The 68,777-nt window shown below is 46.2% G+C and overlaps 1 protein-coding gene across 5 annotated transcripts; it reads right to left on the reverse strand.

Moving 5' to 3' along the window:
• Window positions 1–4,108: 4,108 nt before the first annotated feature.
• Window positions 4,109–57,935, reverse strand: Bcl2l1 (BCL2 like 1). 5 transcript variants are annotated; one of them, XM_075962541.1, is made up of 3 exons: window positions 57,826–57,935; window positions 55,692–56,367; window positions 4,109–5,734 (listed from the first exon to the last, which is right to left on the reverse strand). In XM_075962541.1, exons 2-3 carry the CDS (start codon window positions 56,253–56,255, stop codon window positions 5,597–5,599), a joined length of 702 nt encoding a protein of 233 aa, XP_075818656.1. In that variant the 5' UTR covers window positions 56,256–56,367; window positions 57,826–57,935; the 3' UTR covers window positions 4,109–5,596. The 5 variants fall into 5 exon arrangements, with proteins under 5 accessions (XP_075818656.1, XP_075818655.1, XP_075818659.1 ...); XM_075962540.1 differs by having other exon boundaries at window positions 57,712–57,850; XM_075962544.1 differs by having other exon boundaries at window positions 55,692–56,385; window positions 57,712–57,840.
• Between the last annotated feature and the right edge of the window lie 10,842 nt (window positions 57,936–68,777).

Consider the following 68,777-nt stretch of genomic DNA (forward strand, 5'->3'; position numbering starts at 1 on the left):
ATCACTTAGCATGTTCCGGGCTCTGGGCTGGAGCATCAGCACACTAGGAAAGAATAATTAGTTAACCAGAGAAGCATGCAAGCACACAGGCACGCTCTTGGCTCTTGATCCTGACTCATGCCTCCACGTGCTGGTGCAGGCATGCTGTAGGCATACTGCTGATTACACAAGGGAGCTGTGGGAACAGATGCACGAGGAGGACTGTCCCTCATGGGTTCCCATCCAGTCAAAGCAGAGAGGAGGGAAAGAAGGCTGTAACAGAGTTCAGGCAGAGCTAGACCATTTTGATCAGAAAATGTTGCCAGAACTGGGGCTGGGGAGCTGGAAGTGAGCTGCTCCAGTCTTACTCTGTTTGTGTGCTTCACCGTTTCTCAAATGCATCTGAAAAGTAGATCTGGAGCTGCGTGTGGAACCTCACAATTATAATGCCAGCACTCGGGAGGTGGCAGTAGGAAGTCATTCTTGCTTCTAGAGCATATTCTGGGCTACAAGAGACCTGTCCTGGAGTGTGTGTGTGTTTTGTTTGCATGTATTTATGTGTGCTGTATGTATGCTTGGTGCTCTCAAAGGCCAGAAGAGGGTGTCAGTTCCCATGGAACTATAGTAACAGGCAGTTGTTCACATGCAGACAGGGCAATTTAATGGAGGGCAACTCTGGGTTTATATTACATAGTTGTAATTGAGGACATTGAGAAATAGATATTACAATTAAAGGCCGGGATGTATCCCTCAGCAATAGAATGTTGGCGTATGTAGCTCTAGTTGTCTTTATTCACCTTTAATTCTAGTACTCAGGAGGCAGAGGCAGAGCCAAAGCCAATTATTGTGATTTCCTGGTCAGCCTGGGCTACATACAGAGTTCCAGGCAGCCAGGGCTACATAGTGAGACTGTCTCAAAATCTAAAACCAAAACTATTATTCTTTTGTTCCAGTTTGTCTTTTTAAGAAAGAGTCTCATGTGTTGGCCTGGAACTTGCTATGTAGTTGAGGGGCACCTTGAATTTATGACCCTCCAGCTTCTACTTCCGAGTACTGGGATTAGAGATGTGCGACCACACTCTGGTTATATGATGTTGAGATTGAGTGAAGAAGGGTTTTGTGCATACCACATGCATGCAATCTCTCCAGTCCCTAAAATTAAATCTTTTTAAAAAGTTGAGGCTATGGAGCCAAAACCAAGTTGTCCCTCCCTGCCTCCTTTAAAAGGGAAGCTCAGGGGCCTTCAGCCATTGTGACTCCAACAGTATGATTACATGTCTGTCTGGCACTGGGACTCACACCAGTATGACTCCAAAAGTGTGAGGACAGCCTAGCATTGGGACTCCCAAGTTAGGGATCAGGATAAAAGTTTAGTGAAAGCTGGATATGGGGGCTCACATATTTAATCTTCATACTTGCAGGACAGAGGCAGGAGAATGATTTCTAGTTCCAGGCCAGCCTAGGAGACAGAGACAGACCATATTTCAACCTCCCAAATTTTGGACTCCTCAAATTTTGAGGAATACCATATAGCTTTTTTTTTTAAAGGATTAATATATTCCAAGTTGCAAATGGCTGGAGCTGCCACTGAGTGCACGGGCATTTATGTGTGGGTACTGAAACTTCCACAGGTTATACAGAAGAAAACAGAAGGGCTATTCATACCAAACATTTGTAGCATTTGCCTATAACCCCAGCATTTGGGGAGGAGAATCTATTCCAAAACAGCTTGAGCTACACAGTGAGACCCTGTTTCAAAAATAATGTAAACCAAGAATACACCCAAAAATTAGGATGTAGAATCAAAGCATATTTAATATGTGTATTTGTTGATGTGAAAGATGTTTCTGGAAGCATATGGAAACTCTGGAGAGGGGTCCTAGAGTGGCTAGGGTAGGGAGCAGCTCCACTCCTGGGGGGAGGGGTAGGCAGCCAACGATGGTACTGACTGACAGGCCTGCAGCTGCCAGAGGAAGAAGTGGGTGGGGGCGGGAGGCTTTGGTGGGAGCTCCATACCCAAGTGATGGGAGTGCAGAAGTCCTCTAGTGAGCAGAGCAAGGTGGGAGGATAGTGGACAAAGCTGTCTTGCAGGAGTCAGATGTCACTGGCACTGAGTAAGAGCCCCATGGTTCGGGGATGGCTTTCAGGTCCCATCATGTGGCCTTCTCAGAAAACCATCCAGTATGGGGTTCCTTCCCACCTCCAGCCACAGTGACATGAACTTGAAAGCAGGGTGGCTGCCTATGGAGGGGTCACCCCATTCAAGCGTGACCAATCGTGTGAGGGGTTGTGCCATATACCCATTTCTCTGAGAAGGCTGTCATATGGATTTCAGGAGCAGTGTGCAATGTCACAAGGTCTACAGTGACTCAGGTCACACAATCCCTAAACTCAGAGTTATAATCAATCAATGGCTTCTTACCGGTCTCTGGGCCTTCTCCCAACTCCCTTCTAGAATGTTCTCATATCAGCTAGAGATATTTCCAGAGATCTAAGGATCATAGGCTTCCTGACCAGGGCCAAATCCACGTCCCTTACCTCCTGTCAATCTGGCTTCTAAGCACAAGGCTATTCAGTGCTAGACACACACTAGCTTTCCTTCAGTCCAAAAGGGGCCCGAGTTCCCGCCTTAGTTAACTCTGTCTCATCCTTCAAGCCTTGGCTCCCCTGGATACCCATGTGTCCCATTAGCCTCTTGAGTTATAGGGACTCTGATCAAGGCTTGTCTTTTGAGACAGGTCTCACTATGTAGTCCACAACAGCCTGGAACTCTATGCCGACCAGACTGGCCTTAAACTCAAATTAACCTGCCTCTGCCCCCTAAGTGTTGGAAGCAAAGCTACAGAGCTACATGCCACCACAGAGCCCAGAGTTTGCTATTCATGTTTTACTAACTCTCAAACTTGTCACTTCTGTCTTTGGGACAAGGTCTCTCTACGTAGCTCTGGCTGTCCTGGAACTTGATATGTAAACCAGGCTGGCCTCAAATTTACAGAGATCAACAACCTGCCTCTGCCTCCTGAGTGCTGGGATTAAAGAAGTATGTCACTATGCCTGGTTTCTGTGTCACCTTTAAAAAAAATTCTGCAGGGTGGGTTCACACAGTGGTGGCACACACCTTTAATTTCAGCACTAGGAAGGCAGAAACAGGTGGACCTCTGTGAGTTCAAGGTCAGCCTGGTCTACAGAGCAAGTTCCAGGACAGCTGCCAGGACTATATAGAGAAACTTTGTCTTGAAAAACCACAACAACAACAACAAAATTGTGTGTCTAATATTTGTCCACAAGTGTGAGGGTACACATGCTTTTACAAAGGCAGAGGCTGGAGAGGGTGTCACATCTCTTGGAGCTAGAATTCCAGGTATTTGGGGAACGCTCTATGTGGTGCTAGGATCTAAATCCTGGTCCTCAGGATTGTGCAGAAAGAACTGAGCCTCAAAACAACCTCTTCAAGCTGGGCAGTGGTAGTGCACACCTTTAATCCCAAGTGGTAGAGGCTTGTGCATCTCTGGGTTCAAGGCCAGCCTGGTCTACAAGAGCTAGTTCCAGGACAGGCTCCAAAACAACAGAGAAACCCTGTCTTGAAAAACCAAAAAACAACAACAACAACAACAACAAAAAACCCAAAACACTTCTTCAGCTCCATATGTCATCTTTTCTCTAGAGCTGTGTCTAACTCATGTGAAACTCTAAGACCTACCTTAATAATGTCACCTCTAATCCAGTTACTTTATTTACTCTCAAGTCATTCATTGTCTTGCCGAAAGACAGTGGCTTTCTCATGGGCGCCCTAAGCCACCAACACTACACTTCCATCTTCTCTACTAGTGTGCAAGCTTTAAAAAGGCAGGTTTGTACTGCAGCAGGGCTCATTAAACACTTGTCCAATGACTATGTGACTGTCAGGCTCACTAGAACCTCAGTTCCTGACGGGGAGGACTTTGTTCTGTTCACACACAGGACCAGCAGTTGATCAGTTAACACTCTTATTCTTGTTATGTATAGAAATGGGAAGAACAGAAAGAAATTTGGGACAGAAGGAACTTGGTGAGCTACCCCATCCCTAGGGCAGCAGAGCCAGAAGCCAACAGCTTCTCCCTTACCCAAGAGGCACAGAGCAAGGCTGTGGTTCACAGAGTCGACACCGTTTATTACTGAACTGCACTTTCACCTTCACACAAACTATTTCAAAGAGCTGGAACAAGTGTAGGGGGAGGGGAGGGACAGGTGCCCCTCAGAAGCCAGGACCCCCAATGGGCTTCCCCAGGCAAGGGCAGGGAGGGAGCATCAGGCTGTCAGTCTCTGGGCACCAGCTCTCCACGTGCACGCGCACAGCAAGCCAGCAGCTCCTCACACATAAATACAGACACGCTTAACAAAAATAGTATATCATCTTCACAAGGAATAAAAACTAGTCTTGAATATGTACAGCAAAGAGCCCAGGGTAGCCAGAGCTGAGCTGGGACCCCCAGGGATGAGACAGGCCAAGGGTGGAGCAGAGGAGAGAGGCCTGAAGGGCTCCTGGCCAAGCCACTCTGACCTTGGCAGCCCTGCTGCCCAAGCTGGGTGGGCGCAGGGCACAAAGACTGGGTAGGACAAGCCCTTGCAGCCCTCCTCATCTGTGCCATCAGGCTCTCCTTCCTGCCCTTCCTGCCTGAGGTAGGGAAGGCCCCGGGGCTCCCACAGCTGCTCCCATAGCTCCCCTTCACTTCTGGGCTGAGGCCAGTGTCCCTGGACCCTGTGGCCAGCACCCAAGGCAAAGATGCCACAGGCTGACCTTGCAGGAAGTGAGGCAGCTGAAGTCATTAACAGCTCTGGGGCACCTATCTTGGGCCCAGTTGGTCCCTCAGTCATGGTCACGGGAGCCAGGGGAGGGTGGTGAAGGTCTAGGGTGGTGCTAAGCTGCCAGAGCCACTCTAGCTCTAGGATGGAGGACTTTCTGCAGCTAAGCTCCTCCTCCTGGGTTGGGCTGGCCTTTAGCCAGAGCCCTCAGGAGAACATTCAGACCAGGAGTGGGGGGCTTTGGCCAGGCCACAGGCGGGGAGGAGGTTCTGGTACTTGCCCCTTTATCCCAAGCAGCCTGAATTTCTAATAGTCAAAAGGGGCCTCTAAATGGCTCTTGGGGGTAGAGATAGGAAGAAGGGGGACAGGGACACAGTGGGATGGGAAATGATCAATTCTGAGGCCACACACATCAAAAACAAGGCAATCTAGTCTCTTTCTGGGGAAAAGGGTTAGAAAGCTTCCCAGTTCCCTGCCAAGAAAGCATTCCTAGGAGGCTCAGGAGTAATAAGGGTCTTGCCAACCCGGCAGGCCCTCTCCGCCCTCTAGCGCACCCCTTCCCTCTCCTTCCAGCCTCCCAAGGGACTGATTTGGGGGAAAATCTTGTGAATTTTGAGGTCAAGTGAATTGAGATGTGAGGGGAAGGTGGCTCTCACAGAAGCGTGGTAGGTTCTAGAAAGCTAACTGCAAGGGGACTCCGTCTAGGCCCAACCCTGTGATGGGGGAGGGGCGTGAGTTGCATGTAGTGGTTCTCCTGGTAGCAATGGTGGCTGAAAAGAGAGTTGTGGTAGGGGCAGGGTGGGAGGCGAGAGGTGTGTGGGTGGTCAGTGTCTGGTCACTTCCGACTGAAGAGCGAGCCCAGTAGAACCACACCAGCCACAGTCATGCCCGTCAGGAACCAGCGGTTGAAGCGCTCCTGGCCTTTCCGGCTCTCAGCTGCTGCATTGTTCCCGTAGAGTTCCACAAAAGTGTCCTGTAGGGACAGAGAGGGAAAGGTAGACACTGTGTGAATCCTTGAACATAATGGGGTAGGAGAAAGGGTCACCTGCAAGCAATGGCCTTAGTGAGTTGAAAGCCATAGATAGCACTAGTGCCCACCATGCTCAGAGAAAGGTTAAAGGCTGCCTTTCTGAGCCCCAGCTGGGAAAGTCCAACCTAACTTACTGCTGAGAACACAGGTAGAGAGAACACGCATTTTGCTTCAAGAAGCAACAAACAAAACCAATCACTCAATCAGTCATTCAATCAATAATAAGGGAGGCCAGTCCTGTCCCCATCCAAGGGCTGTCAGTACAGGTCCCAGAAGGAGGTAAGCAACAGCTCTGTCATGAAGCTTAGTCATCAGAGGAGAACATAACTCAGTGGGCCAGCCAGCACAAGGAGGTCATAGCCTTGCACCCAGCAGGCTGCAAGACTGTCTCTTCCTCACATACAGACCAGGCAGCTGGGACTCTGGAAGGCAAGGAACTCAATTCAGGCCACCCCTACTTGGACACAGATAGAACCAGAATCCAAACTTGGTGTGTGGCCCCTAGAAATCAGTGTACACTGTGTTCTGTGGAATGACAGAATTGAATGTTGACTTTAGAGCCCATGCAGTTTTGCCTCTATGGAGCTATGTCTCCATCTGGTTCCAACTGGCTAAATAGAGGCTCCACGTAGGACTTCCATCTCCAGGAGGCTCTGTGCCCCATCTCCCAGTGTGCTAACTCGGGATGCAGCCTGATCCACTTCATATCCGATATCCCTCACCAACCACCCCAGGCCATGCTTAAAAACACTGCCCAGCTGACTACACTGCATGCAGTCCTTCAATCTAGTAGCTTCCCCTGTCCTTAGCAGAGCATCTTTGCATCCCTGGCACCTAGCAGCAGAATGGCACAAGCTCTGACCTGAAAAGATCAATATTATAATGCAGCTGGAGAAGCAGCAGTGAACCATGAGCCCTCATGGCAAAGCTGCCGATCCACTTAGGGAAAAGAACCGGAAGCAGCAGACAGATGGGAAAGTCATTTCTGACCACAATGCATCAACTCCCCATTTTCCCAAGGTTTCCTCACACCAGAGCAGTCTGTTTTCTTTCCCACAGCTATATAGTTCAATGAGTCTCTCCTCTCCCTACTCTTTGCAGACACCCCTGACCACAGTCTAGAGCAGTGTCCACCCCAAACTTGTACGTCTTCTTCTCAGCACACTCTCTCTTTCTTTTCTCCTCTCCTTGTCCACAGGAGCTGGCCATTCTCAAACCTCCTGTTTCAGTCCCTTGAGTACTGGGAACACTGAGGTTGAGTGGCCACCCCTACCTCCTCAGCTTCTCATGACCACGTGGTACACTACTGTTTTGCTGTGATTTGCCTTCTGTACTAGATCTGTTTAGTCAAGGGCTGAGATCCTGCCTTGTGCTCAGAATAGGGTCTGGCACAGACCTGATGCTCTATAAACTGTCCTGTGTTACATAACAATATTTCAAATACATACACAAACACATGTGCATGTACACACAGACCTGTAACATTAAAACAGAGCCTGTAAGGTTTTAGCTCTTTTAATGAGATGTTTTCCTTATGTGTTTGTGATGTTGGGGAAAACAAGCCTAGCTGGGCTGCCAGTCACATGACAGTGCAGCAATGAGGCACAGGTGGGCACAGGCCTTTAATCCCAGTACTCAGGACGCAGATGCAGGTGAATTTCTTTTCTTTTTGTTTTTTGTTTTTAAAGACAGGGTTTCTCTGTGGCTTTGGATCCTGTCCTGGAACTAGCTCTTGTAGACCAGGCTGGCCTCGCAGAGATCCGCCTGCCTCTGTCTCCCAAGTGCTGGGATTAAAGGCGTGCGCCACCACTGCCTAGCTAGGCAGGTGAATTTCTGTAAGTTTGAGGCCAGCCTGATCCACTTAGCAAAACACTGTTTCAAAAACAAACAACTCAGCCGGGTGGTGGTGGCGCACGCCTTTAAACCCAGCACTCGGGAGGCAGAGGCAGGCGGATCTCTGTGAGTTCGAGACCAGCCTGGTCTATAAGAGCTAGTTCCCAGACAGGCTCCAAAACCACAGAGAAACCCTGTCTCGAAAAACCAAAACCAAACCAAACAAAAACAAAAACAAAACAAAAAAAACCCCAAACAACTCCCCAAAACAACAAACAAACAAAAAACCCCGGAATACACAGTTCTGTGTCATGTGTAGCATACTAGATAGTGGTAATAACTGAGCATTCTGCTACTTACAAGAAAAAGCTCACTACACAAGGATGGGCAAGTTAGGCTGGTAGCGACCTCCAACCCCTTCTGTTTTTGCCACTTCTCTGCATTGCATCATGTTCTCTTACGTTACCTTCCTGGTTTGTAAGTACATTCTGACAGTCACGCAATGAAGTGGCCTAATGACACATTTCTGAGTTTATCCCTGGGATGTTAAGCAACACATGACTCCACACAGGGAGAAGAGACATACTGCACGTCTAAGTCTCAGGTATTGTTCCATCCTCTCTTAGGGCTCTCAGAGGTAGGTGAGAATCTCATTTCCTTGCTAGATAAGATGCCTGAGCCTTAAGGCATGGAATTTAACATTAACTAACAGGCAGAAGAGTCATCAGACTGCAGGGACTGCCTGACTTCACAGGAGTGTAGGACACTGGCTGTTGGGTCCTGTAGAGCATATGGCCCTGAGATCCATCTTAGCAAATCAGAGTGACTGCTGTTCCAGCTTCCATCTGTTGGTAAAGGGAAACCTGTCATACTGCAGTGCCATAAGGATTTGAGGGCAAAGGAACTGTGACAGTGGAGCTGAGGAACCGGCAAGAAAGCAGTGACTGGCTGTGCCTTCCTGTCTTATCCATCTTGGCCAGTCTCTGTGCATCTTGGCAAAGAAGAAAACTCTGAGGATGTAGCATAGTTGGCAGAATGTCAGGCTAGCATTGCATGATGTCTTGGGCCCTTGGAACCCTGCATAAAATTGGAATGGTGCATATTATAACCCCAGCATGGGGGAGATGGGAGGAGTTTGAGGCCAGTCAGTTAAGTAGGCCCAGGTAAGGCAACATAAAGATGAGAGTCCAGGGCTGTGGGAAGGACAGGAGAAAAAAGGCCACAGCTAGAAAAGTCTCAGTTATCTCAAGGGGCCAAATGTCCCACAAGGAACCAGGGACACTGAAATGATCACCAAAATAGAGAGTCTTCCACACTGGAACTTTACTGAAGTAGAAGGCTGCAGCCACAGGAAATTTTTGGCTCTGGGGCTGGGCTGGAGTAAACAGGCCCTGTCCCCACAAGGGCACAAAGCGTTCACTGTCCAGGAACAGTCAGTCATTCCAGGGCGGAGGGGACGCAGAGAATAAGGCACTGACCACTCCTGTCTCTGTTCCTAAGATGCATTCTTGGCCAGGGTGCTCTTGCTCAGAGCTCCTTCTCCCGGGGTGGGGTGGGGGAGCAGAGCTTTCAAGGGCGTGGATCCTGGCAATGGCTTTTGCAGAGAGCTGAGCAGAATGGGGTGTGCTGTTCCCGAGCGGGCGGGGGCTGGAGAAACTGTGGTGTGGGTATATTTAGTCCATGGTTCACACGACACAGTTGGAAACAAACAGCCATTTTCTCAGCGGGCGGCTGCTCTGGGTAAATAAACAGGACTGCTGAGCGCCCAGGCCTGGAAAAGCAGAGACAAGCCCTCACTGCTCCTTGGATTCCACTGATTTTACTACGTAGTAGGTAGCAGACTGAAGTCATGGATGCTCCCAGGAAACCCAGGCCTGAGAGTCTGTGAAACTCTCAGCCTGGGCTACAGTTAAGTGACAGAGAATTCACTGCTGCCTTGGAGATGCACTTGGGAGCTTAGGGTAGCTGGGGACACAATGGCTAGCGACCTCCACAACAGTCATGAACTCCATCCCAAGCTGAGTAAGGTTGGAGGGTCAACCCACAATGGGTCTGAATTGAAGCAGAGTCTAAACTAAGACTCCAGTTCTCCCAACTATCGTCCCAGAAGAAGTCCAGTCTAGGACCCCTTTAAAGATGTTTCCCTCCAACACTACAGGGCTTCCAGTAGTCATGGCCATGCACATGAGGGCCTTCACATGTTACAGCCTTCACTCCTCCTCACACTCTTCTTCCTCAACCCGCCCATGAGACTCTATTTTGGAATCCCCTCTTCCCTGCTCACCTCTCTAATTCTGCAATGAACATCTCTTCTCTGCTCTAGGGTCTGAGTTTTCAACTGCATCACTAATGTTCATGAAGCATCATCTACCATTCTTCAAGTCTAGTCCTGGAGATAGACAGTGAACAGAGCTTCCAAGAAATCTCTCTCTCTCTCCTTTATTTATTTATTTGTTTGTTTGCTTTTCTAGACAGAGTTCTCTGTGTAGTGCTGGCTGTCCTGGAACTAGCTCTGTAGACCAGTTTGGCCTCAAACTCACAAAGATGAGCCACCTGCCTTGGCCTCCCAAGTGCTGGGATTAAAGGTATGCACCACACCTCCAGCCCAGGAAATGTTTTGTGTTCTAGTACATTCTTAGCAGTAGTGAGATTACTTCCAAAGAGGTACTGTGAAAAATCCTTAGATACTCCAATTGTTTGTGGCTATCTACAGTACATAAAACACTGTTTCACTATGACACTTCAATTTCATAGGCAGCACAAAGATATCTAAGGATTCTTGAGAGAAAGTTTGAAAGAAAAGGATCTGGAGGAGTGGGAGTAGGAGGGCTGGAGAGAAGGCTTAGGGGTTAAGAGCACTGGTTGTTCTTCCAGAGGACCTAGGTGTGATTCCTAGCAGCCACATGGCAGTTCACAACCATATATCTAAGTAAGGTAACTCTAGTTCCAGGGGGATCTGATGTTCCCTCCTGGTCTCTGTTGGTACTACATACATGTGGTGCAGAAACTTACAGTCAAGTAAAACACCCATACACATAAAATAATATTAAAAAGTAACAAAAATAAAGAAAAACACCCAAGGAGAGAAGTATCATAAAAAATAGTAAGACAATTCCATAGATGATGGGGCTTTGAAGATAGGAAGTGAAGAGTACCTGGTATGGGTATAATCGTTAGGAAAGTCTGAGGAAGTGAGATTTATGTCAAGGAAGTCTCTATGATGAGCCAGTGGCAGCCATGGAAGGATTAAAATACCTTAGGGGTAAAAGTGCATGCTCCCAGGGCTTTGGGTGTTGCTCAATGGCAAAGTACTTGCCAGGCATATTTCATATCTTGGATCTATGCCTAACACCAATAAAAAAAATCACATTCCATCAGAAGTTCTAAAGGTACAAAGACCGTGACAGGATGGAGAAGAAGGGAAGTCCCTATGTGCTGGTCTCCCCTATTTTCCCTATAGTTTTGGGGCTCAATGCAAGCAGGACCAAGCCTAAGTTAGATCTGAAACCTAGCTTACCAAATCAGGTGTAGACCTACTTTAGACAGGTCTCTGCCCAGAGGTGGCTAACTGAACGAGTCAATTTCCCTCCACAATCAACAGCCAGAAGTCAAGGTGACATGACTTCTGAAGGGAAGGGGCTCAGAAAGGCCAAGTACAGTCCTCACCCGAATGGGACCTGTCTTCCCTTACTTCTCTCTCACCTGTATCTATGCTTCTTCCTCAAGTGTGATTATGAACAAGTTACCCCACCTCTCTGGTCACTAAGTCTTCATTTGTTAAACCAAGTGCCTTATCGCTGACCTGTATATCCCCAGCCCTCTTTTCACTTTCTGTTTTAGAGATGGGGGTCTCACGATGTTGTCCAGGTGGCCTTGAACTTTATCTATAGCACAGGAGCTTGAGAAATCCCTACCCCAGCCTTCCACATAGCTGGAATTATAGACCTGTAACAACAGTTCTGGCTCTTTTTTGGATATGTGCCAGGCTGAGCTAAAGCACTTTGCCTCCAGAAGACGGTATTTCCTAATCCATTTATGCTCCCATTCACTTGAAAGATGATTCATTGTCCTGTCTTCCCCACCTGTTTCTCACCTGTTAGCTCTAGAGCCTGGCACTGCATTTGGAATGTAGTAGGTACTATGAAGGACCCTTCTGTAGATGAATGAATGATACTTCTGTTCAATGTTCATGGCATTTCTTTTCTTCTTCTTCTCCTCTTAATCTTTACATTCCTTTATTAGAGCAAGACTCCTGATGTATACAGTAACATATTTACTAAACAGAGTCCCGTGCAGAAATTACAAACTATCCATCTAGACAGATTCTGGATACACTTTAGCTATTGATGGAGTAGTTCCATTTATAAAGATTGATACATCAAAAAGCTTTGAATTTGCCGGGCGGTGGTGGCCCACGCCTTTAATCCCAGCACTCGGGAGGCAGAGGCAGGTGGATCTTTGTGAGTTTGAGACCAGCCTGGTCTATAAGAGCTAGTTCCAGGACAGGCTCCAAAGCTACAGAGAAATCCTGTCTCAAAAAAAACCAAAAAAACAAAAAAACAAAACCACACAAAAAAAGCTTTGAATTTGACTTAGGCTGTCCATTAATCATCTCTAAAAAAGTGGCATTTAATTTTAGCTCTATTTTATAACATTAAAAAGCTTGCACATTAGGTAGTTTCCCAAAATATTATTCTCTGCACAATGTCATTGAGCAGACAAGAGCTCTTTATCCGCCGAGATTCAGAGTCTGAGAGTTTCTGCTACATACCTGGGACAGCGCACGCCCAACCACCCTACAGACTGTTGACTCTGTCTACTTCCTTGGCCAGTTCAAACTGTTATGGCATTTCTTAATAACCCTGTTTTACAAATGTTAATGTGGAGGCTCTAGGTCACTCAAGATCCCTATCTAAGCACTAATGGATTTGGGATTCTTATTCATTCTGGTGTCCCATCTTGCCATCTCAGAGTCTGCTATATCTATCTACCCCAAGAAAGCCTGACCTCTCCACAGCTACCTTGTGGAATGCTCTAATTTGTCCTTTCTACAGGTCTCCTCATCAGCAGTCTCCTCATACTGTCACCGGGTACCACTGTTGCCTGCCCGAGGCCTACAGATCTATAGTAACAGTTAGGCTGGGCTCTTCTGCTCAATTTCCAAAGAACAAACCTTCTCCTGATCTGATAGTGGGTCATGCCTGTGTACCTCTGTGAAGGAAGGAGGTCTGCAGTCTGAGCTCAAGTAAGTTGTGGCTCAGAGCCATTAAGAGACCTTGCCAAAGTCAGTTTAAGCCCATTGTGTCAGGCAGCAAAGCCCACATTCTAGGCCAGGGCCAGGCTCTGGGTCCCTCAAAAAGAGTAAGGTGGTCTAAAGCCATTGGCCAAATGAATGAGTCCCACCCAGCCGGCTGAGAACCGCCCCAGGGAAGGATGTGAAGAAAACCAGGGCAAGTGAAACTCTTCTATCCTAAGCTTCGGGGAGGAACAGGCAAGCTCCTGTGCCAGACGGTGCTTCCTTCCTCCTGGGGGACTGGAAAGCCACCAGGCCTGTGCCCACTGCTTCCTTCCTGTTCAGTTATTTCAGGAAAGATGTGGGTGGAGAAGAGGAAGGGGCTCTTAGCAGTGATACTGGGCCAGAATCAGTGGCAGCCTGCCTGTCCCTGGCCTTGGCCTGGCCCTGTATGAACAGGTTGTGAGTCACAAGCAGAGTCACCTTCTGCTCCTAGCCTCAGTTTCTCCCAGACAGCAGCTGAAAAATGCTAGCTGAGCAGACAAACAAGGCCTTGTTAGGAGATCCCTGGGAGACATCAGGCGGGGGTGGGGGGCACACAGAGGCCTTATCTCTCTTTTGGCAGGAGTGCAGGCAGCAGCTCGGAAAGAGTGAGGCTTGTGGCTTTCCTGGGGGAGCTGTTGTTCTGCGTGATGAGAGAGGAGTGAGCGCTTCTCTACTCTGGAGTAGAGAAGGCATCCTGCACTGGACCAGTGGGTGTGGGGTGGGAGCAGAGGCAGCAAGCTCTGCTGTGCTGGGCAGTGTTGAGATTAAGGGGTGCATATGCTCAGTGAAGCAAGGTGATCTACAGAGGGTTTCCTGCCTGAGGGTCTAGGCCACATAAGCTTCAGGGACTCTTTGGGGACATTTTCACATCTTCTAACTCAGCTGGTCGTCTCTCAGCCTCTCCTTCCCCTTCCCCCAACATTAGTTCTAAGAAGCAGAGTCTGACAGATGTGCTCATTTCTCAGAACAGGAAGCAACTGTGCAGGGAGGAGATAACACCTCGCTGGGGAATCAAGAAGTATCCGGCCCAGCAAGCAAGGCCTTCCATCTGCCCAGCTTTGAAACAGGCCACTCAGCTAGGCACCAGGAGAACATCACAGACACTCTCTGGGACAGACCTACCTACGCAGTGGAGTTTGCAACCACCTGCTCCCACAGGGCGGGTGACATGACAACCAATATTCAGTAGGCCACTGCCTTGTGTGTAAGAAATCACCTAGTCCTCACCATAGCCAAAAGGAGGGCAGGGTGTGTTGTAATCCCTGCCTTCAAAGAAGACTGAGCCAGGACTGCCAGGAGCTTGAGGACAGAATGGTCTACATAATGAGCTCCAGACCTGCCAGGACTACATGACATTCTTAAAAACAACAACAACAGAACCAAACAAAATCCTGAAGAATACGTGCTATTCTTATTCTTCATGTCACAGACAAGGACACATATGTTTACAGATGAGAACACAGGACTAAAGAAGCACAGTCTCTCCAAGGTCATATCACACATCTGAGGTAAAGCTGAATCCTAAGCAGCCTGGTTCCAGAGCCCAGCAATTCACTGCTCTGGGCAGTGCAGCATGCCCTGTGAGGCCTCTTCTCACTTCAGCCCTCTCTCATTTCAAGCATGGTGACTTCCTATCTGCTCTCAAGTAGAAGATAACAGCTCTCCATTCTCCCAATGTCCCAGGCCAGAAGGCACTGAGAATGTATGCGTGCAAGTGTGTGTGAGTGTGCATGCGAGCATGCCCACATGTATGCCTGCTAAGAACCCCTGGAGCTGGAATTACAGGTGGCTGTGAGCTGCCTGATGTGGGTGGTGAGAACAGAACACTGGTCCTCTGCAAGTGCAGTAAGCAGTGAGCCAGTGCTCCAGCCCCAGAGTGACATTCCAACATTTCTGTCCACCTTTCCATGAGATCCTAACACTGCCTGCTCTCTGATGCAGTTAAGAAGGATGGACACATGGTTACACAGTCTGTCCTGTGTAGATGGTCTATATCAAAAGGAGGTTACAACAGACTATTTTCTGTGTAGAGCACTTTATATTTGGGCAGCCCCACTGGAAAACCATTCTTTTAGGGAGTAAGTACTTCTACTATCCAAGGCTCATCTTGGATTTGTTCTCATCTTTGCTGTTCCAGATGCTAAGGAAAGTAACTGTGGGCAGAAGCAGCCTCCCTTGGCCTGGGCCAGTTTCCTCTCTGAGTGCTTCTTCCCATGTAAACTGGAGGTGTCACCCGCATTCCCATCAAGCTGGGCTGTCAGAGCACAAAGTACGCAGGCAGCCAGCAAGTCTGGCAAGTAGCAGACTAAGATAAGTTTTAGTCCTTATCCATGAAATGGGATTAAAAAGTGACCATAATTCAGATTACTATGAGGATTCATCATAACATTTGCATATCATGACACACAGTGAACTCTGTGAGGAAAAGTTAGGTACAACTATTGTGCTCACAACCAGTCAAGGCACAGTTTGAGTCTGGGTCTTCCCATGGCTGCAAGGGCCAGTAGGGTTTTCCTCAGCCTCAACCAGGGACAGGCTGTTTTTCTCCTCACATGCCATACTCTGTTCTGCTTCAGGTTATCTGGTGTGCCAGTCTCTTGGCCCAGCTTTCTCCTGCCCTTCTTAGGCTCACAGGGCTCATCTTCCAGGAAGACATCTGCTTGCTTCTCCATTTGCCCTGAGTTCTGGTCTCTGGGCCTAGACTTGTGCTAGGTCAGAAAAGGAGCTGAGAAGAACAAAGTCAGCTGTTCCCCTCTTCAACATTGTCCTTCTTGGCAATATTACAAGAAGGTCTTGAGATGTCAAGCAACTAGGTGGGAACCCGGTATTCTCCAGAGGCTCATGTAGAAGGATGGGAAGCTTATGGGAAAGTACTAGAAAAGGCATCTTCTGTGAGCATAAACTTTTAGTTCAAGCACTTGGGAAACAGAAGCAGGTGATCCCTGAGCTGGGACCAGCCTGGTCTACATAGTGAGTTCCAGGCTAACCGACAGTACATAGTAAGACCCTGTCTCAAAATAATTAAGCAGACAATTTAACAACAATCTTCTGTGGGCAGTGAGATGGCTCACCAGGTAAAGGTGTGCCTGCCCAAATATGACAACCTGAGTTTGATACCTGGAACCTACACTGTGGAAGGAGAACCAACTTCCATACAAACGCTGTGGCACATGTGTCCCACCAAATAGATCAATGTAGCCGGGCAGTGGTGGCACATGCCTTTAATTCCAGCACTTGGGAGGCAGAGACAGGTGGATCTCTCTGGGTTCAAGGCCAGCCTGGTCTACAAAGTGAGTTCCAGGACAGCTAGGGATATAGAGAAACCCTGTTTCAAAAAACAAACCAAAATAAAGAACGAAACAATAACACAATGAATGAATGAATGTAACAATAAAAAGATATCTTCTGCACTGTACTGGTACAATAAGGGTCCAAAGCAGCCTCTCTTATCTCCTTCCCCACAGTCATGCCCAGTGTGTCCTGAGGGTGCTTAGTCCTAGCTGTTGTGGAAGGACAACACTGGGCAAGGTGGGCTTTCTTTCCCAGCTTCATTGCTAATTTGCTCGAGTAAATCCATTCCCCTGCCTGGTGTTTCCCTACCTATAAAGTGAAGGAGGGGCTGGAGAGATGGCACAACAGTTAAAAACACTTATTGCTCTTGCACAAGACCAGGACTAAGTTCCTAGCACCTACATGGTAGCTCACAGCAAATCTATAACTCCATTTCTAGGGAATCCAACTCCAATATCCTTCTCTGACCCCCAAGGGCACCAGACACACAAGGTGCACAGATATACATGCAGGCAAAACACTCATAAACATAAATAAAACTAAACAAACAAATAAACAAAGTGAAGGCAATAACATCACAGGGATTCTACAAGGGCTACTGGAAAAAGGAAGAAAGTAATTTACTCAGGAAACTGAGCACTACTTGGGTCCTTTCAGGGGCATGGGGAGAGCAACACCCTGGGATGATGTGCTACTGCAAAAGGGTCTGTCCCTCTTCTAACTCAAAGCCCAATGGCTCTGCTCCCCATCCTGAGGAATTCAAGGAAAGAGGACAGTGGCACATCTATGACCCAGGGCAAGCTTCCAAGTGGTCAGACCTCGCTCAAGCACTGTAACTTCAACCTCTTCACCCCAGCACGGCCTCCTAGAGCTAGTCCAGACAAGTCCTGGGTATTTTCAGCCACCTTTATCTGATCAGAAATGTTTGGAATTCTACTGGCTGAATGCAACCGATCTGGAGGATTCTGCAAGGGTACAAAGCTCTAGAACGCCCTTCCCCCCTGTGTTCTCTTTCCTCTGCTACAAATGAATGCACCCCACCCTCCAAGTAACTGAAACTTCAGAGGTCCTTGTGGGCCACATCCATCACAGCACAGTCCAGGTTCACCAGCCCTTCACCATGCAGAGCTACAGGGTGGTGCCTATGACAGGGAATGTGGGTTCCAGATTCAGGGAAGGGCCACCCAGAGGTGTGCTGCTCAAGCAACTTGATAAACTGTACATCACCACCATGAAGTCCAGGAGCAGTAAACTATTTGCTAAGTCATATGGACTACTCAAAAATCATAGTGTTGCTGGGTGGTAGTGGTACACCACCTTTAATCCCAGCACTTGGGAAGCAGAGGCAGGTGGATCTCCGTGAGTTTGATGTCAAGAGTTTACAGAACGAGTTCCAAGACAGCTGGGTCTACACAGAGAAACCCTGTCTCCAAAAACTAAACTAAAATAGTAAAGAAAAGCAATCTTAGTGTTATGATGTGTGGTTCCTATCTAGGTCAATTTCTGTCTCAGATAGGTATCTGTCAACAGATAGATACTGAGATCCAGGGACATCCCCAAAGACCACCAGACGTAAATCAAAGCCTGGTCTCAGGCCTCCTGACTTCTGGGGCAAAGACTTTTACTCTGCTGAGACTGGTGTTCTAATATACAAGAACAACTTTGCCAGGCGGTGGTGGCGCACACCTTTAATCCCAGCACTTGGGAGGCAGAGGCAGGCGGATCTCTGTGAGTTCGAGACCAGCCTGGTCTACAAGAGCTAGTTCCAGGACGGGCTCCAAAACCACAGAGAAACCCTGTCTGGAAAAAAAAAATACAAGAACAACTGTACCCACTCCATAGACATGGCAACAGAATCAAATGGTCCATATAATACATACCCAATAAATGCTTTGATACAGCTAAAGATGAGTGATACTTCTCATAGAGTCTGTTAGTTTTAGCTTTATTCATAACAGGTAGTAAGTACTCCCTCTACCCTGCAAAGTCTTGCTATATAACCCAAGCTAGTGTTAAATTCATTTTGTAAGCTGGCCTTGAACTCCAGTGATCCTAGATCCTATTCCCCTTCCCTCAGCCTCAAGTGCTCAAAGTACAAGCAGGTACTACCACAAGTTTTAAGTACTGTTATCTTTTTCCATACCTGATACTCTTAGGCTCTGGAAGCTGGACACGACTTCAAGGCAGGGATGTCATATGCCCTCTGGTTCCCTTGGCATCATCTCAAGAGACAGTATAGGAAGGGCATGATTGTGCTCTGTTCCAACTCACCTACCCACCACCCAAGGTGAACATCTACAGAGGCTCTTTGTAACCCATGCTGCCTGGAGTTAGTTGCAGGAAAGTCTAGACAAGCTCCTCTGTATCTCTGGGCCTTCATCTGTTCAGTCTGTATTGTATCAGGTGTTGAGCACTGATGAACTGGAGACAAAGAAGCAACTAAATCAGCTGAAAATTCCTAGTTGTGTGGATTTACATCCTACTGGGAAATGCAGTGGATCCCAAACCATCATATCTCTCCAGTGCTCACAATTTAGCATGTTCTAGTAGATTTACACTTGAATATACCCAGAAATCTTCTAGCCTTCATGTTATGTGTATGTACTATATGTATGGCTGGCCCACAAAAGCCAGAAAAGGGAGTTGGATCCCCAAGTACTAGAATTAGACTTTTGTGAGCCACCATGTGGGTACTGGAATTGAACCCAGGTCTTCTGGAAGAATAGCATGTGCTCTTAACAGTTGAGCCATCTTTCCAGGCCCCTTTTCTAAGTCTTGTTGCAGCGGTTTCCTGGGCTCCTGCATCGTCCCTTTCCCAAATAGCAACCAGAAGAATCCAGGCAGCAGGTCTACTTACACCTCCCTTAACCTGCCCATTATACAGGGAATAACATAGAGCAGGGCAGACCTTTGCTGGCTCCCACTTTCTCCCGGCTCTAGCCTTGACAGCTCTCATACTCTTCCTTAAATGTGCCACACCTTCTAGCCAGAGATTTCGGCACTTGTTCCTTCTGTCTGGAATGTTCTTTTCAGACTGTTTCATAGTTTACTCCCTCCAGCTACAGAGACCTCTATTTACTGTTCCTACTTCAGAGTCTTTCCTAATTAACCTTTAAGACTACGCCAAAGGCTGCCTAGTCCCCAACCATTACTCTTTGTCCTTTTGGTTTGTAAAACTCAGGCAGGAAGGCTTTCCCAGTATATGGAATGGTGGTTGGTGAACATTCAGTATTCAGGAAATTAATGAAATGAAAAGGTAACTTATCGCTACTTTGAAATAAAGATCATTGTCACTTACCACAGATAGAAATATAAAATAAATGTATTGATTATTAAAACAAAAACTACCCATTTGGATGTCACCTCTAAGTTGTCCAAAGGACTGCATTTGGCTTTTGACTTGAGCCCTGAGTTTCCTCTGCCTAGGCCTAACATATCCACTGAAAAGATTATGCATGGGCTTTAAGGTAACAACTGTAGACTATAAACTCAGGTGTAGTGAGTTCCAGGACAGCCAGAATTACAGACAAAGACTCACAAACAAACAAACAAACATAACTAGAGGTGACACACAAAGGGCAGCCCGGGGCCAAACCCTGCCCTCAGAGTGCAGCTAAAGAAAGAAGAGTCTCAACCAAGGTGTGGCTAGGCAGGGCAGCAGAGCCTGCTTCAGTCTAGAAAAGCCCTCCCTGAGTCAGGCACAGAGCTGGCAGTTCTGTAAAGAACAAAGACCAGAGTGTGCCAGGCTTGAGGGGCCTAGCAGGGCAGCATCGTGGGGGACGGGCACGCACAAACGTGTAGGTGAGGTCCATGGAGATCAAACAGCTGAGGGCAGAAATGAAAACAGGCTGGGTCCCAAAGGGCGACAGCTTCAGCTCTGTAAACACCAGACAAGCACAGGGTTCAGGTGCAGGTCTGGGGACCCAGCTGAGCTCAGCAGGAGGATAGGACCTCCCCAGTCTCCTCCATCAGTGACAATGACACTAAGCTGAACAGAAGCCACAGACAAGCCTGGGCAGAACCATCTTCTCAGTCCCCACATTCCAGATGGTCTTTTCCGATCCTGGGCTCGATCCAGCCAGCTCCACCCACAAGCCCTTGAAGAGCCTGTCCCTGTTTAGACGGGAGCATCCCTTCCTTGCCCCATGGGTCTCTGTGAACATGGTTGCAGGTGCAGGGGCAAAGTTGGAGCTGCTGTAACTGCCAGGCCAGCAGTGCCTGACCTACATCTCCATGCTTGGTTGCATGAAAGAAAATACCAGGGCTTTCCGTTAGTGCTCACTAGATGCAGCTGGTCCAGGGAAGCCAGAGCTTTCTGAAAGCCTGTCGAGAATGGGGCAAGATGGCTGGCCTCCAAAGCAGGCTCTGGCTTTGGGGACCTGTACAGATTTCAGAGATTAGGATCGTTCTTCTACCAATGTTCTCCACTAAAGCTTACTTCTTTTTCTAGTATATAGCCTTATTAAGAAAGCTAACACTCATGTACTCTCTTTTCTCTCTGAGATAGCTCAATGATTCATTTGGAAAACAGTTCCCAAACTAAACAGTTGCTTTCCTTACAAACCACTGGCACTTGGAGGAGACTTTGGTTTTTCATAGGAAAAAACAAACAAACAAACAAAAAACCCAAGCCAGAATAAAACAACAAAATAAAAACACACAACTTAAGAGTTCTGGCTAAGAATGGTAAGGTACACCTATAACCATAGTATTTGGGAGGTAGAGGCAGGAGACCAGAAGCTGAAGGTCATTTTCAGCCAAATGGCAAATTAGAGATCAACTTGGGCTGTCTAAGACTCTGCCTAGATGATGTCATTATATTTTAGTTAAAAAATTGGCTAAGTGGTGGTGGTGTATGCCTTTAATCCCAGCACTTGGGAGGCAGAGGCAGCTTGATCTACAGAGCAAGTTCCAAGACAGGCTCCAAAGCTACACAGAGAAATCCTGTCTCAAAAAACCAAACTAGACCAAACCAAATACAATATAATTGGGGTGTGGGGATTAGAAAGATGGCCCTGTGGTAAAAAGCATTTGCTGCTCTTATGGGAGACCTTGGGTTGGTTTCCAGCACCTACATGGTGGCTTCTAACTGCCTGTAGATCCAGTTCTATGGAACCCATGCCTCTTCTGATCTCCACAGGCTCCCGCATGCATATGGTGCACATACATACACCCAAGTGTACACACACATAAAGAATACAATTTCTTAAAAATTTGTAAAGGAAATTCAATATTGAAAAAAAATATTGTGTGTATGTGTATACACACGCTCTTGTTTGTAAGTTAAAGGACAACCTTGCGGAGTCAATTCTCTTTCCACCTTTAGGCTCCAAGGGTGAAACTCAGGTTGCAAACATCTGCATGGCCAATCAGACAAAAGCCAGGTGCCCAGACCAAAAAGAGCATCAAACAATAAGGAAAAGTACATGGGGAAGAAGGAGAGCTAAGGGAAGCCCCAAGTCACTGTGATGGAGAAAGAGTGGATGATAAGACGCTCAGTGGTTAAGAGCATTAGCTGAAGGTTCAATTCCCAGCACCCACAAGGTGGCTCACAATCAGCTTTAAGTCCAATTCCAAGAGTTCTGCATCCTCTTCTGGCCTCCATGGGCACTTTGGATATACATGCAGACAAGAAGGCTCATATACATAAGTGAGTAAATAAATAACTTTAATTGAAAAAAGAGCGAATTATGAGGTCTTTTGAGTTCTAACAGACCAGATTTGAGTTAACCATTATTAGTGTTAGCTCTTATAACTGGAAAAAAAAAATCAGCTCAAGAGCCCCAAGGCCAAATTCTCAAACCAAGTTCCCAGCACAAAGGAGATTTACTTGCCCCAGATAGACAGAGGGCAGGGGTAAGGGACAAAGACAGGAGATAGAGGAGAAGAGAAACAGGGAAAGGGGCAGAGTATTTGTCCTGGAGGAACAAAGAACTGCCACTGCCTCTGGATAGAGAAGAGATAGACATGGTACAGGGGAAAATGGCAATTTAGAAAGTATAAAGGGGAAACCCAATGTTAGGAGAGGTATTTAATTTTAATTGGGCATATTAATTAGGTGAGTTAAAGGGGGCTTTGGATTGCTGGATTTAAATGCTTTGACAGCTGGACTTTTCGGGAGGAGGAAGTGGCCAGATAAGAGAATAGACCTTGGGAGTTAGCTTCAGGAATGTAATCTAACTGCTTTTAGCAAAGGAGAGGGAATTGGGGAGAAGGACAAAGGGCTGCCTGAGCCACATGCTCAAGTGGGCTAGTGTCCCTTCAATAACTATTACTTAACTTGCCTGACTTTCCACGTTCTAATATAGACAACAAAGAATCTAAGTATATAAGTTCTCTCATCCTCCCTCCCCCCTCTCTATTTCTCTCTCTCTCTCTCTCTCTCTCTCTCTCTCTCTCTCTCTCTCTCTCTCTCTCTCCCTCCCTCCCTCCCTCCCTCCCTCCCTCCCTCCCTCCCTCTCCTCCCTCTCCCTCTCCCTCTCTGACAGGGTTTCTCTGTGTAGCAGCCCTAGCTGTCCTGGGACTTGCTCTTGTAGACCAGGCTGGCCTCAAACTCACAGAGATCCACCTGCCTCTGCCTCCTGAGTGCTGAGATTAAAGGTGTGTGCCACCACCACCAGGAAGAATATAAATACTTAAACCTACCATGTACAAGGCCCTGGGCTCCATTCCCAGCATAAACAACAAAATACACACTCTTCAAAAGAACTTCACATTCCCAAGTAGTACTACTGTGGGGATTAAAACTAACAATGAGTGCACCTACAGTATCCTGCACATTGCAATACAGTGTAAAAACAGTATTTTACATTGTCATTAGTACATTAATTATAGATGGGTCATTTCTAGAGGCCCTCTGATGGTCAAGAGATGACCTGAAGCTTCCCATGGCAACACAGCTCTGGATGCAGAAACTGACAGAATCCTAACTAGCTTTAGAAACTTCCCATGGGGGAAGGCTGACAGTTCAGCATAGCTACCACAGGCTATAGAAGACATATGTGGGCTTCTCCTGGGAACTCCAGAGACCCTAGCCATACATTGATATGGATAGTTACCCTCTCAAGGCCTAATTCCTCATCGGTATGAAACTCCATGGCCAACTGTTATTCCTACTGATAGTACAGAGCACATTTAAAGACTGTTGTGGGTATTGGCCAGGCATGGGGCTGCAGATGTTTAATCTAGCAATCAAGAGCAGAGGAAGAGCGGTGGTGGCGCACACAGTACTTGGGAGGCAGAGGCAGGCGGGTCTCAGTGAGTTAGAGGCCAGCCTGGTCTACAGAGAGAATTCCAGGACAGCAAGGGCTACATGGAGAAACCCAGCCTTGAAAAACCAAAAGAACAAACGGAGGCAGAGGCAGGCAGATATCTGTAAGTTTGAAGCCAGCCTTATCTATATAGTAAGACATCTCAGAATAAACAAATACATGAGGAAACTAATTAATTAATTTAATTAAAAAATAATAAAGACTGCAGATGCCAGCCTCGTGGCCCATGTCTTTAATCCTAGTAGTTGAGAGGCAGAGACAGAAGGATGTCTATTGAGTTCAAGGCCACCCTGGTCTATATAATGAATTCAGGCCAGAAAAGGTTACATAATGAGACCTTATCAACCAAGCCCTCACCCTCCAAAAAATAAAAAGTGTGTGTGTGTGTGTAGGGTTATATTAAAATTAACCTGGGTTTAATCTCAGCTCTCCACCACTTACCTAATTTGGCCAGTATCCTGGTACGCTATTTAATCCTTTTGCCTTCTAGTTTCCACACTTCTCTGTTAGGAGAAAGTGCTGGGGTGACATGCAGCAAGTTTCACTCAACATATGAAAATGCTGTTTTTATTCCTGGTGCTACAAGACAATAGTAAATGTGCAGCACCAACCTCAGGGGAGGATGGGTGTGCTGAGGGAAAGATGCACTGTGACTTAGAGCCACTGCTGTAAACAAGGCTGGAAACACTTCCTTGAAAAAAAAAAAAAGCACTTTTGGTGACTAGTGCTCACAGCGCCTCTGGAGGACTTGGGCTTTGTTCCCAGCACCTTCATCTAGTAGCTTACAATGGTTTTATGGGACAGGGTTTCTCTGTGCAGCTTTGGCTGTCTTGGAACTCACTCTGTAGACCAGGCTGGCCTCAAACTCAGAGACCTGCCTGCCTTTGCCTCCCAAGTGCTGGGATTAAAGGTGTGCACCACCACTGCCTGGCTGCTTATAATCATCTAAAACTCTAGTTTCAGGGAGTCTGATGCCATCTTCTGGCCTCCGTGGGCACCTGAACACATGTGGCATACCTGCAGACACATATATACACATATACAAAAATAATTAAAAATCACCTTTTAAAGATAATATTATTGTTAGTATTAGTGGTTTTCGAGACGGGACTTTTCTGTGCAGCCCTGGTTCTAGAACCAAAACAATACAGAAATTAATAGCAATACTGATCTACAAATGTTAACTATTTTTTTCCATTTGCACAGAGGTAACACACAGTACTAAATAAGACTTTATCTGGATTTGGTAACAGAAAATGTATTCTCTAAGTAACAAAAACAAAACAGAGTGACAAAAATGAACCCAACACTGAGGTTCCATAAATATTAATTTAGTGCCAACATGATGCCATCTGTTCTTCAACCACTCTCTCCTCCTGTAGTATTATGAAGTAAATTAAAGATGCAGTTCAATTTCTAGTAAGAAAGGAACATTCAAGATAAATTTTATGTTTAAAATTTGAGTCCTTCCCCAAATGAAAATATTGAAAAGGCTTTAAATGTGATCAAAACTCTTTCCCAGAGAGGACAGCTTTGTTCAGTATGAGAGGAATGCAGTGCTTGTAATAAGCTCTAAGTATGACTCAAGTCATAAATGATTAGTATTTGTAGCCAGTTAAAAGCCACTAAAACAAATATATTCCACCAACAAAAGCACTAAAGTAACAAGAAAAAAAGAGAGAGAGAGAGAGGGAGCGAGTGTTAGCCCCAGATTTATTAAGGACTTAAATATGGAAAACACAGCTTTGAAACTTTTAGGTAGGGCTGCTGAGGAGGCTAGTTAAAGAAAGGCACTCTGGGCTAAGACTGGACCTGAGCACGGTAAAGAGACTCCTGAAAACTGTCCTCTGACCTGAACATGTGCGTGCACATGCATATACATCCATAAAAATAAATCAATTTAATTAAAAAAGTTAAGAAATATTTTAGGAGAATAGAGAAATGGTTCAGTGGCTAAAAGAACTGTCTGCTCTTGCAGAGGACCTGGGTTCAATTCTCAGAACATACATGGCAATTCACAACTGTAACTCCAGTTCCAGGGGATCAGATACCCTCACACAGACAAAGGGAAAACATCAATGCACATAAAATAAAAATAGACCATTTAAAAACTTTTTTTTTTTTTTTTTTGGTATTTTTCGAGACAGGGTTTCTCTGTGGCTTTGGAGCCTGTCCTGGAACTAGCTCTGTAGACCAGGCTGGTCTCGAACTCACAGAGATCCGCCTGCCTCTGCCTCCCGAGTGCTGGGATTAAAGGCGTGCGCCACCACCGCCCGGCCATTTAAAAACTTTTTAAAAAATAAATATTTTAGAAGAAAATATAGACAATGCCTTAGGGATCACAGTTAAGAAGAGAAAGCCTATTAAGATATAAATATTATAAATTACAAAGGATCCAATTCCATTAAAAGACTGTATGGTTAACTGGACAGTGCTGGCGCACACCTTTAATCCCAGTACTCAGGAGGCAGACGCTGGTGGATCTCACTGAGTTCCAGGAAAGTCTGGTTTGCAGAGCAAGTTCTAGAACAGCCAGGGCTACAGAGAAAAACACTGTCTTGAAAAACCAAAGAAGGAGAAAATAAAACATAAAGAAAAAAGGAGAAATCAGAAACTGAAAATTGTAACATTGACATGAGTAGATAAAATATTAACATTTAGGATAATGTAAGGAATCCCACAAATCCTTAGGAAGAAGCCAACTCAGGAGAAGTAGACAAAGACTTTACAGGTATTTTACAAAGAGGAAACATGAATGGCTGGACACAGACAAAACCTCTTAGCCCCATCTGTAATCTGAAAAATGCAAATTAAAACCACAGGATACCACCTCACACACAACAGATCCATAAAAATTTAAAAGTGGCAGTGGCGTTGCACTCCTTTAATTCCAGCACCTGGGAGACAGAGGCAGTCAGATCTCAATGAGTCTATAGAGGGAGTTCCAGGAGAGCCAGGAGCTATATTACATGGAGAAACTGTTTCCAAAAAAAAAAAAAACCCCAAAAAATAAAAATAATAAAAAGAGTCTAACCAGATCAGGATTAGTAAAGATTCACAGGATAGCCTCAATGTAAACTCATATAAACCATGAAAATAATCCAACATTATCTTCCCCATCAAGGATTCCACATCACTCCTGAGTATACACTCTGAAAATGAGGTCCAAGGACTTGCAGCAGCAGCAGCCGAAGCATCTGAGAGCTTGTCAGCTACTCAGGGCTCCAAATCAGACATGCACAATCAAACTCTGAGGAGGAGCCCAGCACCCTGTGATTTATGCATACCCTCCAGGTGACTCTGATAGGCTAAAGTTTGGGAACTGCTGCCCCGGAGAAACTTTAGGATGGGTATGCATACAAGTGCAGGGCATATTCACACACTTGAAACCTAAACATACAAAAGAAGATGAAGATGCTCAGCTACTGGGAAAGTTGCTTATGCTTGGACAATTCCAACATTGAAGAGGCTGAGGAAAGAGGACTGTCATGAGTTTGGGGCCAGTTTGGACTAAAGAGTAAGACCCTGTCTCTTAAAAAATTCTTTTAAAAATAAAACAAACAAAAAGAACCCCCCCCAAAGAAAAAAATGGATAAACTATATAGCTCTACACATAACATGGATGGATCGCGATGCTGACCACGAACAGTAAACTACATGGGAAAACACACATCTAACTAAAGCTTAAAGGAATAGAGAAGGAGAGGCTATATTGTTTGGGGATATATACTTAAGCTGAAGCATGCTGATTACCTCAAACTGAGGAGGATTTGGGGGAACAGAAAAGAGTGCAGGGGGGACTGGAGAGATGGCTCAGTGGTTAAGAGTATTGCGTGCTCATCCAAAGGACCTGAGTTCGATTCCCTGCAACCACATGGTGGTTCACAACCATTTGTAATGAGGTCTGGTGTCCTCTTCTGGCCTACAGACATATACGCAAACAGAATAGTGTGTCCATAATAAATAAATAAATATTAAAAAAAAAAAAAGAAAAGAGTGCAGGGAGTACTCCACCTTCCCCCATAACGTAAAGGCAGAGCCTGCAAAAGGAGAGGACTGTCAGGAACCTGCTCCCTACTCCCTGACAATCTCACAACCAGGAAAAACTGAGTAAAGAAGAGCTGGCAAAAACACAGCCCAGACATATCTTATCACAGGCTCGCCCGTTCTCCCACAGGAGCCTCAGGTGCCTACATCCCACATCTTTCTCCTACACCTCTAGATCTCACTGGGTCTTAAGTATTCACTTGCTTTAATGCCTTGCACACTCCTGTATATGCAATGAACTTTAAAGCCACACATACCATCTCACCTGTTAATCTGTCCACTGTGATTTATCTCACAAACTCAATTATAGGACCCCCCCCAGAGGACAAAGGGAACATTTTCCATTCCCTATATACCCATGCAAAACAAAGCCCCCCAAAACCTCAGGAGAGTAAGCAGTAGATAACTGTGACTGAGAAAGAGTACAGAGGATTCTAAGGCAGGCACTCTTGAATGTTAGAATTTGCTTTTCACGTTTATTTACTGTGTGTGTGTGTGTGTGTGTGTGTGTGTGTGTGTGTGTGTGTGTGTGTGTGTACTTGAACTCTGTTGCACTGGGACAGGGTGAACTCGGGTTGCCAGGCTTGGTCGTTAAGTGCCATTTGAGACATCTCATCAGCCTGTATTAATTCTTTGTTTCTTCCTGTTTTTTTCCGAGAGAAGGTTGCACTGTGTAGCTCTGGATGTCCTGTAACTCAGTCCATATTCTAAATTCTTTCTTTCTTTTTTTCTTTGTTTGAGACAGAGTTTTTCTGTGTAGCCCTGGCTGTCCTGGAATTTGCTCTGTAGACCTCAAACTTACAAAGATTCACCTGCCTCTCTGCCTCCTAAGTATTGCGATTAAAGGTGTGCACCTTCAACATCTTGCCAAGTCCTGACTTCTTAAAAGCTTTTTAGGGTTTACACGTATTTCCTATTCTTGAAATTATGCTATATACTATATAATACTATGCAATAAGCTATACAATACTATGCATTAGTTATTTTCGGTTGCCAGGAAAGTGGCTCATATACAAATCCCAGCACTTGGAAGTTTGAAGCGGGCCTGAGCTATATAGTAAATTCCAGGCCAACCTGAGCTACAGAATGACACTCTTTCTCACAAACTAAAAACAAACAATTCTCTGTAGTATATACAATAAATTTATTTTACAAAACAACTCCCAGTGTACGGTACCACTACAACAAACACTCCAAGGCAGAACTGCAACCAAACTGACTACATGTGTGGTACCTGAAGGGTTAAACTAGCTCCCGACCAGAGGATGGGAGGGCTAGCAGCTGGGCCACAGTGGGAGTTCCTGGCTCCAGCTGGCTTCAGCCTGGATCAAGCTCCATACCCAGGAAGAGTGGCACCTGGGGGAGGGATCTGGACAGGTGGTACCTATAGTTCCTGGTGACCTGGTCTATATGAAGGGTTGGATCCAATCAGATGTGGGCCTCTTGTTAGAGTCTCCCAGCTGCTAAGAAGTTTGTGGATGGCAATCTGGAGGTGGTGGGAAGGGGAAAAGAGCCTCAGTGGCAAGATGGGGGTGGAGAAGGAAGTGGGTGGGCTGGGCTCAGATACCAGGGGAGGCTGCTGGGATTATCACCTGCTGAGAGTGAGATTAGGTTTCTTGGGAAGGGCTCCTCCAACTAATGCTCCCTTGAAAGCTGTCTCCCGGTGGCTTTTCCCTGCTGGACAGATGGTGTCTGAGCTGTCTCTTGGAGGGTGGGCTTCTTGAGGGATGGTGGAGGTGGGGTGGAGCCCGCTGCCTGCCCTTCAGAAGCCTGTTAAAGCCTTGGGACTCCTGTCTTCCAACAACTCCATCCAGCCTGTGCTACTCTGATTCAGAGCCGGGCAGTGCCCTCAGTCTGTCACACAATTTACTCCCAGTTAGTTTTTACAGCACCCAACTGCTTACGTTTGAGGAAACTGAAGCTTGGTAAAGTAAAACACTTGCCCAAACAGCAAGTTAACCGGCACATGAGCGCAAGCAACGGGCACTTGAGCGCAAGCAACCCAGGGCTCCACCCCCAGCAGAAAATCATTATTTCCTATGGCATATTCTCCTGCTTCCTATACGGGAGCAGGTTCCTCCCATGTAGGAGCTCAGATACTGCACCCTCTCTCTTTCCTCCTTCCTCCTCCCACCCAGTCACCATACTATCAAAACCAGTAAATGAAGCTCTGACCACTCCTCACCACTTTTGCCATACTTCTACCATGGCAGAAGTCACTACCATCACCCTCCTACTTCTCACTGGTCTCTTGATCCTGCCTGCTCTTACCTGAGTACTTCATTCTCTATAGCAGTGGTTCTCAAGTTTCCTACTGTTGCAACCCTTCAATACAGTTCCTCACATTGTGGTGATACCCAACCAAAAAAATTATTTTTGTTGCTACTTCATAATTACAATTTTGCCAGTGTTATGAATTGTAATATAAATATCTGATATGCGACCTCAAAGGGGTTGTGACCCACAGACTGAGGCCCTTGCTCCAGAGTGACCAGAGAGATTCTCCTAAAATCTAAGTTGGATCTGGCCACTTCTTGGCTCAAAACCCTCTATGCCTTCCAGCTGGTTCTCAGAATAAAAGCAACATTCTATGTGGCTCTACAGGAGGACCTGGCTGCAGGTTACTTCGCAGGCTCAATTCTACACACTCCTTGCCTCTCTGATATTAACATATCTAGAGCCTTTTTGTTGTTGTTGTTTCTGACTTGCTGTTTCCTCTATTCCAATATTCTTTCTCCTATACTTGCATGGAGCACACCTCATTCAATCAGGCCCAAGGTAACCTTATTAGAGGCCTTCTTGATTACCCTGGCTACAATAGCAATCCTTCTTTCCCTTGACTTATTATTTTCCTGTGGTCCTAAATACTACCTGACATGTTAATGTACTTAGAATCTGTCTCTCTGACTAGAATATTAGTTGAATGACAAGAGAATGTTCGCATTATTTGCTCAACCTCTAGCCCGATGCCTGACACACAGCAGGAACTCTGTATTTGTTAATGAGCAGATGAATGAATGACCAACAGCCCTCAGGAAATGACTCACTTTAGAGAGAGGAAGGCTGCCTAAATACCCTTGGCTTTTTCTTAACCTTGTGACCTTCGGTAGCACAAAAGCTGTGGTTAATGACCTTCCCTGTTACAAAATGTCCTGGGTACATACCATTGTCACTGTGTCATCAGCCTGTGCTTGCAGGAATGTGATGTGTACACACACAGGGACGTGAGGGTTGGAACTCAGGACTGGTTTTAAGCGAGGGAATGAGCGTGGGCAGTTAGAGACCAGTATCAGTGAACACTAGTGCACTTATCTTGTCATTGCTGCCCTGCCAACATCCCTTACACTACACACACTCTAGCTTTTATCTCATAAATAAAGAGTCACTGGATAGTTGAGGGGGCTGATAACATACTTGTAATCACAGCATTCAGGAAGCTGAGGCAGGATGACTTGCAAGGCCAGTCTGGACTATATACCAAGAGGGAGGTGGAGAGAAGGTTAGTGGAAGATTTTGAACCACGGAATAATAGCTTGACCTAAAATTTTAAAAGGCTCACATTGCTGTGTGAAGGGAACAGGGCAGAACAGGGAGACCATGGAGAATGTGGTTTCCTTGACTCGGTGAGGGAGGGAATAAACAATGTCTACTGGAATCCTAGTCTTTGGCCTGGCCATTTCCACGGCAGAAAGCACAACCTGGGCATCTACTCACTTGTTCAACTATGGCACCTTGTCTGTTCTTTCAACACCCTGGGGAGGGGGGTGCCAGCAGAATCCACATGTTACAGAGAAGAAATCCGAGGCTCTGAGACACAAAGTCACCTGTTAAAGATTATACAGCAAATCATCAAGAAATCTGCCAACAAATGCTGGCAATGATGAGAGGAACCCTTATTTACTGATGGTGGCATGCAAACTAATACAGCCATTATGGAAATTATAGGAGGTTTCTCAAAAATTTAAAAATAGAGCCACCATATGACCCAGCGCTACTACTTCTGGGCATCTGCCCAAAGGACTCGACATCCTACCACTGAGATCCTTGGATATCCACAGTCACTGCTGCTCCACTCACAGTAACACAGAAATGGAACCAGCTTATATGTCCACCAACAGAAGAATGGATAGTGAAAATGTGAGGTGTGTGTGAGACAGACAGACACACAGACAGACACACAGACAGACACACACACACACACACACACACACACACACACACACACACACACACGTCAGGTCCCGAGGAATCCCAGGACATGGCTTACTCAGAACCTGAGGCTCCTTCAAGCACTGCCCCTACCCTAAACCTCTCTAGCCCTCTCCTTCCCTTCCCTTCCCCCAGCTTCTCAGTCCTATACAGACTATGCACTCTCTTGGTCCTCTGTTCTTGGCTTCTGGGCCCCTCTCTTGCCCTCTCTCTTCTTCTCTTTTCTTGACACCCCCACCCAGCCATGGTCCAGTTTAGTCTGGACTTTTCTAGATGCCGCTGCTGTACTCCTCTTCCCACATAGAATACACACACACACACACACACACACACACACACACACACACACACGCAATGGAATTTTATTCAGCCATAAAGAAAAATGAAATTATGAACTTTGCAAGGAAATGGATGAATCTGGAAACTATAATATTAAAGTGATACAAACAGACCAAAAAAACCACTCCACTCTCATAAATGAATCCTAGCCCATACAGTTGTGTGTATGTGTATAAATGGGTGTAAATGTGGGTAAGGCCTAAAAAACTAGGAAGGAGAACAGGAGAAAATAGTAGGTGCCAAGAAAGAAGAGTGGTGGGCAAAAGAACACATGGGACATGGGGGGAAAAAAAGACTAGGTAGAAAGGTTACAGATGGGGTAAGAGTCAGGCAGTGAGTGGTGGCGCACACTTTTAATCCCAGTACTCCAGTACTCCGGAGGCAGAGACAGGTGGATCTTTGTGAGTTCAAGGCCAGCCTGGTCTACAGAATTAGTTCCAGTACTGCCAGGACTGTACGTAGAAACCCGGTCTTGAAAAACAAAACAAAGCAAAAACAAAAACAAAAAAAGATGAGGGGAAAGGGGAATATACTAAAACACACTGTTGGAGATGCCTTAATGATCTCTAATACTGTGTGCTCATCTTAAAAATAATAAAAAAAGAAAAAGTTACATAGCAAATCACCAGATTCTAGCCTCCAAAGGTACTCTATTTCTACCTGAACAGACTACACCAATCAACAGTCTAACCAGGCTCCAAAGTCCAGTTCCAAGCCAACCCTATCCCCAAAAGCCTCACCCAAGCTTATTCAATGGGCCCGCCCCTGTTGAGAACATATCAAAGGGACTAACACCCACTGAATGCTCCTGAGGTTACCCAATCGCATCAGATCATGTAATCCTCCTGCCTGGGCCTCTCCAATAGCCAGGACTTCATGCTTATGCTATTGCACCCAATTCTAAATGCTTCTAATACGATATCTCATGTGATACTCCACTGACCCAAGGAATCATATATCCTGATGACATTTCTTTTACATACAGCATCAACATAGCTGAGCAAGACAGTCACAGTCAAGTTTGTATGCTGTTTTACTGTCACCGAAGTAACTCATCCTTAATTGCTGTTATTGTGTGCCCTCCCCACTTGCTTTCTTTTGATAGTCTTAATGTACTACAGTTAAGGCTATCCTAGAATTCACTATGTAGTCCAGGCTAATCTTAAATTTGTGGCAAATCTCCTGCCCTAGTTTTCTAGGTGCTGATATTACAGGTATGAGTCACTATAATAATAAAGCGATAATAGGCGGGCAGTGGTGGCTCACGCCTTTAATCCCAGCACTTGGGAGACAGAGGCAGGAAGATCTCTGAGTTCGAGGCCAGCCTAGTCTACAGAGTGAGTTCCAGGACAGGCTTCAAAACCATAAGAGAAACCCTATTTTGAAAAACAAACAAACAAACAAACAAAACAACAACGATAGCAAAAAACAAAACAACAATAGTACTAATAGAAATAATTTAAAAATTTTAAAATTATATGTATGTCTGTGGGGAGTATGTTCATGTGAGTGAAGGTGGAGTTACAGGTGGTGCTAGGGAGTGAACTGTGGTTCTCTGCAAAAGCAGGACACATTCTTTTTGTTTGTTTGTTTTTTTGTTTTTTAAGACAGGGTTTCTCTGTAGCTTTGAAGCCTGTCCTGGTGTCCTAGAATTAGCTCTTGTAGACCATGCTAGTCTCGAACACACACAGATCCATCTACTTCTGCCTCCCAAGTGCTGGCATTAAAGATATGTGCCACTGCCACCCGGCTTTTTATATATGTATGTATATATGTATGTTTGTTTGTTTTTGAAGACAGGGTTTCTCTGTGTTGCTTTGGAGCCTGGCCTGGAACTCACTCTGTAGACCAGACTGGCCTTGAACTACTTGAGATCGGCTTGACTCTGCCTCAAACTCACAGAAATCTGCTTGCCTCTCCCTCCCAAGTGCTAAGATTAAAGGCGAGTGCTGCCACCACCACCCAGCGCAGGAAGCATTCTTAACTGCTAAGGTATCTCTCCAGTCTCCCTTCTTTCTTTTTGAATAATGTATTTTTTTCTTTTTGGTCACTGGACCAAGGGGTAGCTCCAATAGACGACGACACTGTGGTGCAGCTCCACTCTGAAGCATTCAATTTGTTTGCTTATTTGAATTCTCCTGATCAAACTCTAAAAGCCTTAAATTCAAAATCCAAATCCACAAATAAATTTTGTTTGCCCATCTAGAGTGCTGGCCTAAACTTAGGACTTAGGCAAAGAGAGAAGGGTCAAGAGTCGCAGGGTTAAATTGATATTCCTCCTGTCCCACTGAAATGAACTTTTAAACCAGGCATGGTAGTACACACCTAGAATCCCAGCACAGGAGGCTGTGAGTTTGAAGCCAGCCATGGCTAAAAAGTGAGTCGGGAGGCAGAGGCAGGCGGATCTCTGTGAGTTCGAGACCAGCCTGGTCTACAGAGCTAGTTCCAGGACAGGCTCCAAAGCTACAGAGAAACCCTGTCTCGAAAACCAAAAAAAAAAGTGAGACTGTCTGGAAGAGGAGGAAGGAAACACACCTTTTAGCGATTTCGCTTTATTTATTTGTTTATTTATTTATTTATGGTTTTTTGAGATAGGATTTCTCTGTGTAGACCTGATTGTCCTGAAACTCGCTCTGTAGACCAGACTAGCCTTGAATTTACAGAGATCCGCCTCTGCCTCCTGGTGCTGAGATTAAAGGTATGTGTCATCACTGCCCAGCTTGTTTTATTTTATAAATGGTCTCATCAGGCTCTTGGGAGGCAGAGAGAGGAAGGTGAATTTCTGTGAATTTGAGGTTAACTTGGTCTACACAGTGAGTTCCAGGTCAGTAAGGGCTACATAGAGAGACCCTGGTTTTGTTTTTAAATTATATAACATGAAATAAATAATAGAGCCAGGTATGGTGGCCCAAACCTTGAATCCTAGCACTTGGGAGGCAAAGACAGGAGGATCTCTGAGAGCTCAAAGACAACCTGGTCTACATACCAAAAATAATAACCAAAAAGCCATGGTTTTACTATGCAGTTCTGGCTGTTCTGAAACGTGTTATGTATAGAGTCCAGGCTGGCCTGGAACTCATAGAGCTCCACCTCCCTTTGTCTGTTAGGCATTGCCACCACACCTGTCCTACATCATAGCTCTTTTTGTTTGTTTGTTTTTGAGACGTGGTTTCTCTGTGTAGCCTTGGCAGTCCCGGAACTCCAGCTAGTCTTGAACTCAGAAATTTGCCTGCCTCTGCCTCCTGAGGGCTGGAATTAAAGATATGCACCACTACCACGTGGCCCTTTCTTAGCTCTTAAAACAGTGAGCACTATGAATTCTAGTCCTGACCCAGTAGACAGGTGGAACTCCCGTGCCCTAACTTCATCCTGGAGAGACTTGCAAAGCAGGAAGGGGCAATGACTTTCAGTTCCTGTAAGTCTACAGCAACAGCTGATTCAGCTGGATGATGTCACCTTCACAGACCTCCTGACAAGCAGCTGAGAGGGTAAAAGGAAATCAGAGGATACTGAATGGCTAAGTTCAAACATGCCTCTGGCAAAGGCCTGCAATAACCCTAGGCTCTGAAGCATCCCCTTGCAGACACAATTTCTCAGCTGGCAGAGCAGTATGTATCCTTCAAGACTCAAAGTCCAAGATGCTTCCCCAACCCTCCTTCTGTATATTCTGAAACACTCACTCTGGGAAGAGCAACAGAATGAAGCCTGGCTTTGAACTTATCTGGGTCCAAATCTAGGTTTTGTCTTACACAAGCTGAGGACCTTAAGCATGTAATTTCATCTCTTTGGGCCTCTTTTTCCTCACTGGAAACAAAGTAGCGCCACTTACTACTCAAGTATAATCTTATAACCCCAGTGCTGGGGAAGCAGAAATAGGTGGACACTTTCTTGGAGTTTGTTGTCCAGACAGCCTAGCCTAATTGGGAGAGCTGCAGGCAAATGACCCAACCTGTCTCAAAGGAGGTAAATAGCAATCCTGAGGTTGATATCTGAGGTTCTGTCTTTTGGCTTTCATAGGAATGCATGTGCATACACACAATAATGCATATACATATTAAAAAAGATATATGTGAAAAAAAGAATACATGCAAATTACTGGGTACAGCACTTGATACTTAATAAACATTCAAAAGATAGGCTGACTGGGTTGTGTGGCTCACACCTTTAATCCCAGCACAGACAGAGGTAGGAAGGTACATAATGAGTTTAAAGCTAGCCTGGTCTACAGAGCAAGCTCCAGGAGAGTCTGGACTATGCAGAGAAACCCAGTCCTGAAAAACAAAACAAAACAAACAAAAAGTAGGTTGAAAGAACACGACTAATTCTTATATTAATTCTTGATAGCTTTAGTTTTGTTGTTGTTTTTGTTCTGAGACAGGGTCTAGTGTAGTCTAGGCTGGCTTGTAACTCATTCTGTAGCAGAGGATAATGTTGAACTTCCAACTCCCAAGAACTGAGATGATAAAGCATGTGGTCACCACATTCCACTTTGAATTTAGGCTCTAAAAAGGCACCCTGGCTGCAGTGTTGAGACAGGTGAGTTTTCTATGGTCTTCATCACTCCTTTTTTTTTTTTTTTTTTGAGACAGTGTTTCTCTGTGTAACAAACAGCTCTGGCTATACTACAATTTGCTTTGTACACCTTGCTGGCCTCAAACTCACAGGAGATCCATCTGCCTCTGCTGCCTTCCAACTGCTGGGATTAAAGGCATGTGCCACCACTGCCCTTGGATGTATAAAATCTTAATCAGAGCTCTGCTGTAGGTAAAAGTTTCTGGATTCTGGTATACAGTTATCTTAGTACCTGCTGGGATTAAAAGCGTATGCCAGGATTGATCTCCTTTTATCCTATCCTTCTAGATACTTATAAACTGGACAAGAAAGATAAGCAAAAACTCCAGAAGGACTGAGGAGATAGGAGTGATTTCTGCCCTGGTCAAAGGGTAGGGGATTTGTGGTACCTTGCTTTGTTGGTAGAGGGAGGGGCCCACTCAGGGAAGGGTGAGAATCCTACCTCAGAAGACATCCCTAATGCCATCTGTACTGTTTCTCCCTCCCTTGTGGTAGTTTCTGCCAATGACACAAAGCTCTGGAGTGCAACCCCCTCAACACACACACACACACACACACACACACACAGAGAGAGAGAGAGAGAGAGAGAGAGAGAGAGAGAGAGAGAGAGAGAGAGAGAGAGAGAACTAGAAAGCTCTAGGTCTAGTACTCTTCTGTTCACAGAGGCAGAACGTATTCTGCAGGCCTCCCAGGATCTGGTTCAGAGCTAGGCTACAGGAAATGGTCGATAAAGAGCTCCTGATTGATTAATGAAGAGAGGGAATATTCTCCACCATTAAGCAAATATTCATGAGTACTATGTTGGTCTCTGGGGATCTGAGGTGATTAGGATGGGTTTCTAGTTTTGTTTGTTTTGTTTTTTAACTGAGTTCAGAATCAGCAGAGAGAACAAAATCAAAGAGCTGCAGTGCTGGATACAACAGCTAGAGCAGCAACATTTGCTAGTGCCCCCACCCCACCCCAATAGGACAAAAGGGCTTCTGAGACAAACTGCTTGGGTTCAAAGCATGACTTTACCTCTTCCTAGCTACATTTCTGCATTCAGTTTCCTTCTCCTTGCTTTCTTTCTCCTCTGCAAAGTCAAAAGAGCCATTCTTGGTCTGAGATTTTTTTGTTTTGTTTTATTTATTTATTTATGTCTTTATTTATTTTTGTTTTTTTGAGAGAGTTTCTCTGTGTAGCCCTGGCTGTCCTGGAACTAGCTCTCGTAGACCAGGCTGGCCTCAAACTCACAGAGATCCACCTGCCTCTGCCTCCCAAGTGCTGGGATTAAAGGTGTGTGCCACCACTGCTGGCTTGTTTTCTGTTTGTTTGGTTTTTGAGATAGTATATCTTGACCTAAATTCAATCCCTGGCACTCACGTGAAAAGTCAGGTGTGGTGGTATGTACCTGTAAATATACTACTTGATAGATGGAGACAGGCAGGTCCCTGGGGTTCAATGGCCAGCTGTTTAGACTAAGTAGCAAGAGACTATGCTTCAAAATAAATAAATAAATAAATAAGTAAAGAGGCTGGGGGGTGGTGGCAAATACCTTTAATCCTAGCACTCTGGAGGAAGAGGTAGACAGTGGATCTCTGTGAGTTTGAGGCCAATCTGGTCTACAAAGTGAGTTCTAAGAGAGAAATCCTGTCTTCAAAACAAAACAAAAAACCAAACTAAAACAAAAAAAGTCAAGTGGAGAATGACAGAGTAAGATAGCTGAAGCCAATCTCTGGCTTCCTTAACATTTGCACACACTACATAGGCAAGTATATATACACAAATATATAATACACAGGAAGAAAAAAAGAAATGCAGCTATTGTCCAACAGCAGGTATGTGATGATGCCCAGATTCAAACCCAAAACTGCAATTCTACAGTCATGCTTCCAACTAAAGTAACCTACTTCTCACAAAAGATCCAGTATAAGGGACCAGAGAGATGGCTTAGCAGGTAAAATTGCTTGCCACAAGACAGGGCATGATGATTCCTTAAATCCCAGCGCTCCGGAGGCAGAAGATGGTGGATCCCTGAGTTTGAGGCCAATGAGGTGTAAAAGCAAGTTCTAGGACAGCCAGAGACACACTGTGAGACTCTCCAAAACCAAGAAGTACTTGTCACACAAGTCTGATAACCCCCATGAAAGTGTTCTATTCCCCCAAACTCACACAGAGATAGAGAACTGACTTTAAAAAGCTGTCCTCTGGCCTCGGCACACTTCCTGTGGCACACATGTTTTAATATACACGGCACACACACAATAATGATGCTGATAATCATAATGATGATGAAATAAAATAGAAATAAAATAAAAAGACTTAGCAAAATGCCACAAACGACATAGCTCATACAAAAGAAGATACGGTCATTAGGATATTATCCTTGGACCCTTCCCAAGGCAAGTACTGAGAAGCCCAAAGAAGTGGCTTCTCTTTCATCCTAAAGGGCTCAAGAGTTAGATGTCAACAGCAGGCTTTGCTCTGGCCTTCCACACACTTCTCTTATTGAGACTTAGAGTACTAATATTGAACCCTACCTTCTACCACCAATTCCGACCCAGGAGTAGTTCCAGATGCAGTCCACCTGCATGGACAAGCAGGCAGGATGGACTCTGTCTGATCCTATACACCTTTCAGTTTCACCACTCAGCCACCATCCTGAGGCCTCCTATCTGCACCTGCTGCTTGACCCAGTCCCAGGAGACCCAGAACCCTAGACTTGGGCTTCCTCCCTGTACCCGGTCCCAAAGAGTCACTACTGAGTGACTCCCTAAAGACTTCCCTAGCAATGTAACCCCCAAGGGTTCCATCTGAATGTGGGTGCTGAGAGTAAAGGGAGTAATGGGTAGAACAAGGGGTGGCTATTCTTGCTCTGAATCAGAGGTGAGTTTGAGATGAGGCATTCTTGCCCTGGGTTTTTTACGTAAGTGGCATTGCTCTGGGTTGGGTCAAAGCACCTACGAATACCCTACCTGGGCAAGCAAGGACATCGTAGGGTTAGGAGCCAATATTCATTTCTACTTCCCATTTGAGTCATACTCAACAGTGTGAGCTTACCTGGTAACTTCATGGTGAAGGCAACCAGTAGCTAAATTAGTGACTGGCCAGCCATACAGTCAAAGAATTTGGTGAGCTTATTCTCTGCATAAGGCAGTGTTTCGGGTGTTCTATATATACCAGCCATCCTTAGGAATGTCTGTTAACCTGGCCATTAGATACTTAACCACTAAGTGGTGGCCCCAATGGTAGCTGGTAAGAGTGAGTAAGACAATCCTGTGCTCAACAAACTCAGAGCTTCCTTCTTAGATGCCACCCATACACACCCTGTCTAGAAAGAACTATTTCCCCTTTATAGATGTCTAGGCTTAGAGAAGAAAGCTTGTCCAAACTCAAGAAAATGGCTAAATGTTAAGTTAAGGTTTCTATCTTTCTTTTTTTAAAATGCTTGCTGGTTCAGTGACTGAATGAATACTACAGCTATGGCTGTGGCTGTAGCAAGAAGGAGCAACAAGACCAAATGTTACAGTTCTCAAAGTGCTTTCTCACTTATCACTCCTTGGCCTCCCTGCTGGCCTGGGAGGGAGGCAAAGTGGGTGTTATCTTTCTTCAGCATGAGGCGACAGGCAGAGCTTATAGTCACTGAACAAACAAGAAATGAGGCCACCCCAGAAAAGTTCCAAAGTACCCACAACACATCACATAGTTTAGTTATACAGCTATGGAAGCATCCACTGTGTGCTAGGCATGTTCCTATACACTTTAAATGTTCAACTTATAAATATTCTAGTCATCAAATATGGAGAGGTCTTCCATGTTGGAGAACCTTGGCAAAGATTAGAGAAGATACACATTGCCAAATGCCAAGTCAACAACATGGCTGACGTCAAGCTGTGTATAAATTCTGACTTGAGGCCTGGGGCGGGAGGTGGGGATAAACTTGTAAATCAAGGTCCTTGACTTCCTAATTGTTGGGCCAAAAGCTAGACCAAACAAAAAACTCCCAGAAAGCTTCTTTAAGCCTGGCAGTGGTGGCGCACACCTTTAATCCCAGCAGAGGCAGGTGGATCTCTGTGAGTTCAAGACCAGCCTGGGCTTTAGGAGGCAGAGGCAGGAAGATCTTTATTGCTTTGAGGCCAGCATGGTCTATATAGTGAGTTCTGGGCCAGTCAAGGTTATATAAGGCAATCTCGTCTCTCAAAAAAAAAGTAGAGGTAGCTCCAACAGCAATCACAGTAACTTTACCCTGATTATCTGTGATAGGAAAGTGATAACAGTAATAGCCGTAGCTGTCATGCTGAGTAGTTCTGTATGCCAGGCTCCATGCATCTCAACAGCTGAGCAGAGTGTTTCCAGAAAAGCACTGTAAGTTATCATCTCTTTGCTGTTTTTTGCAAATTATTTATTTATTCATTATTTATTTCGTGTATGGGCAGTGGAATGGGGGCAGCATGCCTATGGAGTCAGAGGACAACTGGGGGGGGGGAGGTTCTGGAGACTGAACTCACGTCATTAGGATTTGTGTCAAATGCCTCTACCCGTTGAGCCTCCTCACCTGCCCTTTCTTATTTTTCAGACACTCTACAATGCAGACCAGCCTTGCTGGCATTCTTCTTGCCTTAGCTTCCCAAGTGCTGGGATTACAGGTAGGAGTTACTATGCCCAGCTACTACACTCAACTCATTATTACTTTTTGTTAGTTTGAGACAGGACTGGACTAGTTTAGAACTCCTTATACAGTCAAAGATAACCTTGAACTTCAAATCCTCCTGACTATTGAGTTTCAGGTCTGTATCATAAAGCCTTGTTAAATGCAGTGGTAGGGATCAAACCCAGGATTTCCTGCATAGTAGGCAAACACTCTACCAAGTGAGCTATACTTCCAACCCTAATGTACCTAACTTTTCAACAGTGATCACTAATTTTCTCCCAAGGAGATACTGGCAAGTCATGTACCATAAATATCAGGGCCAGCTGCTACCAGAGAGGGTGGAGGTCTCCAGAGACCCCAGAACCTTTTTCTTCTATCCAGCTGTAGTCTCAACCATTTTCCTCAGGTTTTGAAACGGGGTCTCTGGGTGGCCCAGGTAGTCCAGGACTCAGTCCTGACACACCATCCTAGTAGCTAGTTCTACCATTCTACTGAGAGGAGAAGAGACAACTTAAGCTCAAGAAAACAGAGTTTCTTCCTTTTGGTCCCTCAAGGAGTTTGTAGTTTCTACTGGCTGCCCATCCACCGCCCTATGGAGAGAAGTGGAAGGAGTGGACAGAGAGACTTCTCCCTGGGCTTGGCAGGAGGCACAACAATGAAGTCTTACTGACTGGATCCTCCCTTGGGCCACAAGCCTCTGCACGTGACAAGGTGTGTGCCCTTCACATGGAACTGTTTTGGGGAATGCCAGTGTACCTTTTGGACCCAAGAAGTCTCAAGGATGAGAGACTGCCACAGCCATGAACTGAAAGCTAAGCTAACTATTTCTAAGCATTGTAACTAGGTCAGCAGGCTCCTACAGAAGCCAGCTGTGGCTAGAGGAGGAGGAGGGAAGTTTTGAAGCCTACCAAGATCCCTACTTCCCCTCAGGCCCCACCCTCTTCGAAATCTGCACCTGCTCTCAAGCTGACCCCACCCCCTAGTTGGCCCAGCTGTCCTTGCTCCCAGGGCCCCTTCCCCAGCTTCCTCGGGCGGGAATGGGAAGGACCTCTTTAGTAGAAGACTCCTTATTGTCACCTGAGACTTTCAAAGGAGCTAAAGAAGTAGCCGCCTCTCTGGAGGGCAGTTTTGCTCCACCAGGGCAGCAAGAAAGCTGGGTCTCTTTGGGGCTGCCAGGGTACCTTGCTGGCACAGTCACAGCAGGTGGCAGGAGACAGGTGATGTTTACCCTACAAAGGCTAGAGTTGCCAAAAGGCTTCAATCAATCCTTTGAATCTGCACCTGGCTTTGAGCCCCAAATAACAACCAGGGCGGCCTACCTGACCTGCACGTCCCAGGTGCCTTGGCTTTTTCCTCCCACAGTTCTGCCTGCTGAGTCCCAGCTGGCAAGGGGTTCTTTCTCCCAGGGGTTACTGGGTGCTCTGGGTCTCTTCCCTCTGAGTCCATCACTACCATCCCTATGTCTCCAGGCCTGCACCACACTCAGTCTCTGCTTTCTTCTGTCTGGCCAGTTTTCCCGCCAGCCCAGATCCTCTTCAGAAGACGTGACAGCTCAGCATCTCCCTTCAAATCTGGCTGGCTGGTTCTCGCCCACTGAGCCTGGCCCAGTCACGTTCCTTTCACCCATTTAAAGCTCTCACCGAGCTAGGTGTGGTAGTACAAGCCTATAACCCCAGCTCATGGGAGTGTGTCACAGGAGGACTGAGTTTAGAACCAGCTGGGCTCTACAGAGATGAGACCTTGTCAGAACAGGCAGAAGTGGCTGACTATAGACTGAGGGAAGAACACATGCGCAGCTTGCTTAATTTAAGGTCCTGGGCCCAATCCCCAGCTTCCAGGGTAGGAAGAAGCAAAGGAGCCTTCATGCTCCACGTCTTCTTCACAGGCGATAGCATCTACTATGTGAGTCTACTGTATGTCAGGCAGAAGGCTATTTGGTCTATACTACAAGTCAGTCTCTCAAAAATACTGGCCAAATGTCACCTAGTTCCAAATATTCTGCTAGATGCTGGTAATGAAGGGAAACTTCGCACACAAAGGCCGTATACTGTGGGAGTTTAAGTTTCTTTGAATTGGACAGTAAACAGGTAAACATGGGTAACCTCTGGGGAGGCTTGAAACATTGAAATCTGAATGATAAAAACAGAGTTCTAATCAGACCTGAGGCAGGCAGAGTGACTCCCAACAGAGGAAAAACACGGAGCCGGGGAAGAAGAGACCCATTACCATTATCTTCATTTCACAGATGGGGGAATGGAGACCTCAGTATACAGAGCTACAGTGCTGAGAAAGCTATGGTCTCTAAGCCCCCAGTGACTTTCCCCACCCTTTGCACGAGGGGGGCGGGGAGGGGAAGAGTCTGTACTGGCAATTCAGCTGGCCTGGGGCCAGGTGGAAGGTGACAATGCGGACTGAGGGTGGAGGCCTCTGGGCCAAGAACTCTAATGGGTAGTGATGGTAAAAGTGGGACCATTTGGCAGAGGCCCAGGCCACCTGTAAGATGTAATCAGTGGTCTGACCTCTTCCACTTTGAGTCTACACCACCGATTTGGCACAAGCCATTCACTAAGTGTTTAGGGCCTACTCCTGATTCAGATGTATTTGCTTCCTCAGGGACTGACAATGTAGTACTACATCTAGTAGTAACAAACCTCATGTTCATTGAACAGACCCTAGCCAATCCCCTGCCGAAGCCTGGGCACTGTGCCAGGTACTCAGGATAAAATAAACCAGCCCAGGTCTGCAGAAAAAGCAACAACACAGTGGCACAAGGATAGACTTTGGCACAAGGCATATTGTCAGACTGTGCTCTGCCTCTTAGAGGATGTGTTACTATGGAGGTCTCAGAGTCCTGGATGTACCTGCTTCACATAGGAGCAATTGTGGAGACCAAATAAGATGATATATCAAGGGCATAAACACAGCACCTGGCATACAGCAAGCAAGCACTCCACACACAACACCTGTTCTTATCCCTAACAACACTCGTGCATTCGCTCTCATTTATGTCTTGCTTACTCTGGTAAGGTTGGCATTATCCTCTCAGGTTTATGGATTTGAGAACTGGGTCGCTTCACATTGAAGACAAAGTTAAGCTTTGCCTACAGGTTTATTAAAAGATTAATAAATAGTGTTTTAGTGTGGCTCTGAAATAGCTTATATGTTAACTGAGCACAGTGGCATATGAATGTAATCCCAGTACTTCCCAGACAGAAGGAGGACTGCAGTAAGTTCCAAGTTAGCTTGGACTACATAGTGAAACTCTGTGTCAAACCAAAAAGGCCCCTCCCCTCAATCTCTTGTGTTAAAAGACTTGGTCCTTAACACAATAGTGTTCAGAAGCAGGATCTTCTGGAAGGTGGGTGGATCATGAGGGCAGGGGCAATCATGGGCTCACTGACTGATTGGGATCAAACCATTTTATTCAGAGACTTGAAAGGGGAGATGGGCTAAAGAGGTTTGCTCAACCTGACAATGGCAGGGCAGCTCTCCCAGACTCTTCTCATCACTAAAGAGCAGATTCAACATTTTTGTTTGCCTTGTTTTATTTTATTTATTTATTTATTTATTATGTATACAATATTCTATCGTAGTATGTCTACAGGCCAGAAGAGGACACCAGACCTTATTACAGATGGTTGTGAGACACTATGTGGTTGCTGGGAATTGAACTCAGGACCTTTGGAAGAGCAGGCAATGCTCTTAACCGCTGAGCCATCTCTCCAGCCCTGTCTTGTTTTATTTTGAAGACAGGGTTTCTCTCTGTAGCTTTGGCTGTCCTGGATAGCTTTGTAGACCACGCTGGCTCAGACTCACAGAGATCCTCCTGCCTCTGCCTCCTGAGTGCTGAGATTAAAGGCATGGACCATCACTGCCTGGCCTGGCTCAGATTCATAATTGAAAGGACTACTGGGCAATAAAAAAAATGCTGGAGGGAAGTAAATCACAGGGGGCGTACAGTGATGGGTGCATTCTTTTCCTAGTGTTCTCTCTCTTGCTTCCTTGCTGCCATGAGGTAAGTAACCTCTGCTTCACCATTTGTGGGCCATAAAGTCTGCCTCACTACTCATAAAACATGAGATAATGGAGTCAAGGGTCATGAATCGAAATCTCTGAAACAGTAAGCTAAAATAATCTTTCCATCCTTTAAACTGTGTCTAGACTAGAGTATTCTGTCCCAGCAACAGAAAGCTAACACACTAACTACAATGAGCCCTGCCTGGCTTGTCTAGGAGCTGAGGGGACAAATAGATGATCACATACACAGATTCAAATGGCAAGGACACTAGCCAGTTCTAAGGTGTGAAGCACTGAGACAGACCACCAACAGGAATCATGTAGTCTTACCACCATAGCCATGGTGTTCCCATCTAAGGCATTCATTAACATTTAGTGATTAAACTACATGAATCCAGCTTTAGAAGAGGCAGGTAGCACTACGACACTAGGGTAAAGGTCAGACACAAGAGCAGGGCATGGTGGGGCGTGCCTATAATCCCAGGAAGAGTAGGAAGGAGGATCAGGAGGTTCAAGGTCCTCAGCAACATGTAAGGAATTTGAGGCCAGCTTGGAGACCCTCTCAAAAAACCACCTCCTTTTCAAACAAAATAAACTCAAGGTCAAATGGGAATCTAAGTCTGACAGGCATTTCATTCTTTAATTTCCTCCCTAGAAATAAGACTGAAAGCACCTATCTTACCTGGAAATGTGAACAAAAAGGTTTGGGACATTAGAAAACATTATCAGGTACTCAAAAGGAACTGTTTCTAAGCTGCAGACCACCACAGCAGTGCAGTTTTGGAAGCTGAACACACTGAGTTGGAATCCCAGCTCTTCCTGGCGCTGGCCTGTGAGACCTTAGCAATATTATTTTTCGTTCAGCCTTGGTTTTCTTGGCCATAAAATGAAGATGCTACTTACTTTATAGGCTGTTTTAAGGATAAAAAGCAAACAGCCTAAGCTTTAGTAAGCCTGACCCGGTGTCAATCTGATTCTGCCTTGTACACCTCTTCAAAGCGCAGGTAGAAGCATCCCTCCCAGGTCTTGCCCAGCAGTAACTGCTCCCTCAAACAAGCTGCTTCACTCCTGCGCCTCAGTTGTGAAAAGGGGCTAATAATAGTGCCTACTTCATCGAGTGTTGCCGTAAGAATGGAATCAATTAGTACTTGTAGCACACACTGAACAATGCCTGGCATAGAGTAAGCATTCAATAAATGTTAGGTGCTATTAATAGCAATGTTAACAATAATATTAATCACCAAGCGGAATAAGAGGGAGGGGCTTAGTGCTGGGACATGGGCATCCCATGGAATAATTCCACAGAAGTGCAGGGACATCTGTCTGTAGACAAGCTGTCAGCCTGTGGGAGAGTCTTCTGTGAAAAGGGCATGTGGCTGGGCTCCTAAGTCCCAGTCCCACTGACCAGGGGCCAGCCTCTGGGGAGGCGCGTCAAGTTCCTCAGAAGGGACACTGTGTTCCCAGTGGTTGTGTTCCAGGCGCTGCCTGACTCTGACTAGGGGAACAAAGGCACATGTGTGTGGCCAGGGTGGAGGGAGGGGAATGTTTCCCTTTCAAGAGTTGGAACAAAGGATCTGAGGCATAGTTGAGTGCATTCCAATCTCCTCCCAAGCCAGTTCCCATTCCTCAGATGACTGTCCAACAAGGTTCGCAACCTTCCAGCTTCCTCCTGAAAGGTGACTTGGGAAGGAGTGGCAAGCCCTGTCACTCAACACTGACATCAATCTCCAAGAGACAGGATTTTAAGTGCAGAACCATTGATACCTGTCTTAGAAATCTCTGTCCTATTCTGAGTGGGTAGAACCCCCTGGGAGAAGTCAGTTCATGAATGACACAGGGTATTCCAAGTGACAGCTTTAATGCCCCTCTAAGGAATGTTAGAAGTGACGAAGTTAAGGAGACAAGCCAGGAGTTCCTTCAGACTGACCCACAGCCTAGCATCAGTAACAGAATACCAGAAAGGCACACCCCCAGTCCTAAGGGAAGAGGGCAGGCTGGAGGGAGAGACCTGGAGAAGGGGGGAGGGAATGAGAGCAGAGAAAGTGACTGAAAGAGGAAAGGGAGGGGCATACAAAAAGTAGGGGGGGCACACCTCTTGGGACATTACTTTCCAGTTTCCACACTCTGCAACAGGAATCCGGCTGCTGGGCCGGGACAGGAAGCAGTCTATGGAAGTCATTGCAATGGCATTTCCTGAAGAGCACGAGAAAAAGCTCCAGTTCCGAGGGGAGCTCTGCTTTCTATCCAGAGAACTCCAAAGCTTAAAGCCGGAGTAGGCCTGGCCTGAGACTCACTGGGGATAAACGTAAGCAGCACAAGGTCCCAAAGGTGGCTTCTCTCTATGAAAACAGAGACTGAAGGAGCCCAAGCATCATGGCAGTACCATCTGGATGACTGTGGCCATTCTGAGCACTTTAGACCAACAACTGCCTTTCTTAACCTTCCAAGTCCAGGGCACATAGCAGGTGACTAATGAAGCCACTACATCTCAGGGCCTGCCTGCTCCTGTGACTAGGAGACGGCACTATCCCGATCACCAATCTGCATGGCTAAAGGTATCACAAAGACAAGGTAGATATGCCAAGTACTTTGTAAGTTGGAATGTGTGCATGGAGTCCTACCTATCTTGTGGGGAAGCGACAAGTTACTCTGTGATGATAATGTGTGCTGGACAGGAAAGAGTCAGCCTAAAGTAACATTTTGGAATAGCATTCTTAGTAAAATCTATGATAGGGTTGCAGGCCTGTGAGAATCAGAATGTCAATTTCAAAATCCCATCCTGAGGGGCTAAAGTCTGGGGCTAAAATGATTTGGTGACACATTGAATATGTAGAGTTAAGAGACTATGTCTGGATCTGTGCCCTAAGACCATGGAGATGTTGCATCACCAGGGCACATATACACTAGAGCTCATACTGTGACCGAAGGCTGCCATGAGAATGCGCTAATGGGTGACTATAAAGAAAAGGGAGAATGGGTACTTTGAGAATGAGCCAAGAGTTCCATGGTACACATAATAAAAAATATTACATCAACATGGGGTTAAGCCCTCCATATTCCCGGCATACCCCAATGTGCTCAAGATTCAGGAAGGTCAAAAGAGATTGGGTGAGTTAGGATTTTAACTCAGACAAGCTGCAGTTTTTCAGATAGACACAGAGAAGAATAAAGGAGGGCCATCTGTAAAGTGTATTTGAAGAGAAGTGTTTCTGGAGAGAGAGTTTGGTCATTTATTTAAGCATGGGTTTAATTACTCTAAAGTCCAGGCTGGCCTTAAATTCAAGATGTAGTCTGGACTATCCTCAGATCCAAAGAAATCTTTTTGCTCAACCTCCCGAATGCTCAGATGCCATGCACCACAATGTCCAGCCTAACAATTTTTTCAGTCCTCATTTTTATCTAGATTCTCCAAACAGTAAAAACAACATGGCTTCCAATGTGGCTAGCTGCACCAGCCAATACACCGTGTGCAAAGCTGGTCTCCTCTTGAGTCTCCTCTCATGATCTCTACAGCCATTTAAAGCTAAGAAGTGCCGGGCGATGGTGGTTTTGAGAAACCCTGTCTCGAAAAACCAAAAAAAATAAAAATAAATAAATAAATAAAGCTAAGAAGTCTTTCCACCCGCCAGTGGCACCAGCTTCTTCTCAAAGTGAAGACCTGCTTCTACCCTTACAGAACTCTGATCATCACTTCCCTGCTCTAAACCCACTCTTGACGTCTCTCATTCCAGACCAAAGCCTCAAACTGCCTTGTAGTGTTCTATGTGCTCAGCAGCCAGCCCCCACCTCCCCTCAGCTTTCATCTCCTTGATAGAGGGCAAAAACAAAACAAAAAAAATATCTCTGTTCCCTGCTGCTTAAGCCAATCTGACCTCTGCCATTTCTGAAAATGCCGAGCATCTCTCCTCCTCAGTACACTCTTCTGCTTGAAAAGCTCACTATATGAGCCAGTCAGGCGGTGGTGGCGCCTAGCTGGCTAGGCTATAGGCTAGCATGATGATACACACCTGAAAATCCTGTGCTTGGGAGGTGGGGGAGGCAAGAGGATAAAGAGTTTAAAAGTCGCCGGGTGGCGGTGGTGCACGCCTTTAATCCCTGCACTCGGGAGGCAGAGGCAGGCAGTTCTCCGTGAGTTTGAGGTCAGTCTGGTCTACAAGAGCTAGTTCCAGGACAGGCTCCAAAGCTACAGAGAAACCCTGCCTCAAAACAAACAAACAAACAAACACTCTTGCTATATGGACCCACATAGTGAGTCATCTCCTATCCTTCAGATCTTCTCAAATACCACCTTCAGGTAACATCCTTTGTTGGAGATCTAGAAACAGTATTCCAAGAACATGTCTGTGGGAGACCAGAACGTGTGTATTTGGCATACTTGAAGCTGCTTAGTCAAAGAAATCCACACTCAGAGACACACAGGAGTAACCTTGAAATGCTGTTTTCTATAAAAGAAGCATCTATAAAGAAACTTATAAAAGTATTTGTAGGCTGGGCGGTGATGGCGCGTGCTTATTTTTTTTTTTTTTTAAAAAAAGTGCTTTTAATCCCAGCACTTGGAAGGCAGAGGCAGACAGATCTTTGTGAGTTCAAGGCCAGCCTGGTCTACAAGAGCTAGTTCCAGGACAGGCTCTAAAGCTACTACAGAGAAACCCTGTCTCAAAAAAAAAAAAGTATTTGTATCAATTGTTGGTCTGCTCTACAGATCCTATTACCTGAGATACTTTATCTGAACAGCAAAATATTTACTCACGATAATTTGCAGCCAAGCCTCTTAAAATGTGGATGGTCACCATAATAATCCCAAAGCCCTATTCCTCCCTTCCATTTATTTATTTACTGACTTATTGGTTTGAGACAGGGTCTCTCACCATGTCACCCTAGTAGGCCTCAAACTGGAAGATCTGCCCATCTCTGCCTCCTGGGTGCTGGGATTAAAGGTGTGTGCAACCACACTCGGCCTCCTATTCCTTTCTGTAGTTCAGGACGCTACACCTCAATCATGCATCTAACCATTACTTGACATTGGTTCCTGTGCACACATGGGTTATCAAAATGTTTGGTTTTTTTCTCCTCTTAATTTGTCTTATGTCAAGATAATTCATATTCTAGCCAAAGAAACGACAGATGAGGGCTGAGCTTTTTTTCATTTTCCTACATCTTGGCTGTTCATTTTTTTTTGATCACTCTTTAATTTATTTACTGAGGGAGAAGTACACCATAGACATATACAGAGGTCAGAATACAACCTGCAGAAGATAGTTCTTCCCTTCCACCAAGTGGGAATCAGGGATCTAACTCAGGACATCAGGCTTGACAGCATGTACCTTTATAAGCTAAACCACCTTGTCAGGCCCTTTGATCAACCTTTTTAAAGTGCCATCCCATCCTGCCTTGCTAGGCATTCTCTATAAACCAATCTTATTTTCTTCAAAGTACCTACTATCAGCTGATGCATAACACACACACAAATACTGGAAACTAAACTTGGGTCTTCTGTTTTAAGAGCTCTTAAAACACTGAGCCATCTCTCCAGTCCCCAGACCATATTAATATCATGGAACTGCTGTGGTATACACTGTCCATCATTGGCAAAAATGTCGCTATACAATTATGTGTATGTATGTGTGTATTCACTTTAGCTTGCATACATATGCACATGCATATGGAGGTCAGAGGCTAACCCTGGATATTGTTCCTCAGGAGCTACCTACCTCATTGGCCTGGAACTCATTCATCAGACAAGGGTGGCAGGCCAGCAGGCTCCAAAAATCCCCTTGTCTCTGCCTTACAGCTTTGGGATTGAGTGCACACCACTGTGCTTGGCATTTTCTTTTTCTTTTCTTTCTTTCTTTCTTTTTTTTTTTAATGGATTTTGGTGATCAAACTCTGATTCTTTTTGTTGTTGTTTTCCAAGACAGAGTTTTTCCGTTTAACAGCTCTGGCCAGGCTGGCCTTGAACTCACAAAGATCCCCCTGCCTCTGCCTCCCAAGCCCCGGGATTAAAGGTATGCGCCAAATTCAGATTCTTATGCTAGCATACCAAAGCATTTTAAGACTAAGCCCCAGTCTTAAAATCTACAAATGTAGATTTGTCTAACAGAATGAGCTATTTGAGGCAAAAACTTAGTTTTGTTTTTTCTCAGTACCTAGCAGAGTGGGGGTGGGGGCCCTCAATAATGGTAGAAGAGGTTCCCCCCATTATTACTCTGACTTGATTAGGTCCTTTCCTCAGATACTCAGTATCTCTTTCAGAGGTGACTACTGCGCTCAAGATTAGTGCTCTGGGCTGAGATGACCAATGTAAAGAAGATTTGGACTCTGAGAGTACAGCTGTTATAAATCCCTGCACCAATTTAAACTACCAGTTCCTTCTTTTCCCTTATGCAAAGGGCTGGGGATCATATATAAATGGTGAGTATCAAGCTGGTGGCAATTCATCTGGGCCTTTTCTTCCCTAGGTGAAACAAAGGCTCAGGGGACTGTCCATCACTAGATGCCCAATGGGAGTGGGGAAGACAGACTGTGGACTGCAGGGACAATAGAGGTTCCAGAGCTTCCTTCAAGAAAAGAGGATCCTGCAGATTTAGGTTGGAGGCTGGGAAGGGGGGCAGAGATCTTGATAGATTAAGGTTGTTGAAGATGGTCTTTCTGTTGAAGAGCATTTCGCTGGAGATTACCCTTAAATCTAAGCACACTAAATCTAGACACAGCAGCAAGTACAAAGCAAGCCTGGTGATGGCAGGCTAATGGCTGGGTAAAAACTAAGAGGTTGGGCACAGGAGAAAGATACCCAAGGCCAAAAGTCTGTTGGGAGAAGGGGTCGGCTAACAACACGGCTTCACACAGCCCAAACAAAATTGGTGGTTACCCACAAGAAAGTCAAGAAACTCCTCCAGGTTCCACTGGGGCCCCTGAAAACTACCTGGGTAATTTTCAGGCAGAAAATGAAGAGTTCCATGTGGTTGCTGGGGATATTGCTTTAGGGAGTCTGGAAAATCCTGTGATGGCAAAAGAGTTTTAACAACCACCTAAAAAAGGACACCAACAAGAAGTGGGTGTTCCAAGGGGGAGCCCCTGAGACACTTCTACTTCATTTGAAGACCTGAATGAGATTACTAAAAATTTCTGTGTTGGGATTTCTGATGGGACTTCCCCCAAGAAAACCACAGAACTGCCAAATTTGCAAATGGAGCTGAGGTGCTTCAACTAAGCAAATATCTGTATCTGTGTTGCGCTGAAGAAGTCAGAATAGGTAAGAAGAGATCTGCAGCTTGGAAATGGTCAAACTAGGTTTTCTCCTGGCTATGGCTCATTCAGTGCTCCTAACAATGGTGTTTTCATTGAGCAAAAGGAAATCTCCAGAACTGGCTATACCAAAGTGACATGGCCCATCTGGGGCCTTACCCCACACTCAAAGTGAAACCCCACCCCCAGACAGTTTCATCTACTGGGGGCTAGGTCCCAGTGAACTGGCTTAGTTTCTTAAGAAGTAACTCCAGGGGGCAAAGTTCAGAACCTTGAGGGAGGAAGCTCACTCTGGAGAAGTGCGTCCACCCTTTGTCCACCCTACAATTAAGGTTAGGGAAGGGCTTTTATTCAGGCAGCTGGGTATCATTACTCCATTTTACAGGTGGGAAAGACAGAAGACACAGACAACAGGTTCAGCATTTTGCTAAGTGAGTCAGGCAGCAGTATGGCCAGAGGCTTGAGTTCCAATCCTTAGGGCATCACCCCACAATTAACAGAGACTCTGGGGCAGGCCATCTCCCTGCACATACAATCTGAGGTTCCCACATATTAGGGAACCTGCTACTGATGATAAAGGCACTGTTCTCAGATGCCTGAACAACGCCACAACTGTAGCATGGAAAGAGCACCTTCTACAGGCATGTTTTCCTCAGCCCTGGTTTTCTATGCTAGTCTGTCTGGATTATTACTTCCTGAACAAGGTATGGATGCAAAGGGTTTGGACTCTGAAAAGAGGCCAATTTCAATTTCAATTTTTCACTCATACACTTGGAAAGTTACTGTGTGGAACATATGAATGACCATGTATTTCCAAGATAGAGAGATAGTATCACACTGCTTGACCTATAGTAGCTGCTCAGGAAATTGGCTACATTAAATAAAGGATAAAACAATGCTGGAAACACGAGAGGTACTCCAGGTACTCAGGAAAGGCTGAGTTTTCTGCTAAATTCAGAGCATACCCTTGGTGAACCGCTTGAACTCTACGACCTCCAAGCTGCAGCCCCAGGAAAATCTGGGAGTACGACTGCAGCAGCATCTGTGCAGCTCAGAGGGCATACCCAAGAGGAAATGGTCAGGTATCTTCCACCAAGGCTCAAGTGATGCTGAGCAGAATGTTCTTTACCCCCTGGTCTCAGGAGAAGAATGCATGCCCAGAAATGGCTCTGCCATAACCGGCTCTTCTACACACATTCTCTCTCTGCTCATCAAGCAGAAGTGGCAAGTTACCAGGTATGCTGCCCAACAGGCTCTGGAGACTCTTGAGTGAAGAGACGGCGGTGGGTGGGATTTTAATCAATGAGAGCTAATGAACCTGCCCCAAGCTGCTGCCTGAGATGGGTTTAGCATTTTTCCAGGTGACTGGAACATTACACGCAATATGGGGCAGCTGGCAATTCTCAGGTCCCAGTAGCCTCTGCAGAGGTTGGCTGCCCTAGCAGGTACCTCTTCCATCTGCCTACTGTTTACAGCTGGCAAGAGCCTACCTGGTATTAGGACCACTAAAGACAGTCAGCAAGTGATAGAGTCAAGGGCCCAGGTTTACTTGGAGGTGCTTCAGAGGGTGTGTCTGAAGGGCTGGAATCCTGCCCCTCCTGTAATCAGCTGAACAAATATTTGCCCCAAAAGAGAATCAAAGCAAGAGAGAATGAATAGAAGAGGTCACTGCACAAACCAACAGGAACTATTTAATCATTTATCTCCCCAGGGAGTTCATTTACAGACTGGCTTTCGAGTCTGGCAATCCTTAGCTCAAGGGAGCCCACCTTTACCTCAGTCAACTCTACCCTGCTCATCTGACCTCTACTGACAAGTGACCTCTTTGCCTTTACAAGAGCTACTGGAGGGGAAGAATGGGGGTGAAGTTTCAAAGAAATGGGAAACTAGAGACAGGATGGGGTTTCAGGGCAAACCCAGAAGGTCTCTTGCTCAGTGGTAAAAGCGAAGTGCTTGCCCCGCCCTAGGCCCAGCCTGTGGACAACTGAATTCTTGACATTCCCGAGTCCATGGTGCATGGCCCCTTCCACCTCACTTCCTTCAATGGATGGCTTATTTTCCACAGCTTGTCCATTTTTGACATATTCTGAGGGATCAGAATACTTCTCATAAGCCCCGAGCTCCCCTATTCGGGAATGGAGTCACAACGAAGGTGAAGACGGCCTACTACAGTGGCTACTGCTAAGGAAGCTCTTACCTCCACACCACCCCATTAGGTGGGAGCAGAAGGATTCTCTGGAGAAGGCACTCACTGGAGTGAGCTTCTGCTCACATTATCTCTAAGAGTCACAAAACTCTGTTAAGCAAGGAGAGCTTGCCACATTTTTTGTGTGTTAGAAACTAAGGCTCCAGAAGGTAAACCAGCCAGTCCAAGGTCACATGGCTAGTTAAGTGACAACAGGGCCAGGACGCACACCCACATCCAGTCTGTCACCAAATCTTAATTTCCTATGGAGCCTCACAGACCCGGTTCGTGCTCTGCCAGCAAACAGCGTTCCAGTAAAGAGGCCCGATGGCCCTGACCAGAAAAGCAATAGAAAGAGCAGCTGGAGATCCCCAACCGACCCTGGGCAGTGAGGTGCAAAGTCCTGGGGCTCACTATATGACACAGCAAGAGCGCCCAAACAAGCCAACCATGCAGAAAGCTGCGTACTTTGGGGAAAATGAACTTAGGGGCAAGCATAAACACAGCTGGCACAGACCACCCTTCTCCAAAATCAAATAATCCTCAGTCACCCAAGTCAGTGGGGGCCTGCCTGGGCAAATGGTCTAAGTACCATGCACGCAGGTATACAGCGACCTGAGGGTACCAGCTCTTCCGGTTCTCCAGGTATTGTGTTCCTCACTCCCAGCCAAGGTGACCCATTTTGCGAGAGCCAGCAGAAGGCAGGGAGAACTTGCCACTCTCACAGGTTTTCAGCTAAGTAAACACAGGCTATGTTTTTCTTTGCTGAGAAACTGGAACAAACTATGAAACTCTGGGGCCACAAGCATAGCCAGAAGGAAAGATGCAGATCTCTCGAAGTTAACCTCTTGTGTTGAAACAGAGCCAGGCAGCTTTCCTGAACAATCAACATCCTCAACAACCATGCCATGCAACAGAAAAGGGACCAACAAGGACATTTGGGGCTCTCCAAAGAAGAGACAGACAAGGGGCGTGGTTCTTACCCAGCCGCCGTTGTCCTGGATCCAAGGCTCTAGGTGGTCATTCAGATAGGTGGCCATCCAACTTGCGATCCGACTCACCAATACCTGCATCTCCTTGTCTACGCTTTCCACACACAGGGCTCCACCGAAGGAGAAAAAGGCCACGATGCGACCCCAGTTTACCCCATCCCGGAAGAGTTCATTCACTACCTGCTCAAAGCTTTGATATGCTGTCCCTGGGGTTATGTGAAGCTGCGATGTTAGATCACTGAACGCCCGCCGGTACCGCAGTTCAAACTCATCGCCAGCCTCTCTCAGCGCTTGCTTCACTGCTGCCATGGGGATCACCTCCCGGGCATCCAAACTGCTGCTGTGGCCAGTGGCTCCATTTACCGCGGGGCTATCCGCCAGGTGCCAGGATGGGTTGCCATTGATGGCACTGGGGGTCTCCCTCTCTGATTCAGGTCCTTCTGGGGCCTCAGTCCTGTTCTCTTCGACATCACTAAACTGACTCCAGCTGTATCCCTTCTGGGAAAGCTTGTAGGAGAGAAAGTCAACCACCAGCTCCCGGTTGCTCTGAGACATTTTTATAATAGAGATGGGCTCAACCAGTCCATTGTCCAAAACACCTGCTCACTCACTGGGTCTGCTCTGTGTTTAGCGACTCTCTTCCAGGATCCAAAGCCAGGATGAGGTTCTGAAGAGAGAGAAAGAGCTTCAGGAGAAAAATTTAATATGCATGTCATTTACCTTACAATATCCCATTCCTCCTCCAGGTACCAGAATTGGTTTCTTTGTGGCTCTTATGAAGGTCTGAGTCCAGGTTCTAAGGGACTTCAATGAAGTCAAATTGAAAGGACCAGTAAGCTTTGAATTGTCTCATCAGCCTCTTTTTACTACAACCACCCACCCCTTTTTCTCCGAAATGCCTTCCTCAAAAAGTCACCCCCATTGGCAGCCTCCCCCCCCCTCCACCTACATTCAAATCTATCTCCGGCGACAGCAAGCAGGTGCAGCCCCCGGAAGATCTTTTGTATCATAGGTCGGGAGGAGGTGGTGGCTGGGTTGCCGGTAACTCTGCCTGCCTCGAGGCGGCTGGCAAAAAAACCAGCCCCGGCCGGAGGGATCATGCGACCTGGTAGGCAGCCCAGAAGGCGACACAGGAATTGTGAAGCTTAGGAACCTGCCCCCTTGCTTGCTTCCTCCATCGCCCAGACCGAGGGCGGCCTCTCTCTCCCTCTCTCTGCTCCGCAGCCTCCAGCCACCCGAGAGCCCAACCCCCTCGCTCTAGCACGCCCCTTGGCTCTCCGCCTCCTACTGGGAGCCAGGAGAACTCTCCCGGAGGTGTGGGTTTAGTGTAATCCCCCCCCCCTTCTTTCTCTCTTTCTCTCTCTTTCTATTTAAGTGCCCTTTTAAGGTACTTAAGCACGGAAGGGGGAAACGGCGTCTGATCTGCGATCTGATTTCGGAAAGCCCACCCCCGGGCCTTTCCGAGCGACTGTATTCTGGAGACCCCCCACAAACACCGCTGGTTGTCTTTGAATTCCCCAAAGGCCCTGGACATGGCGTTGGGGGACTGCCAGGTCCTCCATTCCGCGCCCGGACACAATGGCCGCCGGCACCCCGCACAAAGACGGGGTGAGAGGGAGGCGCTGCTCTCCGCCACCGGCCAGGAAGAAGAGTAGAGGCCCCCAAAGCGGAGACCTCGTTTTCCTGGGGCCGGGCCCAAGGCGGCCTCTTGGAGCCCCCTGCAGGGCGCGAGGGAGGGAGGCTGCTAACGCGTAGGAGCCCCGGGTGGGTGGGCTGAGGCCTCGCTTACAGCTCGCGCTCCCCTAGGCCGGGTACACGCCGAGCCACCGCCCCGTTGCTAGGCAACTGCCCTCCCTCAGGGGCGCCCCCTAGACCTCTCTGGAAGGAGGGGTCTCGCCCCCGCGGCCCGCCCCAGCGTAGCCAATCCGCGGGCCGGATCGGCACGGAAGCGGGACGGCCAAGGCTCCCATTGGGCGCAGCGCCTGTCAAGCACAGGAGGCGGCGCTCTCACCTGCGAGCCCAAAGAGCCGTGGGGGGCCACATCCCCCCTTCATCGGCCCGGTGGCTTCCCGACGCGAGGGCGCTTCGCGGCTGAGTTGTACGCCGCGGACTTGGGCCGGCCTACCTGGCTGACTGCTCGCACCGTGTCTCCCGAAGAAGCCGGCCTCAGTTTCCCCTGAAGAGACCGGGGGAACTTGCAAGCGCAGTCACTTCCGGTGCCGCGGCAGCGCGCGCGAGCCCGAGACGCAAGAAGAGTGCGCGCCAGGAGGGACTGGCGTCGAGACGTGGGGAAGAGCGCCCTCTGGCGAGATATTGGAGGAGTCGCAGATGTATAGACCGTTTATCGGTTCTTATTTATTTAATCTTGTTCCTTTATCCGTCCGTTTGTACTCAGAAAAAGCATTTTTTTCTGGGTGTCCAACAATGGGTAGGTTTCTCAACTTTTGTATATCTTCTTCAACTGTAAAATAGGTAACGATATTGGCCTCTCATTGAGTGTGTATCAGTTACCACGTGAAAAGCCTGGAGAATAGAAAACAGTTTATTTGAATTGTTGAAGAGATAGTTATGAACAAGGCAAGACGGGGTCTTTGTTTTCATCATACCTTAGGGGCGGAGATAGTGTCCAACAAGGTAATCGCTAATACCTTGAAAACAAACAAACAAACAAACCAATCTTGGCATCCTGATAATGATGGTGAAGCCTCAGTTACTTAAGAGTGAGTGTCCAAAAATGTGAAGCTCGGCTCTGGCTGCCTGGTGCAGTAGAAAGGTATTTCAGTCTAAACTGGCTTCAAGCTATATAGCCCAGGATGACCCTACTTTCTAAGCCACTGTATCACTATTATACTCAGTTTATGTGTTTCTGAGGATTGAACCCAGAACTCTGTGCATACCAGGCAGGCGTTCTACCAAATGGTATATAGCCCCCCCCCCCCCCCGGCCCCCAGCTCAGGGTTTTCAAAGATTTGTTATTTTATTTGGGGCATGTGTGTAAGTGTGGTGCATACGTGGAGGTCAGAAGACAACTTTTGCGAGTTTATTCTGTCCAAAAGAGGAACTCAGATCTTTCTCTCTTTTTATACTGGGTCTAGTTATGGGGTTCTGTAACTCAGGCTGCCCCTGACCTTGAATTCACTGTAGTCTAGGTCGGTCTTGAACTCACAACAGGCTTCCAGCTTCTGGGTACGGAGAGCTACTGGGATCTCAGCCTCCTGGTTTGCAGATGACCATGGTGAACTACCCAGTCCCTAATATAATACAAGAGCTCTCTTTCCTGATTCTCAGGCTGTTGAAGGACATGGCATCAGGAAGAGGAGGGCCGCTCCCACATCCCCTGATGCTGGAGACTTTTCATCTTTCACTGAGGATGCGGCAGAACACACTGCTGGCAAGAGGTCACCCTTTTGGGAAGCCCCTTGACTGTGTGTGTGAGAGAGCTGAGCCCACGTGGAACAGACACACCAGACTTGTTTCAAACTCATTATCTTTGCTGAGTCTCGTACAAGTCAGCCAAAGGAAGCTGGGACTAAAAGAAATTAATAAATTACCCAGAGTAAGAAAAAGTAGTGGTGGGAGCAGAAAGAATCTGAAACAAAAGTGATGGGTGCTCGAGCAGAGTGGGCAACCCAGGCTGGTCTGAAACCAAAGTCAGGGCTCAACCAACATGATAAACTACCTCGAGGTCCATCACTGGGAAAAGGCATGTGTGGTCTCCACCTGTGTCAGCCTCAACGCTCCCCAGCTGGCAGAGACTACAGTCCTAACAGCTTCGCTGCAAAGGCCTGGAGGTTAAATGGGGAACGAGAGAGAGAGAGAGGGGGGGGGGGGGGGGGCTCATCCTGGAAGTTTGCTTGCCACCAAGCCTGATAACCTGACTTCCTTCCACCTTGGAACCCACAGAGTGAGAAGGATTGTCCCCCTACCCTACAATTCCTGGTAGTGCACACACATAACGTGATCTAACAGTATTGTTCAATCATAGGACCAGATTTGCCTTCCCCTTCCCCTCCCGCTGCCCTTTCTTAAGGCTGTTAGCAAATCTGTAAAGAAACGTGCTGTTTCCTTTCTGCTTTGAGCCATGGCCAGGCCCCTTACCTCCCGGAGAAGCCTTTAAAAAGTAGGCGATCTCTGGCTCCCGCTCTCTGCTTCCCTGGCTGGCCAGCTCTTGATTTTTCTCATCCTCCCTTTCCCTCCCTCCTCCTTCAGAGCAGCTCTCCACCCATTCACCTTAAGCTGACTTTCTCAGTAGTTGTATGTATGAAGATCTCTCAGCCCACAGCCCCGTTGTGCTCCCTCTTGTGTGGCATACTATCCTAAATGCCTTCCCATGATCTGGTGTTTGTGTGCCCTCTCTGTTGCGCATTGTCTGAAGGGAAATTTGCTGTCAGCTCCTTTCCCAGACCAAACCACTAAAAATCTTCTCTTCTTAACAAAGAAATACGTGTATCTTTTTTTATTAATTGTTTTGTTTGTTTTATCGAGACAGGGCTTTTCTGTGTAGCCCTGGCTGTCCTGGAACTCACTCTATAGACCAGGCTGGCCTTGAACTCAAGAGAATTGCTTGCCTCTGCCTCCCGGGTGCTGGGATCAAAGGCCTGTGCCACCACCACCCAGCAAGTAAGTGAATTTTTAAAAAAGATTTCTACAGATGTGTAGCATATTATAACTAGTGATGCTCCATTTACCTATTTTATTTGATCATTAGGTATTATGTGGGGCTAGAGAGATGGCTCAGTGGTTTAGGGCACTTATTTTGCTTTTTTCTGAGGACCCAGGCTCAGTTCCCAGCATCCACTTGGTGGCTTGCAATCATCTGTAACTCCAGTGCGAAGGGAGCTGAAGTCCTCGTCCAACTTCTGCACAGGCATGCACGTGGTGCACCACAGGCACGCAGACCAAACACTAGTGCAGAAAAAAATAAATCTAAAGAAAATGTTAGTGATCTGTTTCTGGAGATCAGAAAGCAACATTTAAGGAGTAGGTTTCCTCCTCACATGGCATCTTGTTTCTTTGTTTTCAAGGCGAGGTCTCCCTTTGTTGTTCTGATCTCTGCTCCCCTCTTTGTTCTAGGAGCGCTCTGACTGGGAGTACACATGTAAGCTGCCACATCTGCCTTTTATGTGGGTTCTGGGAAGCAAACTTAGAGGGTCAGGGTTGAGTGGCAAGTGCTTCTACATGCTGAGCCTTCTCATTGACCTGATTCTCTAAATTAAAACGACGACAGCAACAAACCAAAGAGCATGGTAGGGTATGGCGGCACACACCCTTAGTCCCAGCACTTGAGGGAAGACGTGGGTGGATATCTGTGTATTTGAAGCCAGCCTGGTCTACACAGTGAGAACCTGTCTTAAAACAAAAAACTAGAAACATAAAAACATTAACTTTGTAAGGATATGCTATCATTTAATCAGCCATTTCCCCCTTTGCGAACATTTAGGTAGTTTCCAATCTTTTCCTATCACAAATAATGCTATAATTTGTCCAATCTGTGTTCTGCATATTGTTGAACACAGTATGTGTTGGCATTTGTTAGATAAAGGTTCCTAGAAGTAGAATTATCGGAGTATAAGCAGATTAATCTGTTTTGACTTTAGTGAATATTGGCAAAGTGCTCCATATAGTGACTGTACCTAGTTTAGCTTCCCGTTAGCAGATTACGAAGTGTCCAGTTCTTCACATGGTAAGATCACAGCGTGTTATAACAGGTGTGTGCAGGGGTACTTTCTGTGTTGGAGGAAATCCAAGATCTCACACACCAGATTGGTTGTTTTTTTTAAAAAATATTTATTTATTTTTTATGTATACAATATTCTGTCTATGTGTCTGCAGGCCAGAAGAGGGCACCAGACCTCATTACAGATGGTTGTGAGCCACCATGTGGTTGCTGGGAATTGAACTCAGAACCTTTGGAAGAGCGGGCAATGCTCTTAACCACTGAGCCATCTCTCCAGCCCCATCAGATTGGTTTTTTATCACTGTACTTCAACCCCAGCCTTGTTGTTTGTTTGTTTTGTTTTCATCCTCACCAGTCAGATGGGTTAAAACTGAAAGGCAGTTGGGCCTGTAATCCCAGGAGATCAGGAGTTAAAGTTCATCTTCTGGGCAAAGGATGTTCTAGTCCAGCCTCGGCTACAAGAAATCCTGTCTTAAAATATTATCAACACAAAACAACAATAACGAAACAACACAGAAAAGCAATCTTTAATATTACTGTGAGTGAAGTTGAAGAATTTATTATCTTTTTAGTTGTGGTAAGTGCTGTGTGTCTGTGTAACAGCCCTGGCTGGTGTGGAACTCCCTCGTATAACAGGCTGGCTTTGAACTCACAGAGATCCGCCTGCCTCTGCCTCCCAAGTGCTGGGATTAAAGGCATCTACTACCACACACACCAATAAATGTTGTTTGTTTATATTGCTTGTTGTTTTTTTCAGTTGGTCTTTCTCTTCAACTTTTCCTCATTTTTTAAAAGATTTATTTTTGTTGCCTGAGCAATAGTGCTGCATGCCTTTAATCCCAGCACTCAGAAGGCAGAGGCAGCAAATCTATGAGTTTGAGCACAGCTGGTCTACAGAACCAGTTCCAGGACAGCCAGGGCTACACAGAGAAACCCTGTCTTGAAAAACCAGCCAAACAAAGTATTTATTTTTATTATTTTATAAATATCTTGTATGTCTATGTGCATGTTATGTTTGTTGTTTGTGTTCATGTGTGTGCTGTGAGTGTGTTTGTATGTATCTGTCTGTGTTTGGGTATGTGCATGAGTGTAGGTGCCCTAGGAGGCTAGAGATTTCAGATCCCCCTGGAGCTAGAGTTGTAAACCACCTTATGAGTGCTAAAAATTGAACTACATCCCCTGCAAAAGCATTAGGTGCTCACAACTGTTGAACCATCTCTCCAGCCCCACTTGGCTTCCTTTCTCGCTCTTTCTCTCCCTCTTTCCCTTCCCTCTTTTCAGTTTTTGCAATGCAAAGGATAGAACCCAGGGCTTTGTACAAGTGCTCTACCATGGAGCTGCGCTCCCAGCCATTCTTGTTTTTAGTTTCAGAGGTGGTGGTGTCAGGCTGGCCACATTGCCTTGAGTTTATGATCTTCCTGGTTTGGCCTCCCGAGTAGCTGGGATGACTGACGGGTGCACCTTTGTCTTGGCAGTATTTGTCCTTGGAAGTTTGGTCCTGACTCAGATGTAGGTAGGTCAGTCTGACTTTCAACTCCTAGAGATCTGCCTGTCTCTGCCTCTAGAACGTTGGGATTGAAGGCGTGTGGCACCATACCTGACTGCAATGTATTTATTGCATGTGCATACGTGACTGCCTGCATGTATATATGTGCATACGTGAGTGTCTGCATGTATGTATTTGTATACGTGAGTGCCGCATGTATGTATGTGTATACGTGAGTGCCTGCATGCATGTATGTGTATACGTGAGTGCCGCATGTATGTATGTGTATACGTGAGTGCCTGCATGCTTGTATGTGTATACGTAAGTGTCTGCATGTATGTATGTGTATACGTGAGTGCCGCATGTATGTATGTGTATACGTGAGTGCCGCATGTATGTATGTGCATCACATGCGTGTTGGTCATGGAAGACAGAAGAGGGTCAGGCTGTCCTAGCTCTCTTCTCTCTTGCTGTGATAAAACACTGACCAAAAGCAACTTGAGGGAAGAAAGGAGTTATTTGCCTTCTCAGTCACAATCCACCATCAAAGGACGCTTAGGCAGAAACCTAACCAGAGGCAGCAGGGGAAGGCTATTTACCTGCTGCTTCCTCTTGTTTGTTCAACTATTTTTTTTTTTTACATAACCCAGCACTACCTGTGTAGGGATTCCACAGCCCACAGTGGACTAGGCCCTTTTTAACCAATCAGCAATCAAGAAAATGTCTCACAGACGTGCCTGGAGGCCAGTCTGTTGGAGGTAGTTCCGAGTTGAGAGGTTCCCTCTTTCTAGATGAGTCCAGTAGGCAACTGAAGGGTAGCTGTGGCAGTTATGAGCTGCTGGGGATGAGTGCTCCAAACCAAGCTGGGGCTCTCTGAGAGTAGCAAGTGCTCTTAACCTATGAGCCATCTTTCCTGTCCCCCACTTCTCTGATATTTTAACAAAACATAATAGCTTCATAATGAATTTATATCCACTAACAATTCATCTAAATTTTACTTATTTGTTTGTGTGTGTGGTCATGTGTAGAGGTCAGAGAACAACTTGTAGGAGTGGGTTCTCTCCTTTTGTGTGGCTCCCAAGTGTGGGACTCAGGTCGTTAGGGTTGGAAGGAAGTACCTTTATCCTCGATTCATTTTTCAATGTGAAAAAATGTGTCTTTTTGGGCTGGAGAGATGGCTCAGAGGTTAAGAGCACTGACTGTTCCTCCAGAGGTCCGGAGTTCAATTCCCAGCAACTACATGGTTGCTCACAACCTTCTATAACGAGATATGGTGCCTTCTTCTGGTATCCAGGCATAAATGCAGATAGAACACTGTACAAATAATAAATCTTTAGAAAAAGAAAAAGAAAAATGTGTCATTTCCCTGTCCCACCCCCAAAATATGGTTTCTTTGTATAACTCTGGCTGTCCTGGAATCAGGCTGGTCTTGAACTCAGGATCTGCCTGCCTCTGCCTCCCAAGGGTTGGGATTAAAGGGGTGAGCCATCATTGCCCAGCTTCTCAAAGTTCTACTTATAATTACATTGGAGGCAGTTTCATGAAATATTCCCCTACTTAGGAAGATTTAGGTAGTTTCCAATTTTTTGTACAATGCAAGAGACGTCCCCAATTTCCTTATTTCTGTTCTCGGGCCCTCTGTCAGTAATGCCGGAATTGTGGGTGGAGGGCACCAGATGGGCCCTGTGTTTCTCCGTTTTTTTTTTCGAGACAGGGTTTCTCTGTGTAATAGTTCTGGCTATTCTGGAACTCACTTTGTAGACCAGGCTGGCCTCAAACTCACAAAGATCCTCCTGCCTCTGCCTCCCAAGTGCTGGGATTAAAGGCGGGTGCCACCCCTGCCCAGCAGCACCTTTCTTCTTAACAAAAACATGGTACCCTTATCCCCACCTGAGCTTGTCTGCTCCCAGGCCCTGCAAGGACCTGCTGGTTCAGTGATGCATGTCCTAGAAATGGGGCAGCCATGGCCTAGACACACCCCTGCCTTCCCTTGCCTGCTGCCTGTGTCCAGCCCCTGCCTGCTTCTTCATCTATCTCGACAGGCACCCTTCGAGCCGAGTCAACACCTGTTACATAGCTCATCTCCTAACTCACTGCATCCTTACCAATTACTTATTTACCCTGTTTGATATCTGTCTTGTCACTAGAATGTCAGCACTAGAAAGACAAGATTAGGGGGTTTCTTACCCCCTTTTCTTTATTCCCCACCTCTCCCTCCCTCAACCTCCTTCTCTCCTGGCTGAAAAGAAGAGAAACAGGAAATAAAGCCAGGCGTGGGGGCAGGCCTCTAATTGCAGCACTTCAGAGGTAGAGGCAGGAGGAGCTCTTAAGAATTCCAGGCCAACACGCCTTTAATCCCAGCACTCGGGAGGCAGAGGCAGGCGGATCTCTGTGAGTTCGAGACCAGCCTGGTCTACAGAGCTAGTTCCAGGACAGGCTCCAAAGCCACAGAGAAACCCTGTCTCGAAAAACCAAAAAAAAAAAAAAAAAAAAAGAATTCCAGGCTAAGCTGGGCCGTGGTGGCACACACGTTTAATCCCAGTACTGGGGAGACAGAGGCAGGCGGATCTCTGTGAGTTTGAGACCAGCCTGGTCTACAAGAGCTAGTTCCAGGACAGGCTCCAAAGCTACAGAGAAACCCTGTCTCGGAAAAAAAAAAAAAAGAATTCCAGGCCAGCCTGGTCTATATAGTGAGTTCGCGGCCAGCCAGAACTATAAGTCCTCTCATTATGTAGACCAAGATGGCCTCTAGCTCACAGAGATCCACCTTCCTCTGTCTCCCTGAGCTGGAATTAAAGGCATGCACTACCATTATCAGGCTTCATGGCTGCCATTTTTTTTAAACTTTCCTTTTTTATTCATTCTTTGTGTCTTTCACATCATGCATCCGGATCCCACCCATCTCCCTCTGCCCCTGCACCTCCCCCAAATAAAACATCGTAAAATTTAAGATAAAAAAAGAAGTAAGAAAAAGAAACCAGGGCTGGAGATGGCTCAGTGGTTAAGAGCACTGACTGCTCTTCCAGAGGACCCGAGTTCAATTCCCAGCACCCACATGGCAGCTCAGAGCTGTCTGAAGATCCAGTTGCAAAGGATCTGACACCTTCACACCAATGCACATAAAAAAAAGTTAAATAAACCATAAAAAAAAAGAAAAAGAAACCAATGGAACTGAATAGAAGACCCAGATATCAATCCACATATCTTCGAACACCTGATTTTTGACAAAGAAGCAAAAAATATCAACTGGAAAAAAGAAAGCATATTTAACAAGTGTATCAACATGTAGAAGAATGAAAATAGATCCATATCTAACCCCATGTACAAAACTCAAGTCCAAATGGATCAAAGGCCTCAACATAAAGCCAGTCACACTGAACCTTATAGAAGAGAAAGTGGGAAGTACACTTGAACGCATTGGCACAGGAAACCACTTCCTAAATAGAACCCCAGCAGCACAGACACTGAGAGAAACAATGAATAAATGGGACCTCCTGAAACTGAAAAGCTTCTGTAAAGCAAAGGACACGGTCAACAAGACAAAATGACAGCCTTCAGAATGGGAAAAGATCTTCACTAACCCCACATCAGACAGAGGTCTCATCTCCAAAATATACAAAGAACTCAAGAAATTGGACACCAAAAGATCACATAATCCAATAAAAAAAAATGGAGTACAGACCTAAACAGAGAACTCTCAACAGAGGAATCTAAAATGGCTGAAAGACACTTAAGGAAATGTTCACCATCCTTAGTCATCAGAGAAATGCAAATCAAAACAACTCTGAGATTTCATCTTACACCTGTAAGAATGGCCAAGATCAAAAACACTGATGACAATTTATGCTGGAGAAGTTGTGGGGGAAAGGGAACACTTCTGCATTGCTGGTGGGAATGCCTGGTGCTTGTGGAAGCCAAAGAAGACATCTTTGCAAGTGTACTTGGAGATAGTTGTGAGCTGCCATGTGTTTGCTGGGTATCAAATGCAGGTCCTCTGGAAGAGCAGCAAGTGCTCTTGATCACGGAGCCATCTCTCCAGCCCCTCGCCCGCCCTCACTTTTAAAAAGATCATTGACTTTAGATTTATTTCTTTGTTTTTGTATTTTCAAGATAGAGTTTCTCTGTGTAGCTTTGGAACCTGTCCTGGAACTTGCTCTGTAGACCACTGACCTCAAGTTCACAGAGATCTGCCTGCCTCTGTTTCCTGAGTGCTGGGATTAATGGTGTGCGCCACCCCTCCAACTCCCCCACCCACTTATTTTTATTTTTTAGTGTATGTATAAGTGAGGTCAGAATAGGTTGTCAAATCTCCTGGAACTGAAAAAACAGTCAATTGTGAGTCTCTGGATATGCGTACAGGGAGCCAGACTGCAGTCCTCTGGAAGATCAGCCAGTGCTTTTAACCACCAAGCAATCCCTCTATTATTATTAGTGATCAGACTGAGCTGGGCACATAAGAGGAGCAGAGAACCAGAAGCCAAGAGGCCAGGAGAGCAGGAACCAACACCGGCTGCCAAGAGGCACAGAGGTCAACAGACTGGCACAGCCAAAATGGCTGGGTTATATAAGAATCAGTGAAAGGAGGGGAAGAAAAACCCAGCCAGTCCCTGGGCTGGAGAATTTTGGGTAGGGGATGGGGTATGCCAGCCAGGAGGACCCTGTAACAGGTAGACTGGCAGCCAGCGTCCGCTTTGTTATGTTAATAGGCACCTCAGTTAACACTGGCCATTTGTTTTGCTTTTGAGATCTAACAGCACTGTACAAATGCTTATTTTTAAGTGGGGCATGCCTGTACTCTCAGCACTCAGGAGGCAGAAGCAGGGTGCTGCTGTGTTGCCCAAGTTGGCTTGTAATATACAAGCCCTGAGAGCCAGGACTGCAGGAGTGTGCTACCATGGCTAGATTCTTTTCATGTCTTTGATGTATGAAGGTATTATTCTGCTGAGAACTGCCTGTTTTCACTTTTTTTTAAAAAAAAAGATTTATTTATTTATCTATTTATACAGTATCCTGCCTGTAGGCCAGAAGAAGGCACCAGATCTCATTATAGGTGGTTGTGAGCCACCATGTGGTTGCTGGGAATTGAACTCAGGACCTCTGGAAGAGCAGTCAGTGCTCTTAACCACTGAGCCATCTCTCCAGCCGTTTTCACTTTTTTTGTGTGTGTTGGATTTTGTCCTGTGTCACGTAGATTATTTTTATTTGTTAAAAATTCATGTGGCTGGGCATGATGGTGCTAAATCCCGGAGAGGCAGTGGCAGGTGGATCGCTGTGAGTTCAGGACCAGCCTGAACTCACAGTGAGTTCTATGACAGCCAGACATGCAGGACTGTTACATAGAGAAGCCCTTTCTCAAAAACAAAACAAAACAAAAACACCCCCCCCCCCCAACTCACCAACACCACCAAAACACAACAAAAAAAAGAAAAAAAGAAAGGGAAAGAAATCCACATGTCTGTCTATCTGTCTACGAAGAAGGCATAGATGGTCATTCGACAAAGATGATGGGAATCAAGCTCAGGTCTTCTGGAAGAGTGGAAGGAAGCCATTTCTCTACACCCTCCACAAATTCTCTATTTCCTTCCTTCCTTCCTTCCTTCTCTTCCTTTCTCTTCCCTCCCTCCTTCGTCCCTCCCTTCCTTCCTTTTACTTTCTTTTTTTTTTAAATGTGCTTTCTGGTTTCTGTTTGTTACAGGTATGTATTTTCCGGGTAGCATATTTGCGTGGCAGGAGGCAGGCAGGAACGCTGCAGGCAGTACCCTCTAGTGTTACTGTTCTCATTCAGGCCTTGTGTCTGTTACACCCATGCGTTGACCTAGGAAGAAATGATTCCTTAACCATTTGCTGTGACTTGCATTGCAACTTCCAGGCAGGTCTGAACCATACAATTGACTTGGTCCTTGACAGCATAGGG

The sequence above is a fragment of the Microtus pennsylvanicus genome, chromosome 2 (assembly GCF_037038515.1).
Source record: "Microtus pennsylvanicus isolate mMicPen1 chromosome 2, mMicPen1.hap1, whole genome shotgun sequence".
Taxonomy (NCBI): Eukaryota; Metazoa; Chordata; class Mammalia; order Rodentia; family Cricetidae; genus Microtus; species Microtus pennsylvanicus.

Bases quoted from the DNA above. Each gene is read 5' to 3' on its own strand.
- Bcl2l1 (XM_075962541.1), bottom strand. From the start codon at position 56,255: ATGTCTCAGAGCAACCGGGAGCTGGTGGTTGACTTTCTCTCCTACAAG. The intron at 5,735-55,691 runs GTAAGAACCACG...CTGTCCCTACAG, and splicing joins TCCAGGACAACGGCGGCTGG to GACACTTTTGTGGAACTCTA.